Below are 63,734 nucleotides of genomic sequence, written 5' to 3'. Positions count from 1 at the left end.
ATATCACGTTTATCAGCAGCACAGCATATGAGTGAGAATAACGCGATATCTGCCTTTGATCTCTTTCTACTTTGAGAGCTCAGAACTGTCCATCTTGACTGCGCTTATTTTACTCCTCCCCTCACTGCAGCCGCCTACTCTCACCTACATTTCAGGCGAGGCGAGGCGCATCTCAAACAAGCCTAATGATTGTGGTTACCAGGGCTGGACTGGGACAAAAATCAGCCCTGGCATTTTTGGTCCTGGTGGCTCACCTATATATATATATATATATATATATATATATAATATGATATACACTACCATTCAAAAGTTTTTGAACAGTAAGATTTTTCATTATTTTTTTTGAAAGAAGTCTCTTCTGCTAACCAAGTCTGAATACAGCAAAAACAGTAATATTGTGAAAAATTTTTACTATTTAAAATAACTTTTCTATTTGAATATATTTTAAAATGTAATTTATTCCTGTGATCAAAGCTGAATTTTCAGCATCATTACTCCAGTCTTCAGTGTCACATGATTCTTCAGAAATCATTCTAATATTCTGATTTGCTGCTCAAAATACATTTATTATTATGTTGAAAACAGCTGAGTATAATGTTTTTTCAGGTTTCTTTGATGAATAGAAATTTCAGAAGAACAGCATTTATCTGAAATAGAAATCCTTTGTCTTTATCATCATTTATCAATTTAAAGCATCCTTGCTAAATAAAAGTATTAATTTCCATAATTTCTTTCCCAAAAAACAAAACAAAAAAATTATACTGACTTTTGGATAAAATAAATGCAGGCTTGGTGAGCAGAAGAAAAAAAATTCCAAATCTTACTGTTCAATAACTTTTGACTGTGTAGATATGTATCATTGCATCGAGTTGTTTTGGATAATAAAAAAAACGTCAGGTCTGACAATATCGTGTCTTGTCGAATTTAAATCTAGATTTATTCGCATTGATCCATGGAAACCTCTATGAACACACTTGACATGACTTGGCCAGAAAATCGCGGTGGACGAATTTATGTTTTATTAAAAAGTGTTTGTGTATTCTGCGCTAATGGCGCGCGCACACAGGATAGATGCCTGACTCCGTTGCGAGTCCCGGTCAAGCACTTTACCGATTCAACTGCTCTCCCCTCCTCCTCCTGCTGGCTCTTTACGCCGCATCACTCACCGCAGAGCAAGCCTGTTCTTTATAAAGCTACTGTGAAAACGTGGGAAAAGCCGACGAGGAAGAAGTTGGGGTGAAGCATTCTTTATATAGGCGGAGCAAAACACTTCATGGCTCCGTCTATAGCACATTGTGATTGGGTGGTTTACGCTGTCAATAGAGGAGACAAACCAATGGGCCACTGGCTGCTCGTGATGGACCTTGGCAACAACAACAAAAAAAAAAATTCTGTCGGCCCCTTCAGTGCGTCGGCCCACCGGGAAAATGCCCGGTATGCCAGATTACCAGTCCAGCCCTGGTGGTTACATACATCTTCCTAAACTCTATTTTAAACGTTAGAGCTATGAGTGATGCAATACCAAAATAAAACGATAAAATGAGTCTGTCTAATAGGCGGAAATTAATCTGCACCAAACAAAGTCAGCGGTCGCGTTGAGCCTTTTGACAACAGAAAAGACTTCAATAGTTAACCAAAGCTAACGACTGTGGTTACAAACATCTTCCTAAACTCTATTTTAAAGGTTTAAAAGCTATAAGTGATGCAATACAAAAAAGAATGAGCTGACTAGGCTGTATAATAGGCGGAAATAAGCCTAATCTGCTCACAAATTTACCTTCGTGGTTCACAGGCTTCCTTCTGCACCGAAGCATTACAGCTATCGATGTTTTTAACAAAACAGGCCTACTCAAATGTATCTAACCTAACTATTTTCACTCGTTAGTGTCTAAAAAACAGACAGAGATATCCAAAGATTTCAATCTTGAGGAGATAATGCCGTGATGCTCCCACGGAGTGAAGAAGGGGCGGAGTTACGAGACTTCTCAGACAGTTGAAGTGTCCAATGGAGTTAAGAGATTTGCTCTCAAACTATTTTCAACACTTTAGATTGGTTAATAATTTGTAAAAATAACAGACCCACGTGGGGACTGACCAATAGCATCGATTTGTGAAAAAATATGAAATTGACAAAATTTGGACATAAGAGGTTTCCGATATAATAGATGTAGACAGACCACATGTTGATGTAACAGCTTGTCTGCTGGTCTTTGAAGTGTGAGTTTATGACTTCAGCAGGAATCTACCCCATAATGTTCTGGTCATTTAAACCGTTTGTTTAAACAACCACTTGTGGGGAAAAAGACCGCTAATACAACATATGCAACAACTGTTGATAAGTTTTAACGGTTCACAAGTCTCTTAAATCTATATCATTTTCATTTATTTATTTATTACTTTTCTTATTTTTACAAAGATTCAATTCCTAGTAAATATAAGGCCAAACATGATATTACACAAGAAATCATGTTGACAAAGGTTTTTAAAAATAAGGAATGCCAACTCCAAACAGATCCTCATCAAGGCAAAGGTAAAATTCCTTGTCACCGATGCTGCAGCAAATATGATTGCTTGTGCAAAGATTCTACAAGTGAGGCACACAATCTGCATTGCACATGCACTCAATTTAATGGTTAAAATATCGTTTGACCAAGTTTCTGCCCTCTGTGACATCCGCACCAAGGCAAAGAAAATGGTCACCTATTTCAGATCCACCAGCATTGCCAAAGAGAAGCTGGCCCAGATGCAGCAAGAAATGCGCAGACCTGCCCTTAAACTTATCAATGAAGTGGAAACATGGTGGAACAGCACTTGTCAGATGCTTCAACGCCTATATGGAGAAAGGCAAGCTTTGGGAGCATCCCTAGCCTCTCAAGACAGACATCAGTCCACTTCATCCACAGGAGAATGAATCAATAGAGGAAGTCCTCCGTGTGCTCTCACTATTCCAGCAGGCTACGGTAGAACTGTCTGAGGAGAAACGGGTCTCAGGTTCAAAAGTCATTCCTCTGATGAAAATGATACACCATTCTTTACAGGGAGAACAAATCAGGAATTTATTTGTATATTTATTCAGCAGTTAAAACATTCATATTGATGTTCATATTGCAAATGTGACCAAGCCATTTTAAATTGAGTATGTTGACCATGGACATTTCAAAAGAACTGACAGAAAACCTTACCAGACGCCTGAGAGAACATATATGGAATATAGAGTCTATGAGTGTAATGACCATGGCAACCATGCTGCACCCAAAACCTTTGGATTCCTCAATCAAAATAAAATGACTGAAGCTGTTAGAAGGCTAAAAGGGGAATGTGCCACCATCATCACAATCCAAGAACAAACCCCATCAACGTCAAGCACTGATTCAACAGAAACTTCATCTCAACAGGCAACAAGTCAACAGGCTGCAACTACTTCAAGTATACAGTGGGTACGGAAAGTATTCAGACCCCCTTAAATTTTTCACTATTTGTTATATTGCAGCCATTTGCTAAAATCATTTGTTAATTTTTTTTTCCTCAATGTACACACAGCAAATATCACATGGTCCTAAGTATTCAGACCCTTTGCTCAGTATTTAGTAGAAGCACCCTTTTGATCTAATACAGCCATGAGTCTTTTTGGGAAAGATGCAACAAGTTTTTCACACCTGGATTTGGAGATCCTCTGCCATTCCTCCTTGCAGATCCTCTCCAGTTCTGTCAGGTTGGATGGTAAACGTTGGTAGACAGCCATTTTTAGGTCTCTCCAGAGATGCTCAATTGGGTTTAAGTCAGGGCTCTGGCTGGGCCATTCAAGAACAGTCACGGAGTTGTTGTGAAGCCACTCCTTCGTTATTTTAGCTGTGTGCTTAGGGTCATTGTCTTGTTGGAAGGTAAACCTTCGGCCCAGTCTGAGGTCCTGAGCACTCTGGAGAAGGTTTTCGTCCAGGATATCCCTGTACTTGGCCGCATTCATCTTTCCCTCGATTGCAACCAGTCGTCCTGTCCCTGCAGCTGAGAAACACCCCCACAGCATGATGCTGCCACCACCATGCTTCACTGTTGGGACTGTATTGGACAGGTGATGAGCAGTGCCTGGTTTTCTCCACGCATACCGCTTAGAATTAAGGCCAAAAAGTTCTATCTTGGTCTCATCAGACTAGAGAATCTTATTTCTCACCATCTTGGAGTCCTTCAGGTGTTTTTTAGCAAACACCATGCGGGCTTTCATGTGTCTTGCACTGAGGAGAGGCTTCCGTCGGGCCACTCTGCCATAAATCCCCGACTGGTGGAGGGCTGCAGTGATGGTTGACGTTCTACAACTTTCTCCCATCTCCCGACTGCATCTCTGGAGCTTAGCCACAGTGATCTTTGGGTTTTTCTTTACCTCTCTCACCAAGGTTCTTCTCCCCCGATAGCTCAGTTTGGCCAGACGGCCAGCTCTAGGAAGGGTTCTGGTCGTCCCAAATGGCTTCCATTTAAGGATTATGGAGGCCACTGTGCTCTTAGGAACCTTAAGTGCAGCAGAAATGTTTTTGTAACCTTGGCCAGATCTGTGCCTTGCCACAATTCTGTCTCTGAGCTCTTCAGGCAGTTCCTTTGACCTCATGATTCTCATTTGCTCTGACATGCACTGTGAGCTGTAAGGTCTTATATAGACAGGTGTGTGGCTTTCCTAATCAAGTCCAATCAGTATAATCAAACACAGCTGGACTCAAATGAAGGTGTAGAACCATCTCAAGGATGATCAGAAGAAATGGACAGCACCCGAGTTAAATATATGAGTGTCACAGCAAAGGGTCTGAATACTTAGGACCATGTGATATTTCTGTTTTTCTTTTTTAATTAATCTCCAAAAATGTCAACAATTCTGTGTTTTTCTGTCAATATGGGGTGCTGTGTGTACATTAATGAGGGAAAAAAATTATCTTAAATGATTTTAGCAAATGGCTGCAATATAACAAAGAGTGAAAAATTTAAGGGGGTCTGAATACTTTCCGTACCCACTTTATATTTTTTTATCGTTTTGGGAAAAAAAACTTTTGTGAATATTTCATGACATAAATATTAGCGTGTAATGCAGTCACATTTAGATGTTTTTCCTTCTAATTGTTTAGGTGGAAACCTGTGGCACCTGCTGTGGACCAGAGTAAAAAAAACAGTAATGCCACAGCTGCTGCAGTAATAGAGGTTGACCGATATCTAAAGGAAACTAACATACCCAGAACCCATGATCCACTTGAATACTGGAAAGAACAAAAACATGAGTTTCCCCATCTATATGTGATGGCACTGCAGTTTTTGTGTACACCAGCCTCCTCTGTGCCCTGTAAGAGAGTGTTCTCAAAGGCAGGGGAAGTATTGTGCAAGAGGAGAAACAGGCTCTGCCCTAGCAGTGTTAAAAAAATATATATATAGTGAAATAGCCCCTTTTTGTTTCTTCTTCACCCAGTTACACAAGCACATTTAATAACCACATAATCCATGGATTCTTTGAAGTTGCATTAGTCTCCTATACCAGATGAAGAAATAATACAGACAATGTTATTACTATGCAGACAGTTTTAAGTCAATTACATGTCATATATAGGTCTTTTAGTTATAATTCAACAATTTCTCACTTACTGTGGCACCCACAACACGCCTAAACAGTATTTTATTATAATACATTGACTAATATTGACTCATTACCATGAATTACATGAATATATTATCAGCATATGATTTTTATTTGTGCACTACAGAGTAATATTACATCAATGAGGTGGGTGTTTCATCCAGTGAAGCTTCATCCCAGATACAGCTGTTGTACATTTTAGGATCCACTAGATGGCACTGTAATCGATACTCCGAGACTTCGAATCTTTTCACAATCCAGTTTGATAGAGGAAACACTCATACACTGTAAAAAAACAACAAAAAAAAAAAACAGTTGAGCCAACTTAAAATTTTAAGGCAACCAGCTTCAGAAGATTTTTGAGTTTTCTCAACTTGTTGTTTTAAGTTTATACAACAAAAAGTTGAGACAATTCAAAATTCTCCTACAAAAATAAGTTGAGAAAACTCAAAAATCTGCTGAAGCTGGTTGCCTTAAAATTTTAAGTTGCCTCAACTTTTTTTTTTTTACAGTGTAGCTTCATTTCGCCATCTCTATGTGGGAGAATCGTGATCTCTATTTGAGACAAAGAAATCGTGATTCTCAATTTATCCAGAATCGTGCAGCTCTGAGATGTGAAAGGAGCGGTATATATACACACAGGTATGTCTTCTCTTTGTTGAAACAGAAGTAATGTATTAAGCGTAGAGGAGAGAAAATGGACCTAAAGTATCGATCTCATCAGGCTCATATTGATCCGATACCAATATCAACGTTCATATCGATACTATCAATATTAGCATCAATCTGCCCTCCGTTAGAAGAAGAAGAAGGGTTCCCATTCAGTCGGTCACGTTCGACGTACGTCGGACTGACCGACGAATAGGAATTTCGCTAGAGTGTAACTAAAACGAGCCAATGCACATTGGCATGCAATCATATGCAGCAGCTGCTCACCTCGCAGCGTGGGTATATAATGAGCAGCAGGTGCGTTGCATCTTTAGCTTTTCGCTTCGGAGCCGAACGATTGTTCTCTGCTGGAAGTGTAGAAAGACGAGTCTCTGCAGGACGATCTCTTTGGATGTGGAAGTGTGGGCGTACAGCACAGCAGCGGGGTCGAATCCTCTCCATTTTTTCCTTTTTTCTCTTTTTTTTCTGAGCAAAAGAGCTGAAAAGGCCGTTCTCACGGCTGGTAAACGGGGTGCTTAAACAGCGCGTAAGAGAGCGTCGGAGAGAGAGAGCACACGACAGGCTGCACAAAATCCCTGTCCGTGTTGCCGCGGCCGTTCCCCTGCGTGCTTCAGCACTGATTAAAAGAGTAAAGTCCCTAAAAGAGCTTACACAAGTAGAGCTTGCGTCTTTTTAAAGATGACATTCTACTTGTGTGTTTCTGGGTGCTGTCGTTACCTGGCGCCGAGGGATGGTCACGAGCGTTGCATCGCGTGCCTGGGCTTAGTGCACGCTGAGGCAGCGTTTGAGGATGAGTCATGTACCCATTGTGGGAGGATGACCATCTCGGAGTTGCGGTCGAGACTCCAGTTCCTGCAAAGGGGCGGAGTCCCAGTGCCGCTGCCTCATTCCAATCCTCCTCAGAGGGTTGCTGCGAGCAGTGGCACTGGTGACCTGAGGATTACAGTGAGTGCGCTTCCTTCGGGGAACCAACCCCCTAGGAACCTCACTCCTCCTGCACTTTGCAGCCAGTAGAGCTGCCGGGGGAGCGCGGTGGGCCATCTCAATGGTGTGTACCATCCGTTTCCTTCGGCGCTCCTCCCGATGACCAGATGTCGATAGCTGCGTCGGAGGGTGAGTCAGACCTTTCTGGAGATGACGCGTCGGCGCAGTTGCCTCCTTCGGGTACGGTAGCTGTGCCCGATACAGATCCGGAAATGATGGCTATGCTTTCCCGGGCCGCCAACAGGGTCGGGCTCGTGTGGAATCCTCCACCCTGGACGATTGGTTTCTCAGGGTGGCACGAGCTGGTTCTCAGCCACCCACCCCGGTTCCTTTCTTCCCGGAGGTGCATGAAGAGCTCACTGGTACGTGGAAGGCACCTTTTACTGCCCGAAACCGTGCCGGTGGGCCCTCCTCCCTCACCACCTTTGATGGCGGTGTGGCTAAGGGTTACACGCGTATCCCCCCTGTGGAGCGGGCCGTTGCTATGCAACTGTGCCCTAACTCCACCTGGCGGGGGGAGCCGTCTCTCCCTTCCCGGGCCTGTAAGCACTCGTCGGACCTTACTGGCAAGGCTTACCAGGCCTGCGGGGAAGCCGCTTCCGCCTTACACGCTATGGCGTTGTTGCAGGTCCATCAGGCCAAGGCACTGAAGGACCTGCACGACGGTGGTCATGATTCGCAAGTTCTTCAGGAACTTCGTGCCACGACGGACCTCGCGCTTCGGGCGACGAAGGTTACGGCGCGGTCAGTGGGTCGTGCGATGTCCACTTTGGTGGTCCAGGAACGCCATCTCTGGCTGTGTCTGGCCGACATGAGGGATACCGACAAAGTCAGGTTCCTTAATTCCCCCGTGTCCCAGACCGGCCTCTTCGGCGACGCGGTCGAGAACTTCGCCCAGCAGTTCTCGGCTGTACAGAAGCAGTCTGAGGCGATTAGTCACATCCTGCCACGGCGGTCCGCTGTTGCATCCACCCCGCCGCCGGCAGCACCTCAGCCTGCTCGTCGCCGAGGGCGACCCCCTACGGCTGCCTCCGCTCCCGCTCCCGCGCTGCAGCAACAGCCTCCACCTAAGCGGCGTCGTGGAGCCAGTCGTAGGCGGGGTCCCCAGCCCGTCCAGGCCCCCGCCAAGAGGGGCGGCAAAGCCAAGAGCAAGAGGCCCTAGGAGGGGCGACACGGAGATGGTTGGTACTGCTCTTCAGGAGGTGGTGACTGCACCGCTCCTTCCCCCGGAGGAGGGTCGGGTGGTAAATCATTTGTTTCCTTTTCTTTCTGTTCCGCCGCAGGCCCAACGGTCAGCGGTACCCAAATTTTCAATAAAAGAGCAGTTTCCATCATCTCCGGGTCCGAAGAGGGCTCGGAGAGTAGTGGGAGGAGTAAAACCTCTCCTCTCATCCACCTCTTCTGTCGCCAGCGGACAGCAGCGTGCAGTTCGAGAAGGACACCCAAGCCTCTCCTGCACCCCCTGTCCGACTGTGGAACCAGGTAAATGTTGCACAGCACACTCAGACCCCGCTACGGGCCGCCTCCCAAAGAGAGCCCCCCCGAGCCGCGTCCCTGCGTTCCACCTCGCTGCCCCACTGCGGGTACGCCTACGGTCCCCTTGGTCCCGCTTGAATCGGAGTCTTCACAAGCTACTGTTCAAAATGCTCACGCAGAAACGTATTTTCGAGTGCATCCGTCCCCGAGATTGGTTTGCAGCGATCGACCTGAAGGACGCGTACTTTCATGTCTCGATACTTCCTCGACACAGGCCGTTTCTGCGCTTTGCGTTCGAGGGTCGAGCATATCAGTACAAGGTCCTGCCCTTCGGGCTGGCCCTGTCTCCCCGCGTCTTCACGAAAGTCGTGGAGGGACCCCTTGTTCCCATGAGAGAACAGGGTGTTCGCATCCTCAACTATCTCGACGACTGGCTCATTCTTGCTCAGTCTCGGGAGCAGTTGTGCGAACACAGGGATTTGGTGCTTGGTCATCTCAGCCAGTTGGGCCTTCAGGTCAACTGGGAAAAGAGCAAACTCGCCCCAGTGCAGAGGATCTCTTTTCTCGGTATGGAGTTGGATTCGGTCGAACAGTCAGCACGCCTCACAGAGGACAGCGGTCCCACTGAAACTTTTTCAGAGGCTCCTGGGGCATATGGCAGCCGCAGCAGCAGTAATCCCGCTCGGTTTGCTTCATATGAGACCGCTTCAGCACTGGCTTCACGGCCGAGTCCCGAGATGGGCGTGGCAACGCGGCACGTACCGAGTGGCAATCACTCTGGAATGCCGCCAAGCCTTCAGCCCGTGGTCAGACCCCTTGTTTCTTCGGGCAGGAGTGCCCCTAGAGCAGGTGTCCCGGCATGCCATGGTCTTCACGGATGCCTCTGCCACCGGCTGGGGTGCCACATACAACGGGCATGCAGTGTCAGGGGTGTGGAAGGGCCCCCAACTGCATTGGCATGTCAACTGCCTCGAGTTGCTAGTAGTACACCTTGCCCTGAGCCGCCTGAAGGGGCCGTTACGGGGCAAACATGTGCTGGTCCGGACGGACAACACTGCGACCGTTGCGTACATCAACCATCAAGGGGGTTTGCGCTCCCGTCGCATGTCGCAACTCGCCCGCCATCTCCTCCTTTGGAGTCAGAAGCATCTGAGGTCGCTTCACGCCATTCATGTTCCGGGTGTGCTCAACCGTGCGGCCGACGAGCTCTCACGAGCTGCGCTACCGGGAGAGTGGCGACTCCATCCCCAGGTGGTCCAGCTGATTTGGGGAGAGTTCGGCGAGGCTCAGGTAGACCTGTTTGCCTCGCCAGAAACCTCTCACTGCCAGTTGTTCTACTCCCTGTCCGGGGGGACACTCGGTACAGATGCACTGGCACACAGCTGGCCCCGGGGCCTTCGCAAATATGCGTTTCCCCCAGTGAGCCTACTTGCACAGACCTTGTGCAGAGTCAGGGAGGATGAGGAGCAGGTCCTGCTAGTTGCGCCCTATTGGCCCAACCGGACCTGGTTCCCGGAACTCACGCTCCTCGCAACAGCCCCTCCCTGGCGGATTCCTCTGAGGAAGGATCTGCTTTCTCAGAGACGGGGCACCCTTTGGCACCCGTGTCCAGACCTCTGGAAACTCCATGTCTGGTCCCTGGACGGGACGCGGTGGTTCTAGGTGACTTACCCCCTGAGGTACTTAACACCATCGCTTCGGCACGTGCACCGTCTACGTGCTTACGCCTTGAAGTGGAACCTGTTCGTCGAGTGGTGTGCTTCTCGCCGAGAAGACCCCCGAAGATGTTCGATCGGTGTCGTGCTTTCCTTCTTGCAGCAAGGGTTGGAGCGTAGGCTGTCTCCCTCCATCCTCAAAGTTCATGCTGCCGCTATTTCCGCATGCCACGACCTCATCGAAGGTAAGTCTGTGGGTAAGCACGACCTGGTCGTCAGGTTCCTTAGGGGGGGCGAGACGGTTAAATCCTCCTCGACCTCCCTCCATACCCTCTTGGGACCTTGCTCTGGTGCTTCGAGCACTCCAGATTGCTCCCTTCGAGCCTTTGCAGTCAGCAGACTTAAAGATTCTGTCTATGAAGACTTTGTTGCTGGTTGCATTGGCCTCCATCAAGAGGGTAGGGGACCTGCAGGCTTTTTCGGTCGACGAATCGTGCCTAGAGTTCGGGCCGGGTGACAACCACTCAGTGGTACTGAGACCCCGGCCTGGCTATGTGCCCAAGGTTCCTACCACTCCCTTCAGGGATCAGATAGTGAGCCTGCAAGCGCTGCCCCCGGAGGAGGCAGACTCAGCCCTGGCTTTGCTCTGTCCAGTTCGTGCCTTACGACTGTACATAGTCAGAACTCGAAGCCTCAGGACCTCAGACCAGCTCTTTGTCTGTTACGGAGGCCAGCAGAAGGGAAAGGCTGTCTCCAAGCAGAGGATGGCCCACTGGATAGTGGATGCCATCGCCATGGCTTACCAAGCACAAGGCGTGCCCTGCCCGCTCAGGTTGTATGCCCACTCCACGAGAGGCGTGGCATCCTCCTGGGCACTGGCTCGTGGCGCCTCGCTGACAGATATTTGTAGAGCTGCGGGCTGGGCGACACCTAACACGTTCGCTAGGTTTTATAGCCTTCGTGTCGAGCCGGTCTCCTCCCGTGTTCTCACCTCAGGTCAGAGGCACAGAGAGGTCTCGGCTTAGTGTCGGCTTGCTGCGTTACATACGCTTATTGCTCCAGAGAGTCCCTACAAGGCAGACCCTGTTGAGTCTTCCGATCACCCTTCGGCAGCCAGACGTGGCGGAGCGTCCGGCGCCAGGCCTTTACTCCGCTGTATCCTTGAGAACCGGATTTAGGCTAGGGTCCATATGTGTGACCCTACGGGGATCCCATATGGGGTTTTCCACGGGTTGCTTCTAAACAAACCCGTGTCTTTCCCTCTGGGAGAACCCACCTCTCGTCAGGTTGGAGTCACCCCAGTACTTCCATATGTAGTACAGCCCTACGGGGTTAGTCCATATGTACTTCTCCACATAACTCCTTCGGGGAAGGATGTGGCTTCCGCAGCATTCCTTTCCAGTGAAAGGGTACGCTTTCCCAGTTTTATCCAAAAGTATCACTGAATGGGTTTTGGGAACAGCAGTGATCGACACTCTCTGTGGTTGCCCTGTCCCACCATCCTTAAGCAAGGGGGTACAGGGGGCTGGCTACAGAGCGATGGAAGGGGGCAGCTCCTGTGGCGCTTTGGTAGGGATTCCTATTCGTCGGTCAGTCCGACGTACGTCGAACGTGACCGACTGAATGGGAACGTCTCGGTTACATAGGTAACCCTCGTACCCTGAAGGAGGGAACGGAGACGTACGTCCCGTCGCCACAGTCGCTGGACCCCGCTGATGCTGCCGCCTTACCTGTTCGGCTCCTCAGCGAAAACCTAAAGATGCAACGCACCTGCTGCTCATTATATACCCGCGCTGCGAGGTGAGCAGCTGCTGCATATGACTGCATGCCAATGTGCATTGGCTCGTTTTAGTTACACTCGAAGTAGATTGGCCTCTCTAGCGAGATTCCTATTCGTCGGTCAGTCCGACGTACGTCTCCGTTCCCTCCTTCAGGGAACGAGGGTTACCTATGTAACCGAGACGTTGCTAATGCAAACAAACTCATTCAATATCACTCATGTGTGAAGTAAAATATAGTTTATTAAGCAAATAAAAGCTTTATTGAGAAATTTAAAACCCCAAAAAGCAATTATAATACTTCATAGCTTTTAGATATTAAAACTAAAATTATAAAATTACTTTTTTTCTGATTCAAATACAATCAGCAGACAATAAAAGTTGTTGATAAAATATAAAAAGATAACAGTGTATTAATAAAAAAAGGTAACATTTAATCAATAATTACTAGGGCTGTAAGTTTCCAAAATTTTTGGAATCGAGTCTCAGGGGTGCAAACTCGTCAGGGGTGAAAAAGGTGACAACCCTTTTAAAATATTTACCATTTAAAATAACTGTTTTCTATTTGAAAATATTTTAAAATGCTCCTTCAGAAATCATTATAATATTCTGCTTTGCTGCTCAAAAAAACATTTATTATTATGTCGAAAACAGCGGAGTAGAATCTGATTCTCTCCAGTAGGGGGCGCTGTGAGAGCGGTAGAACTAGCGGTAGAACTTGCGGTTTCCCCGGTAACGGCTGTACTCTAAGCAGCTCCGCTCATGAACGCTACTTTATCAGATAAAATGAAAATAACATCAAAACTATTCTGAAGACAGTATGTTCCCTTCAGAGATACATTCATATAAATCACCCGCTTTTTGAAACGTACAGTGCTCATGTTTATTTAACGAAGTCAAACGCCACAAATAAATCAATGTATGGGAAACACTGGTAATGTATATCGAAATCATATCACCGTTATTGAAAAAAATTATATCGTGATACATACTGATATTGAATTATTGTCCAGCCCTAGCTTAGCGCTGCCTCCACTTGAGCTGAGTGATACTAATATTACTGTACATTAAACAGTATGCTTTACTTGTAGGTCGAACAGTTCTCAAATCGACTTCATGTCAGAGTAATAGCTGATATGTGAGACAAATGAGACTGAGGAGCATTTTGCAAAGGGTAGCGAACTAATGCAGCGATAACCAGGGTTCTAAATTAACACCCGCCAACCCGCCAAATGCGGGTTAAAATTCATTTTGGCGGGTGTTAATAAAAACTTACTAGCCAGTTTGGCTGGTGATACATGAGACATTCCATGCATGATACATAAGGCTCTGTTCTCTCGGTCGTTTATCCCCCTGGTAGCACTTCCTACATTTCCCATGAACACTGTGCCGTAATGCTACGCAATGACGTTTCATACGCCCATTGGCTGCGCGCAGTTTACAGTGAAACCAGCGCGAGAAACCATGGAAACGAACGGAACGTCCACCAATAAACACAAGGAAGAAGAACGAATGGAGCATAGACAGAAAGAGGAGAGTTAGCTAGTAAAAAGTTAAGATTAAACTAAATGCGGCGGTGGTTGGGACAGATTTCTGGGGGCGAGAAGAGGAACGAGGCAGGGGATGAGGATACTGACAGAGAAACGAAGAAAAGAAAATTTAATGCCAAATGGCTGACGGGTCGTGAATGGCTTGTGTTTGATCACGAAAATGTCGTCATGTTTTGTCAAGATTGCCGCATGTACGCGAAAGAAAAAAACAAAACGAACAATTTCGTGGTTGAGGTTAAAGTTGAGGCCGTAAAGGACCATGAGAGTGCCCGAAGTCATCAAGATTCTGATGGCACCTCTGAAGAAGAAGAGCTCTAAAGACATTCAAATGATAGATAGATCCCAAACTTAAAATGAAATGTTTGCACTTTCTGTTTGTTGTATGCATTGTACTTTAAATGTGTTTTTCATGCCAACAATGCTAATAAAATGATCAAATTCATTCAGTGGCACTCATAATTTCTCTTATTTTCACCGGAAAAAATTTGGCTAGTGGAAATTCTGATTGGCTGGTAACTTTAGAAAGTTACCAGCCACATTGGCTGGTGATCAAAAAAGTTAATTTAGAACCCTGGCGATAACGTAACTTACAATCTTCATAGCAACTTCATAGCTATTGCAACAGCAGCCTCACGCAAAAAAAAACAAAAACAAACAAAAACAAAAAATAACAGCAGCCTCACGCGGTAATCACCATTTATACTGGAACACCATAATTTACAGCAGATACAAATGCATTCTGTCCTGCTCGACAGTGAACTTAGTTTAGCTAGCTAGAAACAGGCTAATCTAACCACCAACATAGCCCAATTACTTCAAAAATAAGTTGCTTGCCATTAGCTTGTTCCTTCACATTTTACATAGCCTCTGGAAATATGGACATTTGCCTGCAGCGTCTAAAAGTTATGCTTCAGGAGTGAGATTGGTTGGTTGAGGGAAAGAACATTAAGGTAAGCCAATCAGAGGCAGAGTAGGGCGGGTCCATTCCTTTGCCAACAGGGGGAAAAAACGCTACAGGTGACGTGACACAGATGACGCGCAGATACGACCCCCATTTTTTTTTTTTACAGATCTACACGATTCACGTGAATGACCTATTTCAAGGTGAAAACGGCGAATTTCGCCGAAAGGTGACAAGTTTGCACCCCTGGAGTCTGATTCCGATTCATGGTTCTGGAATCGATGGGATTCAATTCCGAGAATCGATTCCTATGTTATTTTCGATTCTTGTTTTTTTTTTAGATCGAAGGAACCTAATCTCGCTATGACTGCAGGATATAAAGGTCGTAGAAAGTATCATTCTCATAATATGAAGCTTTGTTTGTAAAAATGACGATCAATTTCTATAGCTATGATTGATTTTTAAATAGTAATTTTGTCTGCTTTGCCCGTGAAATTAGTTATAGCTCACTGCTCAAAAGGGACATGCATGTCGCATGAATTGAAAAAGACAAAGTGTCTAAAATAAATGTGCACAGTTCAGCTGAATGATGGCGTTTACTTTGACTGTATGCTTTGGACAAAATTAACAAACTGTACATTGAAACAAAATAACCAGAACATTAACAATAACACTGATAGAGCTCGTGGTTTATCTGTCAATCAGATGCTCGGCCACTGATCTATGCTTGTGGCATTTTCTAGATCTTTTATATATAAAAAAGAATCTCACAACTCACAACGGCTTTTATCGAGCATGAGGGAGGTGAATGGTGCTTCTCAAACGGAAGGCTGCATCCTCAAATTCAGATGATCTCAGTACCGACTCTTTTTCTTTCAGTTTATTTTCGTGAATTTAAATGTGTGCAGCCTTCCATTTGAGAGGCACCCACAGATAAGCTTTGTTGAACTGAAAAAAGCTCTGAATGAGGAGTCGATTCCTCTTGATGGGATCGATTCCCAGCTGTAATAATTACATTTAGAGTGAAAACTAATGAGCTGGATCTCTCCTACTGACTTACAAGTATGGATGGGTATCGGTAAGGTTTTCATGGTGTTACTATTCTTACAATACTGCTTATTAAACTTATTGAACATAAAATGAAACAATTGAACATAACATGAAACCCATAAGAAAGCACAATGATATAATTTACATCATGAAGCAAAATGATACACAAGAATAAAACTTTTGGACATTGTTCTTTGGAACTCCATCTTTGAGTTGATCTGAATCTCAGTTCAATCTGTTGGTTTTGAAAATTAAGATGAACTATATTCACTGTGAAAACTTTAGATAATGTTTCTGTGTCATATCACTTGTAATGTCTGGTTAGAACAGATCGATCCAGATGATATTTTATTTTATTGCTTGATGCATTATTATGTCACATTTGTTGAGGAAGCAGCATCAGACCTGAAAGTGCTGGATCTGAAGATGATCTGCTTACTGTGATATCTTTGTTTATGTCTGTGTAGAGCAGATGAATGTTTGAAACACTTTCCACATGCAGTGCAGTGATACGGTTTCTCTTCAGTGTGGATCCTCTCATGTATTTTCAGATTTGCTGACTGACTGAATCTCTTGTCACAGTGTGAACACTTGTAAGGTTTCTCTCCAGTGTGAATCCTCTCATGCAGTTTTAAACACTTTGCTGAAATAAAAGTCTTCTCACACTCAAAGCACATGTACTCTCTCACACCAGTATGTCTTTTCTGATGTTCTTTCAACCTTTGTCGATGTGAAAACCTCTTTCCACACAAAAGACATGAATGTGGCTTCTCCTTTGTATGAACTCTCAGGTGTTTCTTCAGGTTTGAAGCTCTCAAAAATGTTTTGCCGCACTGATCACATGTGTACAGTTTCTCTTTAGTGTGGATGTTCATGTGATCCTTAAGGCTTGATGACTGTGAGAAACTCTTCCCGCACTGATCACAAGTGAATGGTTTCTCTCCAGTATGAACTCTCATATGGTTCGTAAGGATTGCTTTTTGTGTGAAGCTCTTCCCGCACTGATCACATGTGTGCGGTTTATCTTCAGTGTGGCTCCTCTCATGTCTTTTCAGGGCTCCTGACTGACTGAATCTCTTGTCACAGTGTGAACACTTGTAAGGTTTCTCTCCAGAGTGAATCCTCTCATGTTTTTTCAGATTTGCTGACTGACTGAATCTCTTGTCACAGTGTGAACACTTGTAAGGTTTCTCTCCAGTGTGGATCCTCTCATGTATTTTCAGATTTGCTGACTGACTGAATCTCTTGTCACAGTGTGAACACTTGTAAGGTTTCTCTCCAGTGTGAATCCTCTCATGCAGTTTTAAACAGTTTGCTGTAGTAAAAGTCTTTTCACACTCAAAGCACATGTACTCTCTCACACCAGTATGTCTTTCCTGATGTATTTTCAAATTGTGTAGATGTGAAAACCTCTTTCCACACAAATAACATGAATGTGGCTTCTCCTCTGTATGAACACTGAGGTGTTTCTTCAGGTTTGAAGCCGACAAAAATGTTTTGCCGCATTGATCACATGTGTACAGTTTCTCTCCAGTGTGGATCATCTCATGTGTTTTCAGATGTGCTGACCGACTGAATCTCTTGTCACAGTGTGAACACTTCCATGGTTTCTCTCCAGTGTGGATCATCTCATGCCGTTTTAAACTGCTCGCTGTTGTAAAAGTCTTCTCACACTCAAAGCACATGTACTCTCTCACACCAGTATGAACTTTCTGATGATCTTTTAAATATTCTGGACACGAAAATCTCTTTCCACACAAATGACATGAATATGGCTTCTCCTCTGTATGAACTCTCAGGTGTTTTTTCAGGCTTGAAGCCCTCAAAAATGTTTTGCCGCATTGATCACATGTGTGCAGTTTCTCTCTAGTGTGGATGTTCATGTGATTCTTAAGGGTTGATGAGTATGTGAAACTCTTCCCACATTGATCACATGTGTGCAGTTTCTCTCAGTGTGGATCATCTCATGTGTTTTCAGATGTGCTGACCGACTGAATCTCTTGTCACAGTGTGAACACTTCCATGGTTTCTCTCCAGTGTGGATCATCTCATGCCGTTTTAAACTGCTCGCTGTTGTAAAAGTCTTCTCACACTCAAAGCACATGTACTCTCTCACACCAGTATGAACTTTCTGATGATCTTTTAAATATTCTGGACACGAAAATCTCTTTCCACACAAATGACATGAATATGGCTTCTCCTCTGTATGAACTCTCAGGTGTTTTTCAGGCTTGAAGCCCTCAAAAATGTTTTGCCGCATTGATCACATGTGTGCAGTTTCTCTCTAGTGTGGATGTTCATGTGATTCTTAAGGGTTGATGAGTATGTGAAACTCTTCCCACATTGATCACATGTGTGCAGTTTCTCTCAGTGTGGATCATCTCATGTGTTTTCAGATGTGCTGACCGACTGAATCTCTTGTCACAGTGTGAACACTTCCATGGTTTCTCTCCAGTGTGGATCATCTCATGCCGTTTTAAACTGCTCGCTGTTGTAAAAGTCTTCTCACACTCAAAGCACATGTACTCTCTCACACCAGTATGAACTTTCTGATGATCTTTTAAATATTCTGGACACGAAAATCTCTTTCCACACAAATGACATGAATATGGCTTCTCCTCTGTATGAACTCTCAGGTGTTTTTTCAGGCTTGAAGCCCTCAAAAATGTTTTGCCGCATTGATCACATGTGTGCAGTTTCTCTCTAGTGTGGATGTTCATGTGATTCTTAAGGGTTGATGAGTATGTGAAACTCTTCCCACATTGATCACATGTGTGCAGTTTCTCTCCAGTGTGGATCTTCATGTGATTCTTAAGGATTGATGAGTATGTGAAACTCTTCCCGCACTGATCACATGTGTACAGTTTCTCTCTAGTGTGGATGTTCATGTGTTCCTTAAGGTGTGCTGATTGTGAAAAACTCTTCCCGCACTGATCACAAGTGAACGGTTTCTCTCCAGTATGAACTGTCATGTGACGCTCAAGATCAGATTTGTATGTAAAACTCTTTCCACACTGAGTGCAGGTGAAAGATTTCTTGGCTCTTCTTTTCTTTAAATCTTTCTGTTTGGGTTTTTCTCCACTTCTGACATGATTTTTCTCCTCAGATTCACTCAATTCTTCTTTCTCTTCATTATCTTCAATCAACTCTGAAACAAAAGTAAAAACAGTACATTTGTCAGTAACTCATTAAAAAAACAAAAGTGAAAGGACATAAAAATTAACCCTGATTTAACAGCAGAAAGTAGACAATTGTATCACAAAATTGATCATTTTGATGCAGTTCTATCATTTATACGTCCCTAAAAATGTCCATGAATGAGGTACACTGATCTTCAAATTATTAGTTTTTAAAATATAATAGGCACAAATCTTGTTTCTATATGGAGAACTATTAAATATGTTTGATCAACTACATCAGGGGTGTCAAACTCAGTTCCTGAGGGCTGGAGCCCTGCAGAGTTTAGATGCAACCCTAATTAAACACACCTGATCCAGGCTTAATTGAAAACTGCATAGTATGTGTATTGGAGCAGGGTTGGAACTAAACTCTTAGTTTGACACCCCTGAACTATGTGAAGGACCTGAGGATCCACAAATACAAACTGTGTGTTGCATCAAGAGAGCGACCATACATTTGTGTTATTTTTATTTTCTTGTTTTTATTCATTCATTTATCATTTATAACCATTAGTCATTTATTTAATGTACTATTATTTTTTTAATCATTTACCATTTATATAATTTTATTATTTGATAATTCATTCATTATTTTATGTTTTAATATTTTATTTCTTATTATTTTCCTTGCTTATGTATTTTCATTGTTTAATCTGATGATTGTGAGGTTTCATTAACTGTTTTGTAAATAAGAGATAAGAGGGAATGTTTATGGAAACTCAAGGTTTATTATGGGATGTTGTTGTGTTTGATAAAACACTACTTGTTGGATTTTTGCTGGTTGTTAATGGCTTTTGGGTATCAACTACCCTGCTGACTATTTGCTCAGACACCAGACAAAATGGATATTTTCTGACAGGATCTGGCATCAAGGACTGGATCTTAACTATCTGGCGTGGAGACTCGATCTAACGTACATTTTGTTGTAAAAAAAAGTACCCAGTTCATAGGAAGCGTCCCTTATTATTTGAGGCTTCAGCAAAATTATTCAACAGCTTTAAAGATATTTCCTGTTACAACAAACCAAAATATAAACTGTGTGAAGTTTTATAACGGTCAGCATTATTAATGAAGAATGAAGAATAAACACCAACCTGTTTGTTGTTCAGTATCTTCAGTGTGTTTGATTCTGCAGGGTTCTGGATCTCTCATCTTCTCTCTGTCCTCTTTAATAAACTCAGTCTCTGCAGATTTCAGCTCTTCCTGATGCTCTGATGCTCGTCTTCAATCGTAAACTGATGGGAATATTACAGGATTTATTGCTGAATTGCTGAATGTATGATTGTTGTCGGAGGAGCTTCACTGAACATGAATTTCTGTGTGGAAGAAGCAGATTTACCAAAATAAACAATAAATCAAAGAGTCGCAAAGCTTTCCATTAAATTACATTGTATTTGTTAAAGGGTTAATTCATTCCGTGAAAACTTTTGAACAGAATGAAGATATTTAAATTTTTCTTATTTTGCCTATATATCATATTTTTTTCATTAAGCACTGACCCTCAGAATCTACATAAGATAGTTACATGTTTCCCAGAAGACAAAATGAGTTAAATTTATCTTCAAATTCAAAAATGCATGGTTTTTCCTTCTCGAGCATCAGTGAGCATTTGATCCTTCTGTAATAGTTATATATGAGTTATCAAAATCATACAGTCATTGTTAGAAAGGGTTCATATACACAAAAATGCTGGAAAACCAAAGAATTTGTGAGAGCTGAAAGATTTTTCTGAAGAACAGCAGGCAGTTTAACTGTTCAGGACAAACAAGGGACTCATGAACAACTATCACTAAACAAAAACACACAGCTGTGGACCATTCAGGTAACAACACAGTATTAAGAACAGGGGTATAAACTTTTGAACAGGGTTATTTTTATAAATTCAACTATTAATTTCTTTTGTGGACTATATGTAAACATCTTTTATGTGAAATACCTTATTCAGGCCAGTACTAAATAAACAATAATATGCATTTTGTATGATCCCTCTTATTTTGGTAAAATAATTAACATTTTGCAGATTCTGAAAGGGGATGTAAACTTTTGACCTCAACTGTACATTAAAGGGTTAGTTCACCCAAAATGAAAATTCTGTCATTAATTACTCACCCTCGTGTCGTTCCAAACCCGTAACACCGTGTCCTAACTACACGCAACGCGACAAGATTCCAGCAACAAGCAATTTGGGTGTCCACACCAGACGCGACAGAATCAATCAAATCACAGCCAATCAGAAGCGTGTGTGGGCGGGCTCTCTCTGAAAGGGCACTGCTCTTGCAACAAAACTGATACGTTTATAATCTAATTAATAAATTTTAATGCTTTTTAACATCATTAAATATACATACTGAGTAGGGGTGGGCGATATGAGCCGTTCCGTCTTGCGCATAGCCACGTCCGCACAGCTTTCAAAGTATACTCAACCGCGGGAGTATTTTCTCTCTTTGTGTCCGTGTTCTGTGTCTCTTTTCTGTATTAACGGACTTTGTCTATCCATCCAATGAAATCCATGAATATGTAACGGTATCCACAGTATAGCAAAATCCATATCAATATATATATATAATACCGGTAGTCACGTTAATACCGGTATAGCGCCTACCCCTAATACTGAGTGACTGATAACATCTGTTATGGAATACACTCATTGGTTCGCAGTGAGTTCACAGTTTTAACGGTCATCTTTGATTTAATTTATTTTTCAAGATCTGAGATAAACTATCTGTTGTTGCTTTCAGTATGGCTATACTGCCGTGCAAAGGCTAAAGACCGTAACTTCGATTTTTGTCGAAAATTTGTTATTGATATTTTTGGGTCATTGAAGACATCCTTTATCATGTGCATAAGTACAGTATCTTGAGTCAATTTTGTTGTTTTTCCGAGAAAATAATGGGTCGTCTCAACCAGGGGCGTAAATTTCATCTGACAGTAGGGGGGGGACAATAAACGTAACATTTCTCAAGAGCAATTTTTGAAGGGGACACAAATGCATTCTGATTTCGAGTGTACAACCGATGTACACTCGCTGAAGCACTATTTCCCACAATTCAATGCGGAGAACTGACGAGCTGTTAGAGAAAGCAGGAACGAGCGAGTTTGAATGAGAGATTCCGTTTAATTTACAAAAATGATAATTTGGTGTTTATTTAAAAATGTTCGTTGGTGTTGTATTCATACTGATGTCAAATTAACGGTCGCCTGAGGGCGCTCTACGGCCATCCCAAAACGCTGCTCGGTAGAGTTGCAAGATACTCCAAACAATAAATACATAAAATTATGAACATATGTTAATGTGAGTTTATTTTTGTTGACAGTATTGTAATAGTATTTAATGATTATGAACATAGGCTATAAGCATTACAAAACAAATTAATAATATACTACCAATGAAACCAAAGCTGATTACAATATAAAGTCATTTTAAGTGTTATTGCTATTAATATTATTTTCTAAAATATAAAAGTAGGCTACATAAGATGTTTTTGCAACAGCCAAGTCTCACGTGCAGTGTACACGTCACCGTCCGAATCCGTTCACTTCATTTCATTCACTCCTTCTGATATAGTGCACTCAACTGCCAAACACTATATAGGGATTAGTGAATGAGTGAGCAATTTCGAAGGGAGGGGGGAATCAAAACATTTCTGAACTTAAAAGGTTTTTTTGTGTTTATTTTGTTTTACTAATCACAATTATTTTAAGTATATATGTCCATTATATTATTTTCAATACACAGAGTCGCTTGTAATGATATTTTTAGGGGGGACAAGCCTCAGATAGGGGGGTCCTGTCCCCCCCGTCCCCCCCGGGATTTACGCCTATGGTCTCAACCGTAACTTCGATAAGCCCCGGAGAAACCAAGGCAGAACACCGTATAACACCAGTAACGGCTCTTTCGCTTAGTTTGGAATGCTCAAATTGAGTTACAGCATTCTGCCTTTGTTTAACTGCGCGTCAAAATGAAGTTACGGTGCCGGCTTGGAGTTATACGGTGTTCTGCCTTTTTTTTACTGTCCATTAAAGTCTGACACATTTAAATTACGGTGTAGACAAATGAATTAGATCGCGATCTACCAAACAAAGCATACTCCATATAACAAAGCACTGTAAAGACTAGACACCTTGGCAGCAATACATAATCGTGAATAACCTTTAAATAATTTTTTGTTGTTGTTGTTTTTTGTTTTTGTAATGCAGATTATTCACCAGGATGTCACATCTAGTTGGATGCATGTCTACTTGAATGCCGTATCATGTAGCATAATCAATTATAAAATCAGTAGCCTAATAGTTCGCAATTAAATCTATATCCTTTTCTTGTAACCCGATAAAATCAATCCATGGCGCTGAACGTCGTCGGAGATGTTTAATCCACACGCATTTCTGAGCATGCCTGCTTGCTGATGTTCACATAAATCCACAAATCCTTCTTTTAGGTTAGGCTATTTCATTCAAGTCAATATAAGCAATTATGCTATGTCTAGCATTCATTTTTTCTGTTACTGAGCATAGCAAATAAATTGGTTGCAAAACGATATCCACACACAATCACATGCTTAACTTTTTGTCTTCTTGTTACAGTCAAAAAAAAAAAAAAAATACAGTCACATTACTATATGCAATAGCCTATATGAGATAGCCCATGATCACTAGATTTTATACAGGTGTTACTATAATGATTTTGTAAATGGTGATCAGCAACCAAATATTGATAATGTGGAAGTTACTGTCTTTTTCCTTGGTGTGACTTTTTGCAGACAATGCAAAAGCAGAGTACATTAACTTCAAAATAGGGGTAAAAATTTCAAGTTTGAGCTTACAATTTTTTAATGTAGATCATTTCCATTACTAAAACATCCAATTGCCAAATTTACAGTGTCCTATAGTGTTGTCAAAAGACCCGGTACTTCGGTACCAAGTCGGTACTAAAAAAATTTAAATGTTACGGTACCACGTTTTCTTAAGTACCGGTGGTACCGAGTACCCGGTCAACCCGGTTCTTGACGCGCTTATCCGAAAGGTGCGCAGTTGCATCATCTTCATTAAAGCAATGAGACATGGCGACCGGTGGTGCTGCTGATGCGGTGGCTTTGAATCCACTTGTTGACAGGAAAGGAGGAAAGAGCCGTGTATGGAAATATTTTGGATTTGCGGCTGATGACCAGGGGAACATCATAGATCAACAAAAACCAATTTGCAAACGATGTCATCGAAGTTTTCTCTCAAAAGGAGGAAACACATCCAACTTAATAAAACACCTCAAAGACCGACATCCGGATCTAATGAAGGAGTTCAAGCAGGTAAGTTTCAATTTAATTTTATATTTATAGCTTCTGTTATAAATATTATACTGTATTTTAATTTGAATGTCGGATTGAAATAAGCATCGCCATCTGCGTAGTTAATCGTTAGCGTAAGCGCGGTAGCCGGCTACGCGAGTATTAGAAAGTTTCTTTAACTATTTAATGCTCCTATAGCTTTTATTAGAGTAGGACATGACAGGAGGACATGACAGTATTTACTATTTTTACACACCAGAGGCTTTTAAATGACCTGTGTATCCAAAATATGTGTGTTAGAGAATGTACAAATGTATGGTTAACATTATGTCCTAAATATCAGTCCGTCAGAAAAGCAGTTCTAGCTGGTTTAAAAAGTCCTTTAAAATTAAACAAACGCAGTTTGTCAAATTAAACACGTTTTATTGTTTTACCTTTATACCATTAATTTACATGACTTCATGTATCATCTAAAATCAACTTACAGTTAGTGAACAATATATTTTTAAAACATTAATTAATTTGTGGAATGTTATTTAATACAAACACCTGGTCATTCATAGTGCATGAAATAATGTCAACAGATAAAACTTTTGATTTTAAAAATGTATCAGTAAATTTTGAAATTAACCCTAAGAAGAATAATTGCTATATATAACTATTTTTTATTGTTAGGTCATGTTATCTAACAAATGGAATATTATTGTAAAGTGTTTTTAATATTACAGTTCCCATATATGCAACAGTGATATCATATACACTTAATGTAATCTTATCTAAATTTATTATAAAACCTGAGGTTTATTTACTGAAAAGTTATATTTTAGCTAGTGTTGATGTAATGTTGCATTTGGTCAGACTCAGCCCATTGCTGAAGTATATTATATTTTCCTTTTACAGCTACAGGCAGAGGAAGACAATGAAACACCACAGCAAACACTGAAGCAGACAACAGTTACAGATGCTTTTCAGCGTCAGCAGAAATACGAAAAAAACTCACTTGAAGCAAGAAGACTGAACCGAGCAGTTGCTGAATTCATATGTATAGATCAAGTGCCTGTTTATACTGTTGAAAAATGTGGATTCCAGCAAATGCTTCATCACTTCAACCCAAAATACCAGCTTCCAAGCCGAAACTTTTTTATGTACACTGAGATTCCTCGCATCTACAATGACACCAGAGACCTCATAATCCAGCATCTCAGAGAGAAACCGTTTTACAGCTGCACAACAGATCTTTGGACAAGTAGAACTGCAGACACTTTCATGTCTGTAACTCTGCAGTACATTAGTAAATCGTGGGAACTGCAATCCTGGTGTCTTGGCTGCTGTGGTCTCAACACAGATCACACTGCTGAAAGTTTAAAGGAGGCCTTTGAAGAGAAACTTGAAGACTGGAAGTTGGACATTGTAAGAATGTCAGGCATCACAACCGATAATGCCACAAATAACAAAAAGGCCTTTGAAGACTACACCTGGATTCCTTGTTTTGGACACAACCTCCACCTTGCTGTAAATAAGGCATTAGAGATAAACCGGGTGTCCGCAGCGCTGTCAAGGCTTCGAAAAACTATCTCTGCCTTCACAAGATCACCAAAACTTTCACGCCACCTGGCCAAAAAACAGGCAGATCTGTCCTCTCCAGACCACAAACTCATTCATGATGAACCCACTCGCTGGAATTCTTCATACGATATGGTGGAACGTTTCTTGGAGCAGCAGCAGGTTGTCTGTGCTGTGCTGGCTGAAGACAGGAAAAAATGGCATCTGATGCCAAAAGACTCGGACATTACAGTTTTAGAAACTGTTAAAGCAGTTCTGAGCCACTCAGTCCTTTTACAGACGCACTTAGTGGGGAAAAACATACCACCCTGTCCTCAGTCTTGCCATTACTCTGGAAGATATATGAATGTCTCAGTCGTGAACAAAGTGACTCTGCATTAGCCCAAGAGATGAAGGAAAAGATAACCGAGTATCTTCAGCATCGCTATGATGACCTGCAGTTGCAGCTTCTTTTGAACACTGCAACTTACCTTGAGCCAAGATTTAAGAACAGCTTTGTTTCTCTTAAGGATGATGTAAAGCAAAGTCTCCTGGATGAGGTAAGGACAATGGGAAATGATGGAAGCACATCAGGTGCTCAGGTGTCAGGAGATTCAAGTCAAGTCAGGCCATCAAAAAAATCCAAATCTGACCTGAAGCAACTGCTTTCCACCATACAAGGGGAAAAGAAAGAAAAAGGGGAACCAACATCCTCAAGTCAAGAACAGCTTTCTGCAAGTGACGAGTTAGATGGTGAGTTCTTGGTGTACGGTCAGATGCCTGAGGTCAGTGCTGAGGACGATCCACTTTCCTGGTGGAAAACAAATACCTCAACTATCAGAGTTTGCCAGGAAGTATCTGTGCATTGCTGCATCAAGCTGTTCATCTGAACGAGTGTTCAGTACTGCAGGGTATATTGTAAGCCCAAGACGCTCAAGACTGACTCAGGAACATGTTGATATGTTAGTGTTTCTTTCTGAAAATCTGGAAATGGCAAAAAAGTAACTTACGGAAAACTGTAGGCCAGTGTAGTTTTGGGTGAAACTTTAAGCTTGGAGTAAGTGACATTGTTTACATTTTTTATTTTGTTCTTTTCAATGCTTGTAATTTATTTAGTTATTTAATTAGGCTACTCAGATGTTTACAATCCTTGAAATGCCATGGTTTTGTTTTAATTTAAAGTGTTTTTCAGTCATGGCATATTTTATTTAATTTATAAAAATGTTTAAGTTTATAAATAAGAAGAGTGTTGTTCAGTCATGGCATATTTTATTTAATTTATAAAAATGTTTAAGTTTATAAATAAGAAGAGTGTTGTTCAGTCATGGCATATTGTTGTTTTTTTAGGTTTGTAATTTTTTTTTTCTTTCAATTTTCATACTTTTATTACTTAAAAGTAATAATTTGATAACTTGAAATTAGTGGTGGGCATAGATTAATTTTTTAATCTAGATTAATCTCACTGTAATCTTGGAATTAATCTAGATTAATCTAGATTAAAATGGCTCATTTGAATTCTGCCAAGTAGATCAGAATAAGTTCACTACTAGTAGTAAACAACTAGCAGTCATCAAGAATTTAATATTGATAATAACATTGCAGACATTGTATGATTATTCCTTAAAGATAAGGTTTTAATAGTTTTAGTAGTAGTAGCCTATTACGTTCTGCCCAATGTCTTCAAGTGAAACCGAACTTTTATTTTGACGGGTTGCCGTGAGGATAGTTTTTCTCAAATGAAACGCTCGAATGCTCATGAAGTGACTCTCAGAGCAGTTCTGGAGATGTTGTTCATGTATTTATGTCCTCATTTAGTGAGACGACAGACGTTAATATCGCCGCAAGCATCACGCGGTCTTCTGTATGAGTAGTGAACAAACTTGTGCGTCTGCGCCATACATTAACACAGAGACACACAGAAGTCAATTTAAATAGACGTTTTGGGGCTTAAAATTGACAAATAGGAGTGGGAGTGTGTGTGCGCTTACGTTTGTTTGTTTGTGTGTGTGTGTGTGTGTGTGTGTGTGTGTGCGAACCGGGGTGGAACTCCGCTGTGCGCGCGATACAGAGAGTGCGACCATGTAGAGACAGAAATGACTTGCCGATTTCTTAAAAATAAATTTTCCCTGAAGCAAACCCGGCGGCTTCATAGCTGCATCCATGTTAGCACGCATACACACACGTTCGAAGACTCGTTCTCGCCCCCTACAGTGCAATTCGGCTAGGTATACATCTGCGCTAAAATATCAAGGTGAAAGTCATCATAGCTTGCGTAGTATAGATCCAGCTCCCAACCCAACTTTGAGAATAGATTAACGGCGATATTTTTTTTATCGCCCGATAAGAGTCTCACGTTAACGCAGCACGTTAACGCCGATAACGGCCCACCACTACTTGAAATACAATTTTAAATAAGTAGAAAGAATGCCATTGATTTTTTGTACATTTTGTTTTTGTTAAAATGTATTAATAAAAATAGTGCATTGTTCAATTAGCATGTTTTTGTGTTTTGCTTTGGTACCGAAATTGGTACCGAGAACCGTGAATTTTCACTGGTATTGGTACTGAATACTGAAATTTTGGTACCGTGACATCCCTAGTGTCCTACCTATAATTAATTTGGCTGGACAAGTAAAAAACTTTAAAGTCATTTTTCTCAGTTTCACACTCTAACGAGTTAAGGTCTTTTGCCTTTGTAGGGCAGTATAGGGTCACGCAATATGATATTTAAACTCATATTAGACACGTTTAACTTTGAATAAAGCATATAATCACCTGAGATTATCTACTGTCATATATTTTGTATGTTGTTGTTCCAGCCACGACGTCGCGGAAATAGAAACCATTTCTAAATTAGAAATTTTGCGTGTCGCCATTGCGGCTAGTTAGGACAAAAACTCTGATTAACATGAAATGTCCGACAACTCCGAAATGTCGGGGGAGACATTGTTTTCTTTGCGCAAAAAAAAGTATTCTCGTAGCGTCGCAAAACTGAAGTTGAGCCACTGATGTCACATGGACTGTTTTACCGTATTTACTACGTTTCTGAACCTGGGAACATTTCTGTTAAGTTGCTGTGTATGGAGGGTCAGATAGCTCTCTGATTTCATCAAAAACATCTTAATTTGTGTTCTGAAGATGAACGAAGGTCTTACGGGTTTGGAACGACACGAGGACGAGTAATTAATGACAGAATTTTCATTTTGGGGTGAACTAACCCTTTAATGTACAGCTGAGGTCAAAAGTTTACATCCTCCTTTCAGAATCTGCAAAATGTTAATTATTTTACCAAAATAAGAGGATCATACAAAATGCATATTATTGTTTATTTAGTACTAACCTGAATAAGGTATTTCACATAAAAGATGTTTACATATAGTCCACAAAAGAAATTAATAGTTGAATTTATAAAAAATAACCCTGTTCAAAAGTATTGACAGCAACAAACAACCCGATCTCATGAAAGTGCGTATAAATAGTACGCCAAGTAAAGACGAAAACTTGTGGTATTGATACGCAAAAATGGACTTTGGCGTGTCTATGCTATGCGATGGGTAGGTTTAGGGTTGTGGTGTAGATGCATATCATATGTACGCGAAAACCGCGCGTAGCACAGAAACGTCAAAGTCCATTTTTGTGCATCAATACCAAGAGTTCTGTTTTTTGTTTTTTTGTTTTTTGGCGTAATATTTATACGTATTTTAAACATAGAATGTTTAATATATTAACAAAGTGAATACAAACACCATGCTATCAGGCCTAATATAAAATAAATCATTTATTAATTTGGTGCAACCAAATAAACAAGAAACGAATGTTAAAGAAGCTTCCAAAATCATCTTAGATAAATGGCAAAAGTCAAAAGGCCTTCCAAAGTCTAAAAATATTTTTAAGCAGGCACTGTTGTATTTCGTTTTGAAACTAAATCTTTCGCCAACTTCATTGTCTTTCTCACCTCACCCGTCAGCTCAACTCACTCTCCACACGAGATGAATGAAATCCGACTCCTGCAGCTGATCTGATGTGACTATTCGGCACACTGCATTGTTCAAAGTAATAATAATAATAATAAAAAAATAAAAAAATTATGATGATAGTTTTAATAAATAAAATAAAAAATGGTAAAAACAAGGAAATTTCTCTGGAATTTTGTTCTTTTTGCTGTATTGAAATCATAGGCTGCCGAACCGTGACACCACTGTGTCCTATCGAAACGAACTCACTGCTCTTGACTGAATAACTTATGATTAATCTATAGCCTATTCTATACAGTGAAGAATATGCAATGTTTACATTTGATTATTTAATTTCTGTACTTGAACATCTACAAACCTAAAACATCTTTAATTTGGTACAGAATTTTGGTGTTATTTAAGCGTATTTATTATAATACAAGAAAACGGGACAAAAACAATTATAACTTTTTTTACAACAAAGTTAGGCTACTTGAAATAAAATAGTTAAATGTTACTTGAAATAATATAAATATTTACAGATAAATTATTTAAATTTCTTATACTTATTCTGTTTCTTTCAATTTCTTATTAAAAGTTAAAAGAAAAAACAAAATCATCTGGAAGAAGGGGGCCCAAATTTCTGTCTTGCATACCCCCCTTAAAACTCTTCATGGCGCCCCTGGTTCCTAGTGACAAGAATGACTTACTACAGGTGAGACTTTAAAAACATAAAATAATTTCCTAATACATTCCTAGTGTCCAGACTGAATTAATACAGATGATGTTTCATATGTACAAAGTACACAACCACAATACTTTAATACTTTACATGAATTACCTGTCTTTAGCGAAAAGAAAAAAGAAAAAAAAATTGTAAAGTTAATTCACCAAAATGTTTTAAGTGTCTAACTGAGAGCTAACGTTATGTGTTTAAGTAAAGGTGGATTTATTTTCCTCATTTGTGAAACTATTTGTCCTGAACATAGTAGTAATTTTCAGTACTATTTAGGGCAGATAGAGAGGATAGAGTGCACATTGGGACGCAGGAAAAGTCTCTTTCTGCACTGACTAAACACGTTAAGTAAATCACTCCAGCGCTATTCATACGAGAAGCTGACATTTACCTCACATTCCTGCTGCCCTCAAACTTAATTACGCAAAATAATCCATGCACGACACCAAAAAGCAAACAATAGATAAGAAAGAGAAGAAAAAGAGGACTCACCCTCACTGTACAGCTCTCAGTCTCTCGCGCATGCGCACACCGAGTGATCCTCACGAGCGCTGCAGAGTGAAGCAGAGCGTCTCGAGCGCCTCCAGGCGGCTGGACTCAGTATAGTCACAAACCCCGCCCCCTCCATCTAATCTAATGAGACCAGAGACAAACTAAACAATTACATTACACTCCCAATATTTGACTTTGTATGTATTTATCACGCTGATGCACGTTCAAGTGTTCGTTTGTTAAATAAGATTGGTTTTAGTTAGTTATTTGTTTTATTGTATAACAAGAACAGTAACACAACATACATATATAGAGCATCATCAGTTACATTCATAATAGCATCAAAGGAACAAACAGAAAAAAGACAGAAGGAAAAAATAATCTACAGAGGATAACTTACAAGATATTTCTATTAGAAAAGGATTCAAACATTATATAAATCCTTTTTGCTTTTTTATTTCTTAGATCTTTTAAGGCTTTAATGTGCTGCTTAAGTTCAATTTTAAATAATGTAATGTTAGGTTTATTATTAGACCATTTTTGTTTGTGCATATGGTATTTCCCAAACATACTTATCAAATTAATCACCAAATTTTACTCCAAACTCTAATTTTTATACACCAAAAATATATATTTACCAGAGAATTGAATCTTTAATTTGATAAATTTAAATATTATATATTCAATATCAATCCTCAGGATTTTGTGAGTCTGTGGTGGGTGGTCCTCGGTCCCTGTAGGGGGGAAATGTTTGTACATTTTAAAGTTAAATTCATCAATCTGGTGCACTTTGAGAGTTCAGAATGAAGAGCTTCAACACAGGTTCAGTGTGCAAACTCAACACAGAATAAAGCTGCTGAATTTACTTGTACTTGACATTTAAAGGACACTCAACTCTCTTTTTAGTTGTGATTTAGTGTCTCAGTCTCACTGGTGAATGTGGAAGCCAAACAAATTAGAATAAAATAATAATAATGATTTTATATTATTATTCCTATTACAGTAATAGCCACATATTGTAAAACAATTGCACTCGTTACAAAAGATGCATGTAGTCTCCATGTCTCTAAAACAAATTTGCAACTACTTGTGTCTCTGGGTAAATCAAACGAATAATCTTTAACTTTATTGAGAGACAGTATTTACTGGTAAATTCCGGACCTCTTTCCATTCAATCTGAGCAAATAACAAATTACAAAAGGTTTGCATTAGGCAATAGTGCTTCCACATATTTTTTAATTTATTAAATTCATTATCCATAATTTTCACACCATTAATACTTAAAGGATTAGTATATAAGGGGATAAACTCAGAAGAAAGTTGAATAAGGCCACTAGAACTGGCATCAAATACTACTGCAAACTCTTTAGCAGTTATAGGGATCTTATAATAATTAAGAAATTTAGGTTTTAGTTAGTTACGTGATGCTATAAAAACAGGAGTGTGACGTCATGATTGACAGCTTCTCCGAGTGAACTGAGGCACAAAAGGACTTTATCGGGATCTTCAGGAGCAGATCAGAGTTGTATTTATCTTATGAAGCCTCTTCACTGTAAAAAATACTCTGTGGGGTGTTAAATGCAAGTACAAACAGAAAAATCAAGGTACAGGAATGTACCTAAAAAAGTACAAATGCTTTGTTGCTCCAGCTGTACTCTAGTAGGGTACAGCAATGTACCTCTGAGCACTGGTACATTTTTGTACCTTCTTGTTTGTATCTCTGAAAGAACATTTATGTGCCCCTAGTGATAGAAATGTACCTTTGTATCCTGGTATGGTTTAAAATAACATCCTGATTTTTTTCCATAGCATTTGACTGATGTCCTGCTGAACTCATTTGTCATAAAAAATGTAATACTACTTCTGAGTGAAAAAAGTACACTTGCATGGGGCGATTTAATTTCTTCAGAAGCATTAGGCTTTGTGTTTATCAGTTTTAAATACAAAACAGAGGTAGTCCAAGTTTTACAAATGTTTTTAATCAAATGTAATCATAAGTGTCACAAAATTCTGAGTAAGAAAGTACATCAAAAACATCAGGCCCAGTTAACAGTTCATTAATCAGTTTTAAGTGCTAAACACAAATGCATTTGTCATAAACACAAATCTTTAAAAAAACAACAACACATGCCTATTAACAACACATAGGCAGTATATGTTTAACAAGTGTTTTACAAAAAAAAAAAAGTATAAAATACAGAACATTAGCAACTCAAAATAACCTCAAAATAAGTTTCATATTAACATGTACGATACAAAACTGAAAGCATCAGGCCCAATAAACAATTCATTAATCAGTTTTAAGTGCTAGACCCATAGGCAGTGCATGTTTGTTTATTATTTAAAAAAAATAACATACAGAACATTACTAACTCAGTTTTAACTCGTATACTGGATATTACAAACCTGCATAAAACCTCAAAATAACAAATTTCATATCATCATGTACGATGTGTTTTACTTCCTTCAGAGTTTAAATACAAACCTGAACAACAACTGACTTCAGCCACAACCTTAGATGAAATCAACTGAAATAAAATACATTAAATCTCAAGATCTGATTAAACAACCCCACAAACAGCATCACCAGCTCCACTTATTAATAACCAGACTGACTTTATTTCTGTCAGACATCTACAGAAGATCTTATTGAGAATTAACTAAGGTTTAGATGTTGATTTATTGTTTCATTTGAAGTAACCATGTTAGAGATCAGTGTCTGATTTAGTTGGGCTCTTGACCCTTGACTTCTGTATTAGTCTTTTTTTTTTCTTTCCTCTGGTTGTTGTAACCATGTGTTCCTCGAACATATTCATTACAACTCAAAAGCCCAGAGAAAGTGATCAGTAGTTGGTTGTTATTTAATAATGACCGTCATCTGTTGGTAAACTTATCTCACTGAGAGTGAACGTAGACTCATTGTGTGTCTAATCTCTGATTAAATGAATGTTGTAGTGATTCTAGTAAAAGTGATTCTCAGAGCCACTGGTTCTGTGACAGTCAGTTAATATAAAGGACTTTCTAAACAGTTCGTCCACAAAAAAGTTTTAATCTATGGAAGTAATTAGACTCACACAGACATCAAGAACCAGCTTGTGAACCTCAACAATGGTGACCATTAAAAAATCAATTAAAAAAAATCATGCAGCAATGCATGCTGGGAGCCATGGATGAGTTTTGTAATATGCTAGTACCCAGCATGCATTGCAGAATTATTATTATAATTTTTTTTAATGGTCACCATTGTTGAGGTTAGTGGTTCTAAGAATCACTTTTACTAGAATCACTACAACATTCATTTGATCAGAGACGAGTCTCTCGAATGTCTCTGGGCTCTGGTATATATACAAGTTTTTAAGGCGGGTTCCTATACATTTGGAGTTTCTCTTATGTATTCAATTCTACATTTCACTTACGTATGTAATTCAATCTCTCCTCAGGAGAAGAGGCCTCCTAGACTTGTTATGGTAAAGGAAAAAGCCCCCCCTACTTCTCCAGATGTTTTCCTGTCTGGACCATTTTAGCCACGTAGACACTTTCTACAAAGAGAGGCCTTAGAACATAATGGAAGATTAAATAGATATATTAATGGCAAGATTCACCTTGATTATACTTGATTAATTTGGATCTTTAACAATAAAAATCTTCTTCATTTCCAACAAGTAAAGCAATATCTTGTGAGATATATAGATAGAGATAAACCAGTGGATTAAAAACAATGAAACTTACATAACCATTTCCTTCCTTATCTCTCAGGAAAGGGTACTTCACAATCAGTGCCTTGACAACTTGAATATACTCTGCATTAGTTGGATACCTAGCACAAAGAAAAAATCTCAAAATTAATCTCTTGGTTTTGTCTAATGTCTTCATAGATTGTGAATTGGTCTTAAGTAGTACAGTTGTAGAAGCAGATGTAGTAATTATTGCACTTACAGGGTATCCTGCCATCATTTCATAGAGCATCATGATTATTTTGTTGTGTATTTTTGTGTGACACGGTTCCTTGGCGTCAAGTCTCGTCTGGACATCTCTGGGAAAGGTTGGAATTACAGTCACAACGGTTAGTCCCCTTGTAACACTCGGCCTTATCAACCAAGTTACAAGAGTAAAATGGGGGTCAGATTTAACCGTGAGAGATGACTAATGGTTAAAAGAATGAGACATAAAAGGAGATTGGTTTAAATAGGCTGTGTATTTACAATGTTCACATAAAAGACTTTAACACAACACGATAAAACCAAGTAAACTTAGTCTGTTAAAAGAATACAGTTTGTTTGTCCATATACCCTAAAACAGTCCAAGAATCCCAGTGTATTGATGAGTCCGATGTGAGTGTCCACCCGTGTATATACAATCCCCAGAAAGTGTAATCCAAAGTTTGTAGATGGTGTCTGGAAAGGTGAGCTCAGAAAGTGATAACTCCTCAATCCAAGTTGATGACTGTCACCCTGTTTGTTTGCAGTGCTGGGAAGGTTACTTTGAAAATGTAATAGGTTACAGATTACCCTACTTAAAATGTAATAAGTAGTGTAACTTTTCAATTACTTTATTAAAGTAATGTAACTGATTACTTTTTGATTACTTTTTGAAATTTCAAATGTTTTCAACTGTTAATTATTTTTAAACATGTAAAGCAGACAGGGTTAACCTTACAGTAGTGCTCAACACTTATCACTGTCAGACTTTCAAAATCCTTCATCACTTGAATGAAGATTGTAATATTTTAATTTTAAAGGAGACATTGGATGCAAAATATCTTCATTTGCATATAAATGTGTCTTAGTAGTGCGTAGAAACAACCACCCTACAAATCCTTTTTTTAATCCCCCAAAAACCTAAACAGTTATCAAGCCAATATGATGTCATATTGTTCAGGCCCCTCCCACAACCTCTGATGTATCGTCCCATATTAGCATATTTCCACCTTCAGCCAGTTGTACGAAGTCTGACATTGTCTCCACGCTTGAGCAGCTATAGCGACAACAATGTCTTGTAAGCAATGCAGGTGTTTTGTTGTTAGATGTAGAAGAATATAAGAGTCCTAATTTTCTCCAGACATCAGAGCCACTGAGGAAGCAGTGGATTCGTTTTTTATTTTGATGGTAATGGGCCAACGAATACTCCTAAATTTGTTTATGTCTGCGCAAATCATTTTCTCCTTTGCTTTGTGAATGAGGGACAATTCAAGGCAAGTTTTGTTAAAAAGTTCAAACTCAAGGATGGATCAGTATCCATTGTTCGTGATCCAGCTGCACCTCCAGAAGTAAGTCTCACACTTTATATTTTTTTAATGATTATTTGCGAATCGCCTTTGCTCTTCCACGTAAGAGAGAGGCAGGGTGAGCAGAGCTCATTAGCATGTAAAGAGATATGCACCGAAATGAGTCGCTGTGAACAGAGCTGTTTTTGACAAGGTAAAAAGGGTGTTGTTTTACACGAACACTGGGACCATTTCAAGAAGACCCTAAATAATCATAGCAACTTGTGGAAAATGGGCATCCGATGTCCCTTTGAAGCATAGACTCCACAAAATCAGACTTACTTTGAAATCATTCTGAGGTTAAATACATATTTAAAATCATAATAGTTTAATAGCTATGATACTGTTTTTGAAATCAAATCTTTGCATAGCTATGACAGGAAACTATGCAAAGTTTCCACTGGAATCTAACAATGCCTTAAAAACAAAAAAAACAGTTCATCTTAAAAAATAAAGCATTTACATAAACCCATATAGGAAATAAAAGAGTTATCAAATAAGCATATTATAAACTCCTGAAACATTGGTGTTTCATATTTTAGAGCACTCACTGCAATTTATGAAAGAAATCAACTAAATCTGTATGTGGAAGTGTGTGTGGAAAAAAAGATGTAACCCCCTTTTGTAATCCTTAACATTTTCATAAGTAACTAATTTAATTACATATTTTTTCTCAGTAGCTGTAACTGATTACAGTTACTTTTATTTTGTAAATAAATTACATAATTCCGTTACATGTAACTAGTTACTTCCCAACACTGTTTGCAGTGGTGGAGGTAACGAATTACAACTACTCACGTTACTGTAATTAAGTAGTTTTTTCAGGTACTTGTACTTTTTTGAGTACATTTTTAAAGCTGTACTTTTACTTTTACAAATTAAGCAAAATAATCTACTTCTTTACATTTAAATCATAGTTCGTTACCGAGTACTCCCAATTTGAATTGATATTCAAACCTTTGACGGCATTTCAGTAGCCAATAAAGATATCCGATCGTAAACGGACCAATAAAAGCCCTGATATCTGAACTGGGAAAACCCGCAGCTGCAGCAAGAGCTGATCGGGCAGTGAGGGAGCTCAGCGTCATTTATGGACTCAACGTTTGGAGAAACAAACTACATGGTAGTGTTATCATAAATATATATCTGATACCGATATTGAAATACCTGACACGGTTCCATTACTTATTTTCCGCAGTATCTATCATATAAACACCGATACGCGCTGCGTCTCGCTCTCTCCTCTCCGACAGTGAGTTTGACACGCATCGCCTCCTGTCAATTACAGAGTCTGAATCTGAATATCTGCGCGGGATTGCAGATATGCTGCATAATTTTAATCATTCCCGCGCGAGCGCTTTATTGTAACATGAGAACACAGTCATGTAATCACAGAAAACTGGATGCCAGCTCTCAATAGGCCTAACTTAAATGAACTGCCTGTCCTCTCATTGATATTGTTTGTGCGCACTCATAATGTGTGCAATCGCGATCTCCCTGTGCTTTTATAGAAGAAATTATTTCTCTTTGCTTCTAGATTAAACTTTGTCAAAAATTATCATTCAGAATAGATCCACGCCTGACCGATGAAAATACTACTGGACATTTTATTGGCTGTAGGCTAAGTGAAATGCACCAGAAAGTATTTCAATATGAAAGACGAACTTTCATTTCTTTACAATGTAAGTTTATGCTAGAAATGTTTCGGAATGGAATATTTATAAGATTTGTACATATAAATATCCTGGTCTGCCTAACTGCATCACTATATTGTACAGACATTACAGGTCAAAGCCATCTGATGTTCCATTTATCTAAATAAATAACATATATATGGCACTTAAATCACTGCTTATAAAAAAATTCAGTGTTGTCATATTTCGAATACCTCAACTGAATTGAGCTCATTTGTTTTCGAATTTTATTACTGACTGTGTACTTGTCTTTTTTTGTAAATTCAGTTCAATCTGAAATCAAGCTTCTTTGCTGTAAGCTTTTGCAACAAAGTTACCCTATTTTAAAGACACAAATACACAGAACGAGCAAATGTTTAAGATTGAGATTTTTGTAATTGTAATTAATCAATGTTTATATGTAGGCTATGTAAATAAAAGCCTATATTAAAATCTGTTCATCATATAAAACAAACGTGTCTTTTTTTAGAAGACTTGGATTAAACCACTCAAAGCTTGAAATAATGTTTGCCTTGGATGGAAAAAACAGTTATTACAAATATTAAAATATCTATATGACAGTATACAGTATGTGGTAGTTTTGCCAATGGTTTTGAAAATGATTGAAGTCATGAAGTCATCATGAAATCAAAAATGACCCTACTTACTTTTTTAGTGCACATGACAAGTCTTGTGGTGAATAATTAAACCGGTGTATAAAAGTCAATACACCTGGAAAAAAAATAGTCTGCCATCATAATCTTCATAATAACTGAAAATTCGCTTCCACTCTGGAATGGCGTTCTCGCTCTGATGACATCAGTTTGACGGCTTGGGGAGAATACTTTTGTTAAATATGACGTAAGGACTGCAATTTCCGGATCCATGTCTCTACTCATTTAATTTGAGAATACTATCTCAGCAGCCATTTATGAGCACTATTTAATTATTACATGTTTAAGCCAAGCATTTAAAAATTTCCTGTGTACACTACAGTCTCCGTCCTCACAGTGTCTCAGACACTAATATTTTAGTTGAATCACTGTCTGGACATCTAGGTTTTCAGTATGGAGATAAAGGTTAGGGTTATCATTTTTCAGTATTACATGAAATCATGAATGTATATTAGCACAGTTTGTTGTTTTCTTGGGGCGTCTCGCAGAGCGTTAGTGAATATGATATGAATTAATATTTTTTGGTAATTCATTAAATATTGCCGCTAAAAAGTAACTAGTAACTAGTACTCTGAGTAGTTTTTGAGACAAGTAATTTGTACTTTTACTTAAGTACCGTTTTGACACCAGTACTTTTACTTGTAATTGAGTATTATTTCAGCAATGTAACAGTACTTGTACTTAACTACAAATTTTCAGTACTCTTTCCACCACTGACTGTTTGTTTGTCATGCTGCTCTCTTATTCAGTTGTAGTTTCCTGCTTCCTGTCATGTGACTAGTCAACCATACAGTTCTTAAAGACATACACACACTTAAAATGTTAAGAAGAATAAAATGGACTAAAAAAACATGTAAACCAATTAAAACTCTATAATATATTAAATCATTGTAATAAATAGAGCGGTAAAACATGTCTTTTGTGTGAGAGTGTCACACCCTGTGTGCTGCTTCACCACTGCAATACAACATTACATCAGTAACCAATTGTGGGTGGATCCTATTGAGAGATAAAATTGTAAATAAAGAGATAAAATTCATCCAGGCACAGATTTTTATTTAAAAACTCTTTATTGTAGGGCTGGGCAACATATTAAAAAACACCAATCAGGTGTTTTCTAATTATGGGAACAGTGGACAGCCTCAATATATTGCATACATTAATGATGCAAAGACTTAAAACATGTAATGAAACCACAGACAATACCTAGTCTTATTTCACTGTTTTCCAAAAAAAAAAAATAATAATATATATATATATATATATATATATATATATATCAAACAAAGTAGCATAAGGAAGGACAAACCGCCATTTTCTCTCAATTAACTTGTATGGAAGAAAATGCAACGCCAATATGGTGAAATAAGTCCCGCCTTCTAAATTGAACAGCCAATCGTTGATTGGTAAATCCATCGCATCATCGCAGCTGCCGTTAAAAGCTCCTGTTGCTACGGAACACAGTGAGTGTTCTTTCAAAATAATGATTGGAGAGTGATAAGCCCTTTAACACATCAGTAATGCCAATAAACAGCTTTTTTAGTATATTGGAATATTTATGTTATATATTTATATATGGAATATTTCTGAATACTAGTATTTTTGAATATTTGAATATTTCTGAATACTAGTATTTTTGAAGTCCTATTCATACTTTTCTTTTTTTTTTTTCTTTTTTTCCTGTGGGGCTATTCTTGGTACTTGAATTGACCATATCATGATCCTATATCAATATTTTAAATCTATCCTGTTTTAATTTGCATAAAAACAATGCAATGTAAAGACTAGCTGAAATCCCAGCTGAGTTATTAATGAAACTTATATAGGTTATACTGACCAAGAATTGGATGGAAATTTACCAGTAGCCTTTTTTCTTTTTCTTATTTTTACTTCAATAAACACACTCTATCAAACTAAGATTTTGTGTTCTATGATTTGCTGCATAATTTGCATGTACCTTAAGCTTGTTAAAAATACAGTTATGTACCCTTTGCTGTCAGAACTGATCTTGTACCTTTAAATTAAACAAAGGTTTGTCACCTTAAGGAACATTTCCTGTACCTTACAGGGTACTTTCGAGGCAAATGCACCTTTAGGTACAGAAACAATACCCCTATTTTTCTGTGTGTACAGTAGTCAACAGTTGAAGTGGATCAAAACCTTACATCAAAGTTGTCCTAAAACCAAAACAATAACCGTTCTTGTCTTAGGACAACTTTGATGAACTTTCGTGATCCATTTCAACATTCCTCCTGTTCCTCATTAATGTTACTTCATAAAATCTTCTCATTTACCATTTATATAATTGTAGTTTTTATCAGTTTCTGTTTTCAGTAACTTTAAATGAAATCGTGTAATTTAATTATTTCAAATTTTTTGGGCCAGTTTTAGTTATTTCAGTACATCGTCAAATTACATGAAAAATGTTCCCTTGGCAACTAGCGAAATACATTATTTTGGTTTCGTAAGTTAAGTTTATTATATATATATATACCAGTCGTTTCTGTGAGGAAAAATCTCAGTTATTATCACTTATAAATGTCTCCCACATCGTGCTGCTATAGAAAATACATCCACACAGAATAGAAAATTTAGTTTTTGGGGCCTGAAGAAGATTTTTATTGTTAAAGATCTGAATTAATCAAGTATAATCAAGGTGAATCTTGCCATTAATATATCTATTTAATCTTCTATTATGTTCCAAGGCCTCTTTGTAGAAAGTGTCTACGTGGCTAAAATGGTCCAGACAGGAAAACATCTGGAATAATTAAGGGGGGCTTTTTCCTTTACCATAACAAGTCTAGGAGGCCTCTTCTCCTGAGGGAGAGATAGAATTACATACGTAAGTGAAATGTAGAATTGTATACATGAGATAAATTCCAAATGTATAGGAACCCGCCTTAAAAACTTGTATATATACCAGAGCCGAGACCCAGCGGCTCAAGCGCACGCGGATACAGCGAGAGATGGAACAGAACTCCGAGCTACAGAAGAAATGAAAAGGGAAGGAAGGAAATCCTTCACATAGTGCATATTGTATATAATTGTATACCAAATTTGTCCTTTTTATGCAGTATCACTGTAAGGTGTGTACTGAGTTTGACCTTTTAATACTATTTATTTATGCATTTAGCCACTTTAAATGTTTTCATTATAACAGTTTTCTATGGGAGTAAAATGCTTAACATGTAATTTAGCATGTTTGCACATATATTCTGGGCTCAGCTGCTTGCCACATATTTTATTAACAAACTTTATACCGAATTTAGTCTATTTATTTATTTGGTCTTTAGCTCTGTCTTCCTCCATTGCACCATATTAAATGTTTTTATATTGCAATGAGAGAAAATGAAATTCAGCGTGTTGCATTCATGTTCTGGGTTCATCTGCTTACCTTTACATACATAGTAGGCCTATATATTTTTATAAACTATACCGAATTGGGCCTTTTCATATCACAGTTTTTTATTGCAATAATAATAAACAAATATTACAGTATGTAGCCTATAAAACAAAGAGAAAATACAGTACGTACATAACATACGAAAATCCTTTCAATACTAAACGAGTTATTGTTTAATAGGCCTAGCTCTTTTTCATATTACTGTCTTCACTCAATAAGCCACTTACGTTAAACTTTTCTTTACAATGGTTTTCTATGGGAGGAAAATGCATAATGTGAAAACTTTGAGAGTTGCTTTCATATTCTGGGCACATGCTAACTTGTAGGTCTATATCTAGTTTGCAACATTAATAAGGTGTATACTGAGTTTTGTCTTTTAATATTACGTTCTTAATTCATTAAGCCACGTTAATTATTTTTATAACTCTTTTCTAGGAAATACTTAAAATGAAACTGTGCATTGCTTTCTTGTTCTGTCCTCCTCTGCCTGTAAAGTCCTTTTAGAAAGGCAAATAATATCCGCATAGCTTTAAAGTGAATATAATATTAGTCACATCAACATTAGTATTGTTAATTTTTTTAATTGTTGTTGGTCATTTAAATGTATGTTTTTTTTAAATGACAGTTATCAGTATCGGAATTGGTATCGGCGATACTGGCCCTGTATTTACTTGGTATCGGATCGATACCAAAATTTGCAGTATCGCACACCCCTATTGAAAAGATGGTTCTCAAAATCATACAGTCATTGTTAGAAAGGGTTCAAATAGACAAAAATGCTGGAAAACCAAAGAATTAGTGGGAGCTGGAGGATTTTTCTGAAGAACAGCAGGCAGTTTAACTGTTCAGGACAAACAAGGGACTCGTGAACAACTATCACTAAACAAAACACACAGCTATGGATTATTCAGGTAACAACACAGTATTAAGAATCAAGGGGGTATAAACTTTTGAACTGAGTCATTTTTATAAATTCAACTATTAATTTCTCTTGTGGACTATATGTAAACATATTTTATGTGAAATACCTTATTCAGGTCAGTACTACGTAAAATAATAACATGCACTTTGCATGATCCCTGTGATTTTGGTAAAATAATTAACATTTTGCATAAGCTTTTGGCATTTGAACAGCACCCAGCTGGGATCATGCGTACACTCGTAGAAAACAATGTGTGTGAATTTTTAAGACGTGGTGCGGAGCAGCACTGCGCTTCTCGTCCGGTATGTGACCGCATTAAGGCTGGAATAGCCTCTTGTTTGTTGAGGTGGAACTGACACAGATGACTTTTAAGGGAAGACACTGTAAGCTAGGCTGGTAGTTTGCTTTTTCCACCGATGAGGATAGAGGAGAGGGCCACAGTTCAAGAGTCACGGTTCACTACTGTAATATAATATAGTAATGTAAGGATTTACAAAGAGACAACACCTAATGCCTCTTTGATTTATTGTTTATTTTGGCAAATCTGCTTTTCCACACAGAAATTAATATTCAGTGTAGCTCCTCCCACAACAACACATCATCAGTGAAGCTCCTCCCACAAGAATTACATCAACATTGAAGCTCCTCCCACAACAATCACACATTCAGCAATACACCAATAAATGCTGGAATATTCCCATCAGTTTACGAGTGAAGACGAGCATCAGAGCATCAGGAAGAGCTGAAATCTGCAGAGACTGAGTTTATTAAAGAGGACAGAGAGAAGATGAGAGATCCAGAACCCTGCAGAATCAAACACACTGAAGAACAAACAGGTTGGTGTTTATTCTTCATTCATTCATTCATTCATTAATAATGCTGATGGTTAAAAAACTGTTTTAGATTTTGGCTTGTTCTAACAGGAAAAAACTCTAGAGCTGTTGAATAATTTTGCTTAAGTATCACAACACAAGGGACACTTCCTATGATCGGTGTACTTTATTTTATTTTTTTACAACAAAATATATGTTAGATCGAGTCTCCACGCCAAATAAATAAGATCCAGTCCTTGATGTCAGATCCTGTCAGAAAATATCAATTTTGGACGCTTGAACATTTTGCGGATTTCTGCCTCCCTCGCTACGTAGTAATCACGTCACTACTAGAGCAAGCTCCTGATTGGTTAATCGCGTCATTCGCGCCAACCGCGCCGCAAGATGTCTATTCGCGTCTTTGCATTGACTTAACATGTAAATCACTCGCGCTTAACGCTTCATTCGCGTCTGGTGTGAACGCACCTTGACTCTCCCGGCGCAGTGTCGCGTCTCTCTGCGTCTGTTCTGTGCAGCGAGCGGCAGAGAAGCACCGCATTCAGCTGGCCGTACCGCAGCAGACTCGTCAGTAAATGAGTACAAAACAGCGTTTCCAAGCACTTGCCGCTAACTGACTGTTTGGGATTATAAATATGAGCATAGTTCATCTGCTAATATTATGCACTTTTTTTTGTTTGTTTATTCTTTAGTGTGTTACTCAGACGCAAGCAGTGCGCTGCATAGCTGCTCTTTAGTGTAACGTTAGATGCACGTTGATTTTATCAGACGATGTCGCGATTATAAATGAGAGTGACTCCTGGTTAACGACACGGGGTCGTGTTTAGTCACTATTTAGTGTGGAATTTTTCTACAATATTCGCTCATCATGACAGTAAAATAGGGCATTCTAAGTCAATCTACTGCAGTTATTCCTCTCAATCAGTAGAAAATATGGTTAACACCGGGGTCATGCATGAAAAAAAAAAAAAAAATACCGTCATATACCGTGAAACCGGTATAATTTTGAATAATACCGTGATATAAATTTTTGGTCATACCGCCCAGCACTAGTCTGCTCCATTGCAGATTTGATTGAAGGAATATTCTCTGAAGAGGGCCTGAGCCTTTTCATCACAGTGATCCACTCACAGGCCAAACTGCTATCCCCCTGGTCCTGGTCCTGGTCCTGGTCCTGGTCCGGTTCTGTTCCAGGTCCAGTGTCACAGTTTATCTTGCATTTTGTGTATCGACGCTGACCTGCCTCTAGCTTTCGGCAGATATTACGTAGTCTCAATTCCAAAAATCCAGAATGTGATGATCCAGATTATACAAACAAACAAACAAAAAAATTCTAAACAATACATTTTATTTTCTTCAGAATATTGACAATAGCATAAGTGTGAATATACAAGCCATGTGTTAGACTTTAACTTATAAAATTCCTCATGTGCATCAAAAAGTCGTAAATGAGTGAGACAAAAGCCCACATGACAACAGAAAAGCAATGCAACAAACATGTTTTTTCGGTAACACTTTACAGTAAGGTTCCATTTGTTAACATTAGTAAACTGCATTAATTAACATGAAAAGTACTTGTAAAGCAATACATTTTAGTTAACATTAATTTCAACATTAACAAACACAATTTTTGGCTTTAATAATGTATTAGTAAATATTTAATGGAGCTGAGCTAACAAACATGAACTAACGAATTTTTATTAACGAATGTTAATAAAGATTAGTAGATATTGTAACAAATGTATTGCTCATTGTTAGTTAACATATTGAAGGCTTTTATTATTTTGCCCATTGAATGACTTGCTTATTTATCATTTAGGTTAGCATTGCATGGATATTTACTAAATGTCCTGTTGTCCCTCTTTCTCTACAGGCTTGTGTTGTAGATGGCAAAATGATAATTAAGGTGCAGTATGAAAACCGCAAGAAATACATCAAATTACAAGCTGCTGATTTTGATGAATTCATTTCTGAAGGTAAATTTTCCTAGTTGGTTTAACCATTTTACTAACCAGTAATTCAGACTAAGTGGAGGTCATTATATTTTGTAATTTAAACAGTGTACCATGCTATGTTGTTTTAACATCACTTAGTCAGAGAAAAATTCTCCATCCCTGGGGACAAGATTACAGTGGAAGATGACTCTGGCACTGAGGTGGATGAAACCGTGTTTGCAGAATTATCCACAGTGGAAGGGATTTGCTTTGTTGTCAAGGACCGTCATGATGATGGTAAAAAATATATATATATATATTTTAAAGTGCCCCTATTATGGTTATGAAAGGTTCGTGTTTTGGTTTTGGGAGTCCCCAACAACAGGTTGACATGCATTCAAGGTCAAAAAACACTTAAATTTTCTTATATGCATTTAATTTGACCTTATTTGCTCAATGACTCACAAACAATTCGCTCAACAATTAATTTTTCCAAACCCCTCCTTTGCATGATGCTAATCTACATTGATTGGTCCGATTTCATTTAAAGCAGTGTTTGTGAGCTTTTAACGCTCCAAAAGCGGCACCTAGAGACAAAGAATGAATTTGCACTTTCATTCAGACAAGCGCAAATATCCAAGTTTTCCCAGGTCTGTGCGCACAACAAGTGCAACAAGCAATATGCTAATGTTTCATGTTGACGTCAACATGAAACAGCTTGGGACTCGTTTTAAAAACGACTCATTTCAATGATTCAGAGTCGACTCTTTCTTTTGAGAGACAATAACTTTATACACGGTGTACTTTAATATTTAAAAGTTTTCAGGATGTTTTCATTCACTTAGAGCTGTGTTACACGCTGCATGACAGCTCATTTTCAAAAATCTATAATAGGGGCACTTTAATTTATAATTTATCTTCCATCTGTTTTAATGGTAGTTCACCCAAAAATGAAAATTCTGTCATTAATTACTCACTCTCATGTTGTTCCAAACCCGTAAGACCTTCATTCATCTTCGGACCACAAATTAAGATATTTTTTGTTTCTGTCCCTCTGTTGACACAACAGCCGTGCATCATGGTGCTCTTGTGAAAGCATGTCGGAGATTGATGCAGAAGTGAGGAGATTTATTGAATTATTATTATTATTATTTTTTTTTTTTTTCTGTTGCCTCATAAATGAAGGTTTAAACCACTTGAAAGTGGTAGTTGCATAGGCTTGTCAATGGTGGCACCAAAACCTCTCAGATTTCATTACAAAAATCTTCATTTGTTTTCTGAAGATGAATGACGGTCTTATGGGTTTGGAACAGCATGAGGGTGAGTATTTAATGACAGAATTTTTTTTCATGTGAACTATACCTTTAAGTTAAGCATATGAACTGTAGTCATTGGATTAAAAAAAATAGCCAAACCAGTGAATTTTTCACTCTGGATTCCTCTAACTGTTCGGGAGGATACAAGCTGTTTCTGGCATGACTGAAAGCATGTCTTATTCTGAGTGTTTAATTTCAATGTCTGATTATAACTATGCTGCAGATAAGGTCAATTGTTCATTATGTCTTCTTTTTTTTCTAATATTCAGGCCCATATCATTCATCTCCTCCATCCACATCACGGCCCTCATACAGTGTGAGTTCCCTCCCTGTGTTCAGCAGTAGCAGTGACAGTGACATGTCAAGACAACCCAAATGTGTTAAATGTGATGAAGAACCATTACAGAGTGCTGTAGCTAAAGATGTAAGTTTATCATCAGATGTATACAATTAAATTTACTATGTAGGTAAATCTACTATTAGATTTCTAAATATCTATATTGCCATTGAATTAATGAGCTTTTGTTTATACAGCTGGTCAAACGTTTTAGATTTGTAATATTTTTAAAATAAGTCTCTTCTGCTCACCAAGGCTGCATTTATTTGATCCAAAATACAGCGAAACAGTAATAGTGTGAAATCACTTAAAAATAACCGTATTCAATTAGAAAGCAGTTTTTAAATATTTTCTAATTGAATACGGTTATTTTTAAGTGATTTCACACTATTACTCCAAACAAAAGCAGGAGGAACAAAAGTCCTGGAAGAATACGACAAAACTGGGACATTATGCGACAGTACAAGGCGACAAATGATCAACGTTCTTGCAGGGGACATGGTTGAGAAGGAAGGGTAAGTTTATTATATTATGCTTATTTTAGATCTGTGTATTAAATTGACAGCAGCATATACTAGCTGACTATGCTGTTAATATACATCAAACTACAAAAGAAAAACAGAAAATCACTCACTGCTCTTGCCTGAATTACATTAGTAGCTTGATAAGAATACATTACTGCTGTTAAATGCTCTAGCGATGAGATAAACATGGTGGACTATGTTCTGCTTACTCAGGGGAGGAGGTAAGCTAATAAGGCGGGTTATGCTGTCGCGGGCGGAGCCTGTTCCAAAGTGACGTAACTGGATAGAAAATGAAAATGCGTTGTTTTGAAACACGGTTTATGATTTATGGGAAATGTAAAAAAGAAAAAGGAGTGTATACATTGAAAACCCAAATTTATGTTCAAACACCATAAAAGTGAATTTCAATTAGCTCCCCTTTAAATCTAAATTTAGATGGGTTTTTTTTAATTGTGTTGCATTATACATCAGTGGTTGTCTGAATGAGCTTGGCAGAAAAAATGACAGTAATATGCCTAACTCTCTCTGTTGAAGTAATGTGGCAATTGTTCAACCCCTATAAAGCACAGTGGATTATGAATGTGAGCGGATAACAATTTCCCTATTTTTTTAATAGAGTCCCTCAACGAAGAACAAAGGAAAAGTATGCGTTGGGAATAATAACATTGTTCCCTGCATTAAAAGATCCTTTTTCAGCAAAAGGATATGTAAGTTGTGTATTTATTTTAAAGGGATAGTTCACCCAAAAATGAAAATCGTGTCATTAATTACTCAGTCATGTCGTTCCAAACCTGTAAGAGATTCATTCATCTTCGGAACACAAATTAATAGGGGTGTAACGGTACGCGTATCGTGTATCGAACAGTTCATGGGCAGTTCCATCCCTATCCCCTAACTACAGGGGTTAAAGCAAAAAAAAAAATCTTTTGACTGCATTAAAACACAACAGACACCATCAGACAGAAAAAGGAGAATCTCAGGTCTAGCCGTGCCTGTCAATCATTACAATAGTTTTTCAAAGTATATTCATTTAACAGGAAATGCATTCAAACTTCTCATGGATCATTAAAAGTAAACAGATATAACTTCAATCGATCTTAAATTTATAACTCATAACACAGATGAAACTATTTTACCAAAAAAAAATGCATCATTAAATGACGAAACTCAGTAGCATAACGCACGTGTAATGGCGGCCGTTACACGAGCTCATACTCTGAATAAACATACTCTTACAACGTTCATAACTTGAATTACTGATCTTACAATAAAGAAAGGGTAACACAAAAACATATTTCACACAGAAATTCCATAAACAATGAGTAACTAATAATAGTTAAGCACTTTTCTGAAGAGCTGATAAAAACACACCTCTCATCGCCATGACATCCCGCGAAAGAGAGAGAGTTACCGGAAATTACATCAGCTCTATCCTCGCGCTTACTCACGACATAACTTGCGTGGCAGCACTTCCTGGACATTTTGACTAAATTAACAAATTCATAAAAAGGGAAAACCAAAAACAATATGCAAGAAATACAAATATACCTGTATAAAAAAATGAAAATAATACTTAATATGTTGTGCTTGTAACCACATGACCGCGCATCACTCATGCAATCTCTCCTAATTACAATTTCAAAATAAAAGTCCCGTATATTAGTACCATTAATTAAAAGTAATTACAATAATCTAGTGTAACAACATTACACTTGCCACATAAGATACCAATCATATGAAATTAGTATTAATAAAAAATTAATTTGTACTACAGAGGTGGCAGAGAAGAACACAAAAGTGGGTATTTTCAGACGTTTAATGAGGCTCAGAGGTGGCATGAGTGCAATTAAATTCATAGATTCATGCGGACATTAATGTTTTAAATACAAAATTTCGAATACAGGAATATTAAATTATTTAAATAACTGAAATTATACGCTAAAAGTGAAACTGAAACCGCCAGCAGGTGGCGGCAAGTCACTGATTTTAATCACTGAATCATTCATTCAATTGATTCGTTCGAACGGCTGATTCATTCCGGAATGAAGCAAGTTGACCGTGTTTATGAATGGGTATTCATGAATCACTGACTCACTAGATTCGTTCAAAAACGCACTTTCATTCATGAATGAAACCGCTGTGTTTGCTTTTAGAGATGCACAGCGGCTCAGCTGTTACTTTATTTGGAACTATTTTCGTTGATGATATAGAGCAAAATCATGCAGTACTTGTTTAGTGATCTGTTGTATTAAATCAATATCACATCTGCAAACTCCCTTAATAATTATTAAAAGCTGTAACTCTCTCTTATCGCGATCTGTGGGCGCACAGAAAATGAGAGAGCGCGCGAGTGAGTTCTCAAGACTCATAAGCACGTGCAAATGTGATACATTCCGTCGGAACCTGCAGAAATGAGTATAATTATTATTAATAGCTGCAGTCCCGCACCAAAATTCAAGTTTTGCTCTCTGTTCTCTGCTAATAACCCGACTGTGAATGATGCGAGCGGCATATGTTGACAGTGAGAAGCTGCAGCCGTGGCGGGGATGATTTTTGGTGTGCCGGCATAAACAACAACAACAACACGCTACATGTTTCTTTTCCCCTCATTTCCCCCCTCAGTTATCCCTGATAACTAATGAAGTGAACATGGAGCAGTTTTTCCGTGAGCGGGAATGGAAAACCCGGAGTGGATCCAGAGCGGAGTGAATACAGAACGCTTAGAGCGGAGAGAGGAACGTGCTTTCACTCCACTCCAGGCTTTGATCACATCCCCCTCAGCAGGCTGAATACACCTCGTCTTTTAAGACCTATTCAAGCTAAAATTAAGACATTTATTACATTATTTGATAAATGTAAGCCTATTTACGACCTTTAAATTATGAAAAGTGAATTTAAGACATTAAGGACGGGCGGAACCCTGCAATTGACGGAAATCCGTCGTAGACTCGCAGCAATTAACGGAAATCCGTCGTAGCGACGGAGAACTTTAATCCCTGTAACTATTCTAACCCCTGACTTTTATTAATACAGTGAACATGTTATTACAAGGGGGCTCCTGCTATATGCCGATTATAAAGTTGAACCCAATTATCTTTCTGTCTTTTAGGAACATTTTTACGATGCCCAGAGTGGTTCTGGATTTCTTGCCTGGCGACTCAAAACCATCCAGAGGAAGACTAAACTTGAGTGCACAAAAATTAAAATGCAGACCGCAGGAGGAGGTGGTCTAACACAGGAGAGGGAGCTGCCTCAGACTGGTGATCAATTGGATGAAGAGTATTGTAAAGAGTCCATATCCTTGATGAACCACACCACGGACCGGGAAATTGTCATGCAGAAGATGAAGAAGACCTTCAACTATAGACAGCGCCTCATTCACAATTCTGATGAATCGCACACCATCCTCACTGTGTTTCCAAGGCTGCTGGACGCTAAAGGACTGGTAAGTAATGGCATCTTTTTTTTTTGCAACTACAATTCATATCTGTAAACTTAATATATGATTGACAGAAATATGAATTAAATAAAATTTCTGCTTTTGTTGCTGCAGATAGCTCAAGATTTTAGCCTCCTCTTTGGTCCACAAACAGCTGCCAAACTGCTGGAGAAGTGGCCTACATTCTATAAAGAAAAGGTGATCAGAGAAGCAGAGAGCCTTACTACCACCCCGGTGCTCCACAATTTGCTGAAGTTTGCCAGGAATCAGCACGATGATGAATCTCCAGAGGATCACCAAGGTATTCATTTCACTGCACTAATGTGACTTAACAAAAAAGGGAAAAGATTAATCACTGTTTTTATTTTTTAGAGTGGGACAGTGATACAGCATCTTTTCTGCTGTCTCTGCATATTCTGCTACCACAACCTTCCAAAAAGAAAAAACTGAAGATCAGCGCAACTCAGGCCATGGACCATCTAGTTGTATTTCACAAGGTATGTGCCAGGCTACAGTTTTTTATTTTTTATTTGGTAGCACAAACTACAGGGTTTCAACTGGGCACTGAAAAGCATTAAAAGTCATTTTATTTTTTTTTTGTAGGAAAAAACAAGGTTTTAAATAGCTTTAAAAGTAATTACATTTTATTCTTGAAGGCATTAAAAATGTTTAGATGGGTTTTGAAAACTTTTTTGCTCATTTATTTTGGAATATAGCATTCTTAATTTGAAAAATTAATGTTTGGACAGCAGTGGGCTGGGTTATGGAGGAGAAAAACTTAGAGCAGATAATGTAAATTTCATAATCGTTAAGAAAGTGCAGCTGGACAATTTTGTCGACAAATGATTATCTGCATCATTGTGAAATTGGATAGACATAAATTGTCAGAAGTATGGGATTAAGATTTGTTAATGTTCTTAAAGTCTCTTAAGTTTACCAATAGGGCTGGGTATTGTTTGAATTTTATAGATTCTGATTCCGATTCTTCTTATCAATTCCTAGTTTTGATTCCAATAAGAAAAAAAAATCCAATAAAAAATTTGTCCAATATTTATCCTATTTTGCCTGTCTTTTAACAAAGTGTTCTGTTGCAGCTGAATAACATGAGCAAAAATCAGCAGCATACAGAACACTTAGGCCTTTTACACTTAGGAACTTTTGCCTATGGATTTGCCAAACAATACCAGAGCAAAAACAACTTTACAGTTGATTTCAAACATTAAATTGTTAAAGTAAACTGAACTAGTTTCAGATACAGAAATTGAAATCAAAAGTTTAAAAACGCTATTGTTTTCTTTTCATAAATAAAATATACATTAATCTTCACTGAAGTTACGAAAGATATTCAGTCAAGATCAGTGAATGGTTTTCTTATGTTCTTTGTTTAACATTCAGTCCCTCCAGTTTTTCGCGATTCCGCGATCGCTGAATGCAATGCAAAATAAACAAAATGTCACATTTTTTTTGTGATCCTGCATAATTCGTCATTTAACCGCAAAATAATCGCAAAAAAATAAATAAAAGACCTCACATAACACAAAATTATAATCATCTAACTGACTTATTTTACGTTACGTGGATTCAGATGTTGTTCACGTGATGAAGTCTGTGTATGTGAGCGGTCAGTCAAGAAACAATGGCGGCAAAATTGTCTCACCTGCCTCCTCACATCACATCAGTGCCAAGGATTATCCCGATATACTGCAAGAGCAGGGCGGCGTTTCCGTATGGCAGAGTATGCAGTCGCCATACCCTAGCACAGTCAGGTGTGCCGTGGAAAATTATCCAAACTTCATACCTCTATTATAATTCGTTATTATTATTTTAAATCAGAGGGTTTTAAAAATGTTTAATCAATGATAAGCATTAAAAAGAGCTTGTCAGTAAAACTTCGTAATGCCATTGGATCATCAAGCTCTCAGCGAAAGTCAGAACTTCATCCGCCCATTCAGATTGACGCGCACAAGACAGCCTGGAGGAGACAGATCTCCGCTTTTGCAATGAAAGGGTAAATAAATAATTGATGTTTGAATAGTACAGCGTTTTCTTTAATCAAACACTATGTCTGTAAAGGATAATGTTTTTGTGTGCTTGAAGAGCGGAGAAGAAGTAGGTTATTTGCCGTCTAGCCAATATAGCCTACTACGTTTTAAATATCATGTGCATAAGCGCTTAATTTGAGATTTTGACCAAGTTTATTAAATAACAAGAAAAACTAAGCGCCCATATAGCTACAATAAATGTTATATAACCTGTAAAAGTTGATGAAAGCATATATTGCATGCACTTGCTGCCTCAGATAACAGTTACAGCCGTTCTAATGAGTCATTCGCTGGTCAAAAACTTTAACTCCATTTGAACTTGAATTTCATATAATGTTAAGTGCATTAAGTGCACGCTGATCAGTAAAGTCTGATACAATACCAGCGCTAACGACGCAGTGTTGTTTAATTATTTAATTTTTTCCCCTTCTATTTTTTATATATCAATATATCAGAATTTATTAAGAGACCAAAATACCAAATGTATGACTTGGATTTACAAGCAGTATGTACAGCTACAATACTTCTTTGTTAATGTTTACATAGGTAAGGTGGAAAAAGGGTGCTAAGGTTGTTTTAAAAGTTAAAATGTTTCAGAATTGACTAAGAGACCAAAATAAACCAGATTTATGCATTTTGTTTGTTATTTGTGAATATTGTGCATCTAACATAATACATAATCTGCACGTTTAATAAACTCCAGCTGGCTCAAAATCGCATGCGATTAATCGTGGAGCCCTATTGGGGACACTTAATTTCCAGTGATATTGTCGACTTGATTGCACAAATACTATTAGAACTGAACTGAGCTGGATGATGACATCACTGAATTCAATAATGAAATACCTTTAAATGAAAATTGAGTGTTTACTATTGTCCTTCTGCACTACCGACACACTATTTTCCTATTTGACACTGTAAAGCTGCTTTGATACAATCTGTATTGTTAAAAGCACTATATAAATAAAGGTGACTTCACTTGAGTTAATTTGGTAAATGTGATATCATAATTTAAAAGAAAGAAAAAAATCGCAAATTTGTCACAAATTTATGGAAATTACCACCACAAAATCAGTCATTTTGATCGCAAAAATCACACAAAAAAATCGTGAAATCCTGGAGGGACTGAACATTAATAACAGGCAGCACATTTACACATGCATTTTCTTTCACAACTGTTTACGTTCACTTAAGACAAAAATGGCTGTTTGTATGATTATATACTATGATGACGTATTTTTTGCATATTGGTCGGGAAATGTGAAAGAAGTCCGTTCTGGCTCAGAACAATCTTTTCTGTAGTTGAAATGTGTGGAACAGTTTGAGAACGGACACAGGCTGTTCTCTGTGGTCGCACTTCAGGTGTGTGTGTGGAAGTTATTTCCCTTCCTGCACTTAAATGGTGTAAAATCACATTAAAATGTGAACGCAGGAATCGCTAAGTGGAATTAAAATGCACATATGGAATATCTGGCTCTAGAAAATTTTCCATTCTAAAATGGAACCAGTTCTTGATACCCAACCCTACTCACCACGGTTGCATTTAATTGAACAAAAATACAATAAAAACATTATTAATGGGAAATATTATTTAAATTTATAACAACCATTTTTTAAATGGGAATTTATTTTAAATTATAATTTATTCCTGTGATTAAAAGTTGGATTTACAGCATTATTACTCTAGTTGTCATATTTTTGTGGAAACCATAATATATTACCATTTAAAAAAAAGCTAAGGTTGTGTATGGTATAAAAAAGGCATTTAAAAAAGCATTAAATTAGATTTCATGATATTTGCAAAAACCCTGAACTAGTAAGAACATTATGTAAACTGATATGTAATTTTTCCCACAGTCAATCAGGAGCTTAGAAGAACACTTGGAGAAAGTGGAGGGACATCGCCAGCCATACCTCCTTGCCTCTGGAACTCACAAGTGTGCCATCCATCAGCAATTACTACATTGTGATTGACAAGATGCTCATTCCATGCCAGGGAACCACGTCGTTGGCAGCCTTTGATGAACTATTCAAAGCGCACTTCGTTTTCAGTGTAAGCTATGATGATGCTCTCAGCCACATGTACACATTCCTCCAGACAACAGTCTACGGTATAGATGCTGACACCACTAAACAAAGTCCAAAGGTGAAGGAACTGAGAGCCAAGATCATGAACAAGAACTCAGAGTCAGAGAACAATGTTTAGGTGTTACATTTGTAGAGCATTGCATAATGCACCTAGTACATTAATTCAGCACTTCAAATATTTTCATGGCTTATATCCGGGCAGAAAATTTGTTCTTGTTTGTGCTCAGGAGCAGTGTTCACTACAGTATAACAGTTTTAAAGGTTTTAGAATGCATTTAAATAATTGTCATGAAACTGTTCACATGGACACAAGCAGTGATGTTTTGCAAACGTCCCATCAGTCAGTGCACAGAGCTCACAAGAAGATGCCTCTGAAATGGACCTAGATGTGATAAATGAACCATCAACATCTCATATATCAAAAGAACAGGCAAAAGATATGTGTGTATCGATGATAGCAAAGTTACAGGGCAGTGGTGTGGCCAATAGTGTTGTGTTATCTGTTGTTGAAAGTATGGAGGAGTATGTTGATGAAGTTCATGCAAATCTTAAAGAACAAGTGCTAAGTGCAGTGCCTCCTGACAATCCATGCAGAGATGCAATTGAAGAGGTTTTCAGCAATACTTTCAATCCATTTAGTGACTTAAACACAAACTGTAAAATTAACAAGTATTTTAGTGAAAAATGGGGCGTTGTCGAACTGGTGGAAATTCATTTAGGAGTGAGGTTTGATTCAAAGAGAAACAAAACATCTGGAGTATATGAACAAGTGCCAGTAAATGACACTTTCATTTATGTACCTCTGTTAAAAACATTGGAGTTCATTTTCAAGAATGAAGAAGTGTGTTGTCAGATGAATAAATCTGCTGCTCTCTGCAACATCTACCAAGACTTCTGTGATGGAAAATACTACAAACATCATCCACTGTTTTCAAAATCAACAAATTCATTGCAAATTCAAGTTTATTATGATGAATTTGAAACTGCAAACCCTCTCGGGTCAAAACGTGGTGTTCATAAGCTCGGATGCTTATATTTTACACTCCGCAACTTGCCACCACGTTGTTGACATAGCATCAGCTCAAACAGTGTATAGAGAAAATGATCCGCATGTAGTACTCCGCACCCGATTAACCAATGAGGAGCATTACAGTTATCTTCGTGAGAACCCCAGGGAAACCTGTTATTTTGGTGTGAAACACAATAGTATACTCAACTCGTTGTCATACTACAGTGTGTCAGATAACTTTGTTTTAGATATCATGCACGATATCTTAGAGGGCGTAGTGCAGTACGAGGTAAAGTTGTTGTTTGGATATTTGAATGAGAACTTCATTTCTAATGAAAACATACTCCAGCGTGTATACACATTCAATTATGGCTTCATGGATAAAAATAATCGTCCAACTCGCATAAACATGTTTTGTGGTGGCAACGGTATTGGACTTAATGCCAGTCAAACATTATGCCTTATTCGGAACCTTCCACTGATATTTGGCGATATTTTATCATTTTATGATACACTATGCCGAGAGTATACGCCAAATTGGTCCTTTAGTACACGTTTGGAGTATGAGATATGAAGCCAAACACAAATTCTTTAAGTCCAGCTTGAAAAATTTCAAGAACATAACTAAGTCCCTCGCAAAGAAGCACCAAATAGCTGTTGCTTATCATTGGGAATCAGTGTCCTCTAAAGGAATTGAGTCTGGGCCTGCCAAATTAAAGAAACTGACTGATGTTGAACATGGAGATTTGATTTCAGAGCATTTTCTGATAGATGTGTCAAGTGAAGTAAGTGTCACAACTTGGGTTAAACATAATGACATTGAGTATCACACAGGTCTTGTTGTTTGTACAGATTTTATTGATGAATTGCCAGTGTTCAAAAAGATTGTTTGTATATTGCTGAGAAACAAAGATAATTTTTTGGTAACTGAAATGGAGACTACATTTGTAGAACATTTTCATGCTTTTCATGTTGTTGAAAATGTACATAATGTTTCAGTTGTTGCATCTTGTGACTTGAGGTACTTTAAGCCCTTCGATCTTCAAATGTCTTATGGTGGTACAGACTCATCGCTTTATATTGTGCCAGATGGCTGCATCTTATAGACTGTGAGCAGCAGGTATGAGCTTTGTTTTACGGCGTTTAATGTTGTAAAAGGACATTGTACAGGGTATTCTGAGTGCCTTGTCATGTTATGTGAAGCCCTGGATGTTACTTAAAGCTTTTCGATGTTCAAATGTTTTATGCTTACAGACTTTTTTGTATCAGACAACTGCATCATATAGACTGCAAGCAGCAGGTATGAGCTTTGTTTTATGAAGTGTAATGTTGTAAAGGGACACTGTACAGGGTATTTTGAGTGCCCTGTCATGTTATATGAAGCCCTGGAATGATACTTGAAGCTTTTCAATCTTTGAATGTTTTATGCTTAGACTCACTGTTTTAATATTGTGCCAGATGGCTGCATCATATAGACTGCAATCAGCAGGTATGAGCTTTGTTTTATGAAGTTGTATGTTGTAAAAGGTTGTTGTACATGGAATTTTGAATTCCCTGTCCCTTGTCAAATGTTATATGAAACCATGAAGAATGTTATACATGAAGCTCTTTGATGTTCCTATGTTTTATGCTTACTGTTTTATATTGTACCAGACAACTGCATCATAAAGACTGCAGTCAGCAGGTATGAGCTTTATTTTATGAATTTGAATGTTGAACAAGGTCATTGTACAGGGTATTTTGAGTGCCCTGTCCCTGGGCAAATTTAATGTGAAGCCCTGTTAAAGGAAAAATAATAAAATGTATTCATTGCAACACTTTATGGTCTGTTTATTGGGATGGTAACACTAATAGTTGGTAACTGTTGAAACTATAATGTAAACCTCAGTGAATTTTGCTTGCAAGTTGGCGAAGTGATGACAAGGTTCAAAAGTGTCTCCAAGTTAACTTTCAACACCAATTTTGGTGTTCTGATCATCCATTGTGGTGTTAAAAACTTTACACTTTAAGATTTGGTTAGTTAACACTGTCAGAGTGTTAATAATGTTAACTCTTTCAAAAGTGTTAATTTAACACTTTACCAGTGATTCCCATATGTACTCTGGGCACGTGTTAATTTTAACTCTGAGGGAGTTAAATCCACTCTTTAAAATTTGCTGTGTACGCTTAATACATTGCTTCTGTTTCAACAAAGAGAAGACTTGTCTGTGTGTGTGTATATATGCCACTCCTTTCACGTCTCGTATTAGAGCTGCATGATTCTGGATAAATTGAGAATCACCATTTCTTTGTCTCAAATAGAGATCACGATTCTCCCACGTAGGGATGGCGAAATGAAGCCTCATGAACCTACACTGTAAAAAAAAAAGTTGAGCCAACTTAAAATTTTAAGGAAACCAGCTTCAGCCAATTTTTGAGTTTTATCAATTTATTTTTGTAGGTGATTTTTTAATTGTCTCAACTTTTGTTGTTTTTAAACTTAAAACAACAAGTTGAGAGAACTCAAAAATCTGCTGAAGCTGGTTGCCTTAAAATTTTAAGTTGGCTCAACTGTTTTTTTGTTTTTTTTACAGCGTATGAGTGTTTCCTCTAACAAACTGGATCGAGAAAAGATTTGAAGTCTCGGAGTATCGATTACAGTGCCATTTAGTGGATCCTAAAATGTACAACAGCTGTATCTGGGATGAAGCTTCACTGGATGAAACACCCACCTCATTGATGTAATATTACTCTGTAGTGCACAAATAAAAATCATATGCTGATAATATTTTTATGTACCATTAATGTGTTAATTCATGGTAATATGAGTCAATGTTAGTCAACATATTACAATAAAATACTGTTTAAGCATGTTGTGGGTGCCACGGTAAGTGGGAAATTGCTGAATTATTATAACTAATAGACCTATATATGACATGTAATTGACTTAAAACTATCTGTATAGTAATAACATTGTCTTTATTAATTCTTCATCTGGTATAGGAGACTAATGCAACTTCAAAGAATCCATGGATTATGTGGTTATTAAATGTGCTTGTGTAACTGGGTGAAGAAGAAACAAAAAGGGGCTATTTTACTGTTTTTTTTTATTGCGAAATATAATTTTTTTGACACTGTTAGGGCAGAGCCTATTTCTCCTCTTGCACAATACTTCCCCTGCCTTTGAGAACACTCTCTCTGGCCAAGTAAGCGTCCATGTTATGTGATGTCCACATATCTTAAGTTAAAGACACAGCCTTGACATTTTCCATTTCAGCCTTTGCCTTGATCTTGGCTTCTTCGTATTTTGAGTCCCAACATTTTCTTCAAGGCCTAAATGTGCGACAATAAAATAAATTTAAAAGAAAGTCATTAAAATATTATCCAGTGTAAATTGTTAAATTGGGCTCTGAATATTTCTACACACACCTGCTTGCTTGGCAGTACATATAGGATCCAGAGCATGGATGAGACCCCTGAAGCCTTCATCCTCCACCAGTGAAAACAGCTGAGAGTCTTTGATGATCATATTCACCAGTGCCTCATCAATCACCTGTTTTCGAGAACCTGAAGGGAAGAGCATTTTTTATTACAAATACAAGTCATAGGTAAATGTCATATTAATACACTTTGAGTACGTTGTGTGTGTACAGGGTTGGCCACAGGCTGTGCAGTCTCATGCAGAGCTCTAAAGTGTCTGAGCATGGAGGAAGTATTATTTGAATACACATTATTTAAAACTGAACTTAAACATTACGTTGAAGCCTTAAAAGATCTAAGAAATAAAAAAGCAAAAAGGGTGTATATATATATTTTTTAATCCTTTTCTAATGGAAATGTCTTGTAAGTTATCCCCTGTAGTTTTTTCCCCTTCTTTCTTTTTTTTCTTTTTATGCTATTATGAATGTAACTGATTGTAAACACTGTGATCCTCTATATATGTATGTTGTATTACTGTACTTTTTTATGCAATAACTAAAATCAAACTTATTTAACAAACAAACACTTGAACTTACATCAGCGTGATAAATACATACAAAGTCAAAACCCATCTTTGGAAACAAATATTGGGAGTGTAATGTAATTATTTAGTTTGTCTGCGTCTCATTAGATTAGATGGAGGGGGCGGGGCTTGTGACCTATACTGAGTCCAGCCGCCTGGAGGCGCTCGAGACGATCACTCGGTGTGCGCATGCGCGAGAGACTGAGAGCTGGACGGTGAGGGTGAGTCCTCTTTTTCTTCTCTTTCTTATCTATTATTTGCTTTTTGGTGTCGTGCATGGATTATTTTGCGTAATTAAGTTTGAGCGCAGCAGGAATGTGAGGTAAACGTGTTTAGTCTGTGCAGAAAGGAGACTTTCCCTGCGTCTTAATGTGCATACTATCCATTCGCAGCAGGAACGTAGCCAGAAAAGAGTATCTGGGTGTGCATCAGAAAAACTGGGTGTGCCACATTTACTGTCAGATTAATGTGCAAAAAACACCAAGACTGTGTATTACTAACATTACAGAACAGACTGGGCTGATATAGCCTGTAAAAATATATAACATCTCTAATTACATAGTCGGAACGAAAAGGTGCATTTCTTTATTAAAGTTCATGTGGAGGTGGAGATGGCGAGTGCAGCGTCGCATTCGGCAACTTTATCTTTTCAGCCGACACTGACTGAGAAATCACTAGTTTATTAACAAATAATTAAAATGTTTTCTTTTCCCTTTCCCCCAACATATTCATAATCATTAGCCTACTTTTGCCATTGCAAGTTTTATATGTGTGCTCGAGCGCGGAATAGGCTATACGCCTATATATTAAAAGACGGTTAGTAGCCTAGGTTATTATATTAATCAGGGCTGGACTGGGACAAAAAAATCGGCCCTGGCATTTTTTGGTCCTGGTGGCCCACCACCATATATATATATATATATATATATATATATATATATAAAATATAGCTGCAAGCAGCGTTTAGCGGGGCCAAGCCCTTGAATGGGCTGTAGCGCGGCGCAGAGCAGGAAGAAGAAAAACAGCAGAAACAGAACGTGCGTTGAAAAGCAGATAGGTTCGGAAGTACAGAAGTTCAAAAATGAACAGAAGTTCAGACGAGAACGAACAAACGCACGTTTCTGATTCAAGACAAATGGGGACGGAAGATACGACGTCTGGAACAAAAGCACCTTCCGCACCGCTTCTGGCCACAGGACCTCTTGGGGTCAGGGCACGGTCCACTCTGGATTCGAACCCTTGACCTGACAGGCTCGGGGCCAGTGGCTTAGCAGATTGCGCCACTCGGTCGCTGTGGTGTGATAGCTTACTGTGTTACAGGTTAAGGTGTGAGAATGAGAATTTTTGAACTGCTGGTGGCACTATAGAGTTGGTTCTAGAGACCCCAAAGTTGGTCAGATCACTATTCACGGCCATCACTGCAAACTAATAGAACGTTATAAATGAAAATGTGAATTTTTGGTATCTCATGACCCATAGGTGGCGCTGTTCCCAACTTTGGCATGGACCCTCAGATCATGGTGTTGATGGATCATACCAAGATTAATTTCGATTGATCAAAGTTTGGCCGAGATACAGCCTCTGAATTAATTATGGGTTGACTTCATCAAGTTCACAACATCATAACTTTTGAACAAAGATGAATAAAAAAATCTGCTCAGTCATTTCTGTGCGGCTCAGTCCAAAGATCATCTGAGCCAATTTTGGGAAGAATTGGATCAATTTTGAAGGAGTAGCGAAAAGACAGAATACTGTACTTTTCAAAATGGCCGCTACTGTAATGGGTGGAGTCTTAATGTAAGCTATGGAATGTGTTCAGCACGAAGAGCTTAATCAGGTGTACTAAGTTTCATTTTTCTAGAACAAGGGGTTCAGCAGTTATTACCATTTCAATGTTGAATTTTTGAACTGGTGGTGGCGCTATAGAGTTGGTTCTAAAGACCCCAAAGTTGGTCAGAAGACTATTCACGACCATAACAACAAACTAATAGGACGATATAAGCAAAAAATGTGAATTTTTGGTAACTCACGACCCATAGGTGGCGCTGTTCCCAACTTTAGCATGGTCCCTCAGATCATGGTGTTGATGAAGTGTTTCAAGTTTCGTTTCAATTGATCAAAGTTTGGCCAAGATACAGCCTCTGGACCAATTTTGGGTCAACCTCATTACGTTCACAATATCATAACTTTTTTTTCCACTAATTCTGAACCAATTTTGGGTCAACCTTGTTACGTTCACAATATCATAACTTTTTTTTTCATTAGTTCTTAAAAAATTCTGTTCAATCATTTCTGTTCAGCTCAGTCCAAAGATCATCTGAGCAAATTTTCAGAAGAATTGGATCAATTTTGAAAGAGTAGTAGCGAAAAGAAAGAATACTGTACTTTTCAAAATGGCCGCTACTGTAATGGGTGGAGTCTTAATGTAAGCTATTGAATGTGATCAGCGTGAAGAGCGCAATCAGCTGTACTAAGCTTTATTTCAGTAGAACAAGGGGTTCAGGAGTTATTACCATTTCAATGTTGAATTTTTGAACTGGTGGTGGCGCTATAGAGTCGGTTCTAAAGACCCCAAAGTTGGTCAGATGACTATTCACGACCAACAAAACAAACTAATAGGACGAAATAAGCAAAAATGTGAATTTTTGGTAACTCACGACCCATAGGTGGCGCTGTTCCCAACGTTGGCATTGACCCTCAGATCATGGTGTTGATGAAGCGTTTCAAGTTTCGTTTCAATTGATCAAAGTTTGGCCGAGATACAGCCTCTGAACCAATTTTGGGTTAACCTTGTTACGTTCACAATATCATAACTTTTTTTTTCATTAGTTCTTAAAAAATTCTGTTCGGTCATTTCTGTGCGGCTCAGTCCAAAGATCAACTGAGCCAATTTTGGGAAGAATTGGATCAATTTTGAAGGAGGAGTAGCGAAAAGAAAGAATACTGTACTTTTCAAAATGGCCGCTACTGTAATGGGTGGAGTCTTAATGTAAGCTATTGAATGTGATCAGCACAAAGAGAGTAATCAGATGTACTAAGTTTCATTTTTCTAGAACAAGGGGTTTAGGAGTTATTACCATTTCAATGTTGAATTTTTGAACTGGTGGTGGCGCTATAGAGTTGGATCTAGAGACCCCAAATTTGGTCAGATCACTATTCATAGCCATCTCTATAATTGTGCCAATTTTCATAATTTTCCTAAGTTCCCTTCATAGGGCTGCCATAGACTCCAATTGGACGAAAATAATAATAATAATAATAATAATAATAATAATAAAACATACAATTACAATAGGGGCTACAGCCCATTCTGATCTTGGCCCCTAATAATAATAAAACATACAATTACAATAGGGGCTACAGCCCATTCTGGGCTTGGCCCCTAACTACAGCCCATTCTGGGCTTGGCCCCTAAAAATATAGCTGCAAGCAGCGATTACCGGGGC

At 38.5% G+C, this 63,734-nt stretch overlaps 2 pseudogenes; one reads left to right on the top strand and one right to left on the bottom strand.

Annotated features, from left to right (window-relative positions):
* Positions 1 to 14,792: 14,792 nt before the first annotated feature.
* On the bottom strand, positions 14,793 to 29,722 carry LOC131536481 (zinc finger protein 208-like; annotated as a pseudogene).
* A 15,353-nt stretch (positions 29,723 to 45,075) lies between these two features.
* On the top strand, positions 45,076 to 56,012 carry LOC131536547 (uncharacterized; annotated as a pseudogene).
* Positions 56,013 to 63,734: the final 7,722 nt, after the last annotated feature.

This window comes from Onychostoma macrolepis, chromosome 03 (genome assembly GCF_012432095.1).
Source record: "Onychostoma macrolepis isolate SWU-2019 chromosome 03, ASM1243209v1, whole genome shotgun sequence".
NCBI lineage: Eukaryota > Metazoa > Chordata > Actinopteri > Cypriniformes > Cyprinidae > Onychostoma > Onychostoma macrolepis.
The sequence above is the reverse complement of the archived record's forward strand: the minus strand, read 5'-3'. Positions and strand labels throughout refer to the sequence as shown.